This window comes from Miscanthus floridulus, chromosome 9 (genome assembly GCF_019320115.1).
Source record: "Miscanthus floridulus cultivar M001 chromosome 9, ASM1932011v1, whole genome shotgun sequence".
NCBI lineage: Eukaryota > Viridiplantae > Streptophyta > Magnoliopsida > Poales > Poaceae > Miscanthus > Miscanthus floridulus.
In genome coordinates this window covers 115,157,026-115,229,114 of record NC_089588.1, presented here as the reverse complement: position 1 = coordinate 115,229,114, position 72,089 = coordinate 115,157,026, and the positions used below count along the sequence as shown (strand labels likewise).

The 72,089-nt window shown below is 44.3% G+C and overlaps 3 protein-coding genes across 5 annotated transcripts; 2 read left to right on the top strand and 1 right to left on the bottom strand.

The window, feature by feature from the left end:
• Positions 1 to 7,486: 7,486 nt before the first annotated feature.
• LOC136480651 (putative F-box protein At3g10240) lies at positions 7,487 to 8,569 on the bottom strand. The gene has a single exon (XM_066478133.1). It carries the CDS (start codon positions 8,567 to 8,569, stop codon positions 7,487 to 7,489), a length of 1,083 nt encoding a protein of 360 aa, XP_066334230.1.
• Positions 8,570 to 43,589: 35,020 nt separating this feature from the next.
• LOC136480650 (uncharacterized) lies at positions 43,590 to 48,140 on the top strand. Its single transcript, XM_066478132.1, has 3 exons — positions 43,590 to 44,439; positions 47,287 to 47,374; positions 48,002 to 48,140. Exons 1-3 carry the CDS (start codon positions 43,590 to 43,592, stop codon positions 48,138 to 48,140), a joined length of 1,077 nt encoding a protein of 358 aa, XP_066334229.1.
• A 16,087-nt stretch (positions 48,141 to 64,227) lies between these two features.
• On the top strand, positions 64,228 to 68,161 carry LOC136482717 (kinesin-like protein KIN-14O). 3 transcript variants are annotated; one of them, XM_066479917.1, is made up of 13 exons: positions 64,228 to 64,365; positions 64,449 to 64,739; positions 64,837 to 64,896; positions 65,069 to 65,302; positions 65,405 to 65,488; positions 65,570 to 65,731; positions 65,807 to 65,913; positions 66,022 to 66,209; positions 66,328 to 66,492; positions 66,594 to 66,800; positions 66,949 to 66,986; positions 67,091 to 67,218; positions 67,301 to 68,161. In XM_066479917.1, the coding sequence occupies exons 4-13, from the start codon at positions 65,188 to 65,190 to the stop codon at positions 67,922 to 67,924; spliced, it is 1,818 nt and encodes a 605-aa protein (XP_066336014.1). In that variant the 5' UTR covers positions 64,228 to 64,365; positions 64,449 to 64,739; positions 64,837 to 64,896; positions 65,069 to 65,187; the 3' UTR covers positions 67,925 to 68,161. The 3 variants fall into 3 exon arrangements, with proteins under 3 accessions (XP_066336014.1, XP_066336013.1, XP_066336015.1); XM_066479916.1 differs by having other exon boundaries at positions 64,241 to 64,739; XM_066479918.1 differs by having other exon boundaries at positions 64,241 to 64,739; positions 65,020 to 65,302.
• Positions 68,162 to 72,089: the final 3,928 nt, after the last annotated feature.

Genomic DNA, 72,089 nt, shown 5'->3' with positions numbered 1-72,089 from the left:
AAGTTTGCATTAATTGTACATTTCATCATCACATGTTCTTTGGATCAATATGAAATTTGGCTTTCATCATCACATATTTGGGTCATAGTAAAACTCGCCGCTGGGAGTTAAGACCTGATCATTCAGAAATCCACCTATTGTCTCTTGGATTGCTTTGAGATGGTGTGTGTCCAGGGTTTTTTCCTTCAACCAACGAGTCTTCAATTTGAGATATGAGATAAAGAAAAAGTATATTAGTATATATATATATATATATATGTATCAAGAATAATGATAAATAAATTGTATCTATCATGAATATATATATATATATGTATGAAGAATATATATATATGTGTACACTTACCCTTTTTTCCTCTAGACTAGTTCTTTTTTAGCACACTCTCATGAACTCGCAAACATAGTATCCACAGAGATTGGTCCCCTGGGGCTGCAGCAGAACCCACTTTACGAGAAAAAGATTCGTCATCATCCGAGCATAGGGAAATTGAACTAAGGTAGGTATATAGTACTTACTTTATATAGCACTACTTTCAGTGGCACTTTGCGTTTCATATGGTGTTCCTGACAGACCTTTTCCCAACAACTACCAAATAACATAAAAATATTTGGACCATTAATTTGCAAGCAGAGAGACTGGAATAGTTTTGCTAGTGAGACTGCAATTACCTCTGAATAATATCTATCATCTCTTGGAACTCTTTTTGCTCTTTTCTCATCAAGTCCCAGATGCCTAGAAGACCTTTCTCCAGATCGAGTTCCATCAATATCCAGTGTTCACTGCCATGTCCATTAACACTCATTAATTAGCTCACAGGTACAGTGAACATATATATATGGATACACGATCGTCGACATTATGAACACTTACCTGAAGTTGTAGGGGAAGAGTATACATTTCTTGTCACGTTGCTTCTCTAAGAACATCTTGATATTGGCCTCCGTTTCTGCTTTCCATGTTGGTTGGGGTTTAGGGTTTTTGAATACGATATGTGGATCAATGAAACCAATATCAGTACACCCTCTCTTTTTGCACTCTCCCATCTCAAACCTACATCATATATATAGAGTGAGGATAATAAACACAGACGTGTACGTACGTAGCGACTTATTATTAATTAGTAGAAAGAATCACTTACAGACAATAGCAGCTAATGAGAGTCTTGTCGAGAGAGTTCCGATGGACTAGTTGGTGTAATTCAGCTAACTAAATGTACATAACGTCATCGCCACGGAACCAATGGTTGTCTTTGATTCTGACAGAAATATAGAACTCTTTCCAGTGACATGCATCGAGGTACAAGGTGTTTAGCTTGAACAATTGTGTACCCAGTTCATTGATGGTCTTAGGATTCCATAGACTCCTGCCATGCTCATATTTCTGCCATTCATCCACTACCGGCGCACTTTCGAAGAGGAAATCGCCAAGGTCGATACCTCTCATAGCATAAAAGTTAGCAAGTTCCGCCATATCCACTTCTTTATCAGTAGGTATTTCCATCATATCCAGCATATCTATGTTTGAACCATATTCATTAGCAATAACTAAAGGAGGGACTGATTGCAATTCTTGTTCTCCGAGTTGTGCAACAGTTTCCCCTGCTTTAGCAGCTTTCTTGATTATCTTGCTAAGAGTGCGGTCAAAGTCTGATGGTGGCGAGGGCTTACGAGCTTGCCGCCTCTTTTTCTACTCAGCTTCCACCATCCGCCTTAGTTTAGCTGGAGGTAGGTGGAAGTGCTTCTGCTCCTGCTGCTTCCTCTTCCCTATGCTTGAGAAGAATGCTTCGACGGTTTTTTTAACCGCATCATGTAACTCCTCTTTACTCATTTCACTAGGCAATTTCTGTGGAATTGGCCTTGGTTTCACGGGGGCCTTCTTGGTCATCTTTGCTGGTGGGGCAGATGGCTTATTTGTTTGCAACTGTCTTCCCTGGTTCATGGGAGGAGGTGGGGGAACAGGCGTTGGAGACCTTCGAGGCGGTGTTGGGGAATGCCTTGGAGGCGGTGGCGACGGCGGTGGAGACCGTCTTGGAGATGGTAGTGGAACAGGCGTTGGAGACCTTCGCGGCATTGGGGAACACCTTGGAGGCGGTGGCGGCGGCGGTGGAGACCGTCTTGGAGATGGTGGGGATGCAGCCATGTCTTCTACCCCATCGTAACCGCCGCCCGGAGCACTATTCTGGTCTGGTGATTGTACTATTGGACTTAGGTTGGGGGAGGCCCTGCTGTGTGCGTACTGAAGACAATGAGTCAATTTTTATTTAAGAGGCAATATAAAATTAATAAAAAATTATTTCGTTCACTTTCATCCGTACCTATTGTGCGGCAACGGCTTCCTGGGAATATTGATGTAGCGCTTGCGCCATGCAATGAATGACTTCTCTGCTTCTCCCATGGTCTTCTCCCCATCACCTCCATGAATGTCATGAGGCACATCGCTAAAACCTTCAATAGCTTTATCCACCGAGACGGTAGCATATCCAGCTGGTACTACTGCCCCATGGATTATTGGTGTCTTGGTACGGTCGATAGGGTTTACAACACCAATAGCCACCTTCACTGTGCCATTATCTTTTGGAATGTGCAGCTCACATGATGTAAAAGGTTCAGTGACGTCATCCACGAGGAAGCGCAGCTCTGCATCTTTTATGGCATCAGGCAGCTCTGTAGAAGCACAACTGCTTCTCAACTGATCAGAGCTAATGTTGATTCTCGGAGCTGTTGTAATCCCGTGGGCACTCAATTGTGTTTGCACTTGCCTTGTGACTTCCTCTTGCATTTTCGCTTGTATTTCTTTTTCTCGCCTTTGTGATTCAAGCACCGCTTCCCGTGACTCAATAACATACTGCTGCAAGATGCGGATCCTCTCTACCTCCTCATCCTTCCGTCTCTGGCGGCTTCTGTACAAATCGATCCATTCAGGGAAACCTTGCACCCACGAAACGACCCCTTTGCCTCTAGTTCGTCCACAATGCTCAACAGTCTCGATGGAATATGTCAGTTCATCTTTCTCTCTGTTGGGCCGGAATAGTCCACTATCTCTAGCTTTTAGAATTTGAATCAACCTTTTTGTTGCTCTTTCGAGTTTTGTGCCATGGACGAGCTTCCCGGTGACTGGGTCCAATCCTCTCCCATGACCTAAAAACCAACGCTTTGTGCGTTCAGGTCACGGTGCTGATTCAGGTACGACCCCCTTGGCAATAAGGTCTGCTTCCATTTTTTGCCACTTGGGAACGGAAGTCGTGTAGCCACCTGATCCCATGTTATGGTGGTATTGCTTTTGTCTGGAATTCTCTTGGTTCCTTCTCGCCCGTTCCGCACCCTCTTCTGATGTCTTGTACTGTACAAATTCCTCCCAGTAGGGCCTTGCCTTCGCGATTGGGCCCTTATTGTTCCAATTTGGAATCTTGTTCTTCTTGACGTATGATTTGTACAGCTGCTTCTTCCAAGATTGGAATTGGGTGGCCATCTTCTTCATTGTCCAGTGCCTAACTCGTTCCGTCAACCTTTTGTGGATGATGTCTTCATGATAATCATTTGTTTGGAGCATGAAATGTGCAAGAACATCTTGCCAAATCAGCTCCTTGTCCTTATCAGAGACATAACTAATATGAGGAGCATTGTTATTTTTTTTTCATTCACGAGCATTGATCGGGAGCTTGTCCCTTACAAGGTACCCACAGTGGTACATAAATTTCTGTGCATATTGTCCTAGTGGTTCGCCTGTAGCCACGTTCAATTCTGAGATGATGTAGCGGCCTTCCAACGACTTTTTGGCCCATCGAACATTCTTTGTGTTCCCCATCGTCGTCGTCGATCCAGACGGCTATGTACGCATAGAAACACACAAAGTATTATAAAACGAAGGTCGATCCAGTGGGCTACATGTATGCATAATAAATAAATGAGAGCTAGATATTGAGAAATATATACCTCGCCGGAATTATCTTCATGAACAACTTCCTCAACAATATGATCGAGATTCAAGTATTGACTCCCGTCGTCTTCCTACTGGTCATTATCAACATCGGCACAATGTTCAATGCCGGCGTTGATAATATCCATCATTTCCGCCTCCAGGTCATCGTCTCTCGGGTTGGCCATAGAGAGCCTAAACAATTATAAAACAATAATTATGCAATTAGGGTTTCATAGACATTTCATACACATTTCATAGATATATAATTTTTTCCATACTCCACAATAGATTTTTTCCTAAGTAAAAATTATACATGTCATATATATAATTTTAATGGATTACATATATATAGGGTGGTTTAGGGTTTAGCCATTTAATTTCATACACATTTCATAGATATAAATATAAATTTATACATTTCATATATATATAACCCATTATTATAATTTCATACATATAAAATGAAATTTAATTAGTATTATACTTGTAAATTTATACATTTCATACATATAATTTCATACATATAAAATTAAATTTAGTATTATATATAACATAAATTTATACATTTCATACATATAATTTCATATACTTCCATATACATTTCATATATATAAAAAATAAAATTTATAAATAATTATATACTTATTGATGGCCAGGGGCGGTGGTGCCTGCGCGGGGTGGCCGGCCAGCGTCGGTGGCCAGGGAGGCGAGCGCGGGCGTCACGTGGAGTGTGCCCACGGGGGGCCACCATCGGTGGGGAGGCCGGTGGCGCGTGGAGGTCGGCGTGGGCCGTGGCGAGAGGTGGCGCGCACGGGGTGTCGTGCAGATGTTGGCGAGAGGCGGCGCGCGGGCGTCATGGAGTGCCCACGGGGGGGGCGTCATCGGTGGGGAGGCACGCACCGGCATCGTGGAGTGCCTGCGGGGGGGCGCCGTCGGTGGGGAGGCCAGTGGCGCGTGCAGGCCGGCGTGGGGGCCGCGGCGAGAGGCGGCGCGTGTGGGGCGTCATCTCGGGGGCTCCTCCGGTGACGGGCGCGGTGTCGGGGGCTCCTCCAGCGAGGAGGGCGGCGTCGGGGTGGCCGGGATCCACAATCTGGTGACGGGGAGCTGAATCGGCGGCGGTTGGCGGCGGCACGGCTCGCTGATGACGATGAAGTCCAAGACGAGAAGTGAGAGGAGGAAGAGAAGGGAGTTGGCATATATAGGAGAGGGACCTTTAGTCTCGGCTCCTAACACTACCCGGGACTAAAGGTTACCTTTAGTCCTGGCTCCAACCACCAGCCGGGACTAAAGGTCAACCTTTAGTCCCGGCTCCAATAATCAGCCGGGACTAAAGGTCCTTTAGTCCTGGCTCCAACCACCAGTCGGGACTAAAGGTAATTTTTGGCGGGCCGCCAAATGCAGCCCACCTTTCGTCCCGGGCCATGATCGAAGCCGGGACTAAAGGGGCTAGAAAATTCACTTTGCACTAGTTTTTCGGTTGGTTAGTGTATTATATATATTTCTTTTTATTTAAATATTAAATTCTTATTATTTGCTTAGTAAATTAAATACTGGGCATAATATTTTTTTTAAAAAGTAATAAAATTTATTTTGATTTACTGCACACAAGAAAAATATGTGACCTAAACTATTGTCTTTTTAATTATAAATATTGAACATAATGCAACTAATAATCACTATTTTCGTTAATGCAAAAATATAGACTTTAATTAAAATCATTAAATCTATTGGTTTTCGATAGGAAATTTGTTTTCACATCATTTTAACGTAAATCTTTAAGTTCTTCATCAATAATTGTATAATTAATCGGTGAATTCACGCGGAAATTCAATTAAAGTGCAAAAAGCACCAAACCAGCTCAGAAAAATCTCAAACTTGGCGGTGGCCTCACAGAGGGCATTTGTAGTCTTGAGAAAAAGTTTGAGACCAATCTGGCACTGGAAAGCACAGGGACCTCAGAATCCCAGAGAACCTAGGTGTATAGATAGAGTTTGACGAACGGTTCTATATACCTCTGTGAAGCACGTCGACTCCGCCTATGTCGAATGGCTTGAAATTTTTTTGGCAGTCATTTACCCCCAAAATATGGGCTCACACAAGATCTTAGGTTTTTCTGATAATTATTTTTATTATTACATTTTTCTTTGTGCCGCGTGAGATGAAATACGGTGAATTATAGATTGAAAACACTAGAATTTTGCATCGACCTCCACAGAGATTTGTCACCTAGGGCACAAGAGACCATTTGGCAAAGTTTGGCACCATTCTGGATCTTTTCGGGGGTGGACTCAGTTCAACGTATAATTAATCGGTGAATTCGCATGGAAATTCAATTAAAGTGCAAAAAGCACCAAACCAACTCAGAAAAATCTCAAACTTGGCGGTGGCCCCACACAGGGCATTTGCATTCTTGAGAAAAAGTTTGAGACCAATCCGGCACTGGAAAGCACATGGACCTCAGAATCCCAGAAAACCTAGGTGTATAGATAGGGTTCGACGAAAGGTTCTATATACCTCTGTGAAGCACGTCGACTCCGCCTATGTCGAAATGGCTTCAAATTTTTTTGGCAGTGATTTACCCCCAAAATATGGGCCCACACAAGATCTTAGGTTTTTCTAATAATTATTTTTATTATTACATTTTTCTTTATGCCGCGTGAGACGAAATACAGTGAATTATAGATTGAAAACACTAGAATTTTGCGTCGAAATACGGTAAAATAAAACTTAAAAACTTATGTGTGAAAATTATAATTTTCCCCTAAAATCTAAAACTATTTTTTCAACAAAAGACTCTAAAAATCAAAGTATACTTAAGAAAAGAATATAAATGAAACTAATAAACTAAAACTATTTGTTTTTTTTAATAACTACTGGCGGAAGCTTTATTCCTGGTTAGAGGTTAGAACCAGGAACAAAGAGCAATATTTATTCCCGTCTATAGCCTTCAGCCGGGACTAAACATTTAGTCTCGGTTAGTGGCTCTAGCCGGGACTAAATGTCGATCTTTAGTACCGGTTATAGCCTCTAACCGGCACTAAAGGTTTGTCTGCCAAGCCAGCAGCGGTGGGCAGCGACCTTTACTCCTGGCTCGAGGGTATAGCCGGGATTAAATCTCTTTCACTCCCGGGTTCAAAAAATGCCAGAAGTAACTCCGAAAATGGTGCCGAGACAAAAGGTCTGTTTTCTACTAGTGAATGCTTGCTACAATGTAGCTAGCATTGTAACTGAACTTCGTGGTAACTGCTCCTTTTATCACTCGTTAGCACTATGCCTCATCATTGGATTTGGTACACATAATCAATAATGATTCCATTGCAAACTTCCAAGAGTGACACAGCAAACCATAGTTAAATTGTTCTACGGTGGGAAACAAGTATAGAAACAATGTAACCAGTGCCTCAATATTACTACAAGACAGTAGGCTTATTATATGACATATAAACATATAAAGCAGAATAAAGCAATATAAATTTACATATGAAGATGTGTGATCTATCAGAGGTGGGCTAGTAAGAGTCTGCACAGCAGAGCGATTGGCTTTAGATATATTTCCGCAGTTATTTGTCAAGAAGATAGCAGGCTCCCTGTATAAAAGTTCATTCTACCAGTGAATCCCTCTGCCATCTCCATGATATCCGTAAAGGCCTTCGTGCTAGGGTTGAAGAACTGAAGGATAAATCGAGAGCAACCCGTGTTCAACAATAATATTCTTCCATCATCCAAGACATCCAATGGCTTAATATATAAACACTCTTCAGGCAACCGTATCATATACGCCTTGACCCATACACTCTTGTTATAATCGATGAAGCGCCATATGTTGGCATAGGGGCCGAGATAATTGGGACCTTGTATGTTATGAACCATACACAAGGTCCCCTTGAGCTCCGTTAGAGCAATGCGCCATTCCTTTTGCTCCACCTCAAACCACCCCATCGGTGGGCCATTGATTGTCTCCATCCACACTTCTCTCTCGAGGTCAAAAGCGGCTATGCGGTTCCAACCGGGAGTTCTTGGATAAGTGTCGTAAGGCATGAAGTAGAGGACGCCATTGATTGTGGCCTTGTGTTCGGAGGAAAAGCTGGTAACCAAAGGGGGTGGCGCCCTTTGCCTCCATGTTGTCGCTGCTGCACCACCATCCGTGATAGTAGCCACCTCACAGCCTCCTGCGATAGGTTGGTGGAGACGCAAGACCTTGTAGGCTCCGGACGGAGTGGCGCGGCCAAAGCTGGAGTGGCTCCAGGTCGAGCCATCGTTCCTGCCGACGGTGAACACACGCCCGGCCGCCGGATCAACGATGATGGCAGCGCGCTGCATCCTGTCGACGCAGATGAGACGGCCGAGCTGCGTGGGCGCCAGCAATGCGCTGTGCATGGCTTTGAACACCCTCAGGACGTTGCCGTGCATGTCCAGCACCCGCAGCTTGAGGTGCGGCCGGGATCCAAACACGCCGACGATGAGACGGCCGGCGTGGGATCTCTGCGCGGCGACGAAGCCCGGGTCGCAGATGAGGGCGCGCCAGGCCCTGGACACGCACCGGAACCGGCACAGAGCGTTCGCCGGCAGCCTCACTAGCACCTCCAAGATGATGTCCTCCGGCAGCGACACGTCGTCATCCTCGTGCTTGCTGCTTTGTTTCGCTTCCATTGTTTGTTCCGGCCTCGCTCGCCCTCACCAACCATCTGCACGAATAAATAATGTTGGAGAGTATATGAACAGTCCGGTTCAGTTGTGGATCCAATTCAATCACGAATCCACCATCAAACACGGCAACCGACTCGCTGTCGTTCTCCAATCAGACTACTAAACGGCTAACAAAAATCTCCTGTGTGAAGCGCGTGTAAGTACAACACGCTGAATCAATAAATCGTGCATCGGTCAAATTCTGGACAGGATGTGATTCAAAAATAGTGCTAAGTTGGACAATCTTGTACCTAACTAATTTCATATATTATATAATATAATAATGTATTAATATTTATTTATCATACTAAATAAGTATTATTAGAATTGTCATTGAATCTATTTTAATAGTATATATAACGGCCTATTTAGATTACTACATATTGATACTATTTTCTATAAATAACCAAATCAAATTTGAGATAGTTTGACTTCGACCAGACCTATAATTGTTTTTCTATATAGGTAATACTCACAAAGCACTTAGGACTAGGTCATTGGGCACTAGTAGAGAACAGACCTTTGATCCAATGGCCAAAACAAGCTCTAGTCCCGGGAAATATTGCGCCCGGGACTAGAGAGACCTTTAGTCCCGGTTGGTGGCTCCAACCGGGACTAAAGGTCCCAGCCCAACGGCTCCTGCGCCAGGCCGTTGTGGCAGGGGACCTTTAGTTCCGGTTGGAGCCACCAACCGGGACTAAAGGTCGACCTTTACTCCCGGTTGGTGGCTCCAACCGGGAGTAAAGCTCCTGTCCCGGCTAGTGGCGTGGTCCGGGACTGGAAAGTGACCTTTAGTCCCGGTTGGATCCACCAACCGGGACTAAATGTCCCCCCTATAAATCTTGCTGGCCGTCTTCTTCCTCCCCGAGCCCGCCCGAGAGCTTCCGTTCAAATTTAAGCAGTGTTTTTGCTCTTTCTCCATCCATTCTTCGATTCCTCCGTCGATTTTTTGATTCCTCCATCGATTCTTCGGTTCTAAAGGTTACCAACTTTATACTCTCACGTTTCACCATTGTCTTATCTCATTTTGTTCACTATATATATATATGGTTCTTTACTGTGGTTTTTTCATTTGTAAGCAATTTGAGCTCAAAATCACTTCAAGCTTGCATATTTATATGAAGGAAGGTTAAAGTAGTTATTAAAAACTAGTATTCACCGTTCATTTGTAGCATGCATGGCACACTTCATTGTTTAGAGATATAGAGAATTTTAGAGTTTTTTTAATTTTATTTGTTTATAAAATGAGAAATTTATAGTGTATTAAAAAATGAGTATAGAGAGTAGCTGGCAACTGCTTCCGGATCCTCGGCCTCTCATGGGTTTCCAAAGCGACTTAGGCCGGGCCTCCCACTCATTGCATGCGGCAAGTGTTGTGATGAGACGAAGATTGTGATGGAGTACCGAGTGAAGAAGGAGGGTCCCAACAAGGGTCGCATTTTCTACAAGTGTCCGGATCGCAATGTGAGTTATTTTATCGTATTTAATGACTATGGTTAGTTTACACCTATTTTCATGATGGTTGTGATTAAAGTTATAATTTTCTGTTTTAATTTCAATGGGATGGCACTGGATGTTTAGGCTTCTACTGGGAGGAAGAGTATGTTGAACTCGTGCAAAAATATCTTGCACAACAGGCAGATATGGTGGCTATTGAGGCAGTGATTCAGCCGAAGAAGTCCAAAGATGTTGAACAAACAGGGAATCTGTCTGTTTTAGTTGGGATTGGTCGTGAAATCCTTGTACTGCTGAAGTAAATTTTAGCTTTAGTGTTTTTAGTGATAGTTGGGATTGTCTACATTGTAGCGAGGTTTTCTTAAATTTATAGCTTTTGTGGTGGTATGCATGTTGTATAATTAACTAATTATGTTCTAGGTTTTAATACGGTATTTATGTCATGTAATGCAAATGAGTCGGCATTAGATGTACAATGCTGATCGTCGCTCCCAAGAGTTCATGGACGGCGTGCATTCTTTGTTACCTGCGGCCGAGGCAAACAAACGCGATGGTTTTATGTGCTGCCCATGTGCCGTATGTAAGAATACGATGGAATATGCTAACTCAAAGACTCTTCATTCACACTTGTTCAAGTCGGGTTTCATGCCAAACTATATTTATTGGACGAAGCACGGAGAAACCGGAGTTGTAATGGAAGAAGGTGAAGAAGAACAATGGGGCGATGTTGACATTTTTGCTGAATATGGTGCCTTCAATGATACTGCAATGGGGGAAGCTGAAGAAGAGGTGGGGGCAAAGGAGAAGCCCGCTGAAGAAGAGGTGGGGGCAGAGGAGAATCCCGTTGAAGAAGAGGTAGGGGCAGAGGAGGAGCCCACTGACGATCTTGGTCAGGCCATTCGTGACGCACAAAGAGAATGCGAAAGTGAAAAGGAGAAGATCAAGTTCGACTGCATGCTAGAGGACCACAAGAAATTGCTATACCCAACTTGTGATGCGGGGAAGAAAAAGTTAGGTACCACATTGGAATTGCTGCACTAGAAGGCAAAGAATGGTGTATCTAACAAGGGATTCGCGGAGTTACTAAAAAACCAAAAGAAGATGATTCCGAAGGATAACGAATTGCCCAGCACTACGTACGAAGCAAAACAGGTAGTCTGCCCTTTAGGATTAGAAATCTAGAAGATACATGCATGTCCTAATGACTGCATCCTCTACCGTGGCACGGAGTACGAGAAGTTGGATGCATGCCCTGTATGTCGCGCGTCGCGGTATAAGATCAGGCGAGATGACCCTGGTGATGTTGAGGGCGAACGTCCCAAGAAGAAAATCCCTGCCAAGGTTATGTGGTATGCTCCTATAATACCACGCTTGAAACGTCTTTTTAGAAACAGAGACCATGCAAAGTTGTTGCGATGGCACAAAGAAGACCGTAAGGTAGACAATATGTTGAGACACCCTGCTGATGGGTCCCAGTGGAGAGCAATCGATAGAGAATTCCCCGAGTTTGCAAGTGACGCAAGAAACTTAAGGTTTGCTTTAAGTACGGATGGTATGAATCCTTTTGGGGAGCAGAGCAGTAGTCACAACACTTGGCCTGTTACTCTATGTATCTGCAACCTTCCTCCCTGGTTATGCATGAAGCGTAAGTTTATTATGATGCCGGTGCTCATCCAAGGCCCAAAGCAACCTGGCAACGACATCGATGTGTACCTGAGGCCACTAGTTGAAGAACTTCTACTTTTGTGGAACAAGCCAGGTGTACCCGTGTGGGATGAGCACAAGCAGGGGCACTTTGACCTGCGAGCATTGTTGTTCATAACAATCAATGATTGGCCAGCTCTAAGTAATCTTTTAGGACAATCAAACAAGGGATATAATGCATGCATGCACGGTTTCGGTGACAGGAAAGGTATATTCTTGAAAAAGTGTCGCAAGGTCATGTACCTTGGGCATCGATGATTTCTTCCTGCAAATCACCCCGTAAGAAAGAAAGGCAAGCATTTTAAAGGTAAGGCAGACCACCAGACCAAGCCTTGCAACCGAACTAGTGAGGACGTCCTTGATATGGTCAATGATGTGAAAGTAATATTTGGAAAGGGACCTGGCAGCCAACCTGTTTCGAAGGACACCAACGGTCACACACCCATGTGGAAGAAGTCCATATTTTGGGAGCTACCCTATTGGCAAGTCCTAGAGGTCCACAGCGTGATCGACGTGATGCACTTGACGAAGAATCTTTGTGTGAACCTGCTAGGCTTCATGGGCGTGTATGGGAAGCCTAAGGACACAATTGAAGCATGACAGGACCTGCGGTGTCTGAAAGAATGAGACAACCTGCATCCAGAGAAGATAGATGATGGACGCTAGTACTTAAGTCCTGCCAGCTACACTCTTAGCAAAGAAGAGAAGAACAGCTTGTTTGAATGCCTAGATAGCATTAAGGTATCGTCTGGATTCTCCTCGAATATAAAGGGTATAATAAATGTGCCAGAGAAGAAATTTGGACACTTAAAGTCCCATGACTGCCACGTGCTCTTGACTCAATTGCTTCTAGTTGCATTAAGAGGAATTCTACCGCCAAATATACGTCTAGCCACCATGAAGCTATGTGCATTCCTCAATGCAATTTCTCAGAAGGCAATCGATCCAATGGATCTAGCGAAACTATAGAATGATGTGGTTCAATGTCTTGTCAGCTTTGAGTTGGTGTTCCCTCCTTCCTTCTTTGATATCATGACACACCTCGTAGTTCATCTGGTCAAGGAGATTACTATTCTCGGTCCTGTGTTCCTACACAACATGTTCCCCTTTGAGAGGTTTATGGGAATCCTAAAGAAATATGTTCACAACCGTGCTCGGCCAGAAGGAAGCATCGCCAAGGGCTACGGAATAGAGGAGGTCATTGAGTTCTATATGTTGACTTCATTCCCAATATTAACCCGATTGGTGTTCCTGAATCGCGACACGAGGGGAGACTAAGTGGAAAGGGGACACTAGGGAAGAAAACATATATTGGTAAGGGTGATGATTATTTCAATAAAGCACACTACATAGTTCTACAGAACTCCTCCTTGGTAGATCCGTATATCGAGACACACAAGAACCTCCTCCAATCTAAGTTCTCAGGGAAGTCTGAAGCATGGATTACGCATCAGCATATGGAAACTTTCAGTGACTGGTTGCGAAAAGAATGTCAGGGTGATGAGAGTATTGATGAGGAGCTGTATTTGTTGGCTAGGTAGCCATCGTGGAATATCCTCACATACAAAGGGTACGAGATGAATGGGAATACATTTTACACAGTAGCACAAGATAAAAGGAGCACTAACCAGAACAGTGGTGTCCGCATAGATGCCACCGACCCTAGTGGGAATAAGCAAACATACTATGGCCACATATAGAAGATATGGGAACTAGACTATGCATCTCATTTTAAGGTACCTTTGTTCAAGTGCCAGTGGGTAAAGACGACTGGAGGCGGCGTAGCAGTCGACAACCGGTATGGAATGACAACAGTGGACCTCAACAATATTGGGTACAAAGGTGAACCATTTGTCCTTGCGAAGGATGTGACTCAAGTGTTCTATGTCAAGGACATATCTACAAAAACGAAGAGAGGAAAAAATGACAACCACCCAATCAATGATGAGCCAAAGCACCACATAGTTCTTTTAGGAAAAAGAAACATCGTCGGAATCGAAGACAAGTCAGACATGTCAGAAGATTATGAAAAGGATGACCGAATTTCACCCTTCATAGTGAACAAAGACCCTAGCATCCAGCTAAACGATGAGGACACTCCATGGTTACGGCGCGATCATAACCAAGGGACATACGTCAAGAAGAAGTTCACTACTGTGCCCGCTTGATATATATATTGATGTTCAATAGTGTGTATTAGAGATATTATGTAATAATTGTGAATTTATGTTTGATGTTGAATTATGTCATGTTGAAATGATGTGAAAACAAATTTATGTTTGATGTTGGGATTATGTCACGTTGAAATGATGTGAAAACAAATTTATGTTTGATGGTGGGATTATGTCACGTTCAAATGATGTGAAAACAAATTTCCAGTCAAAACACAAGAGTTTTTCTGAATTTAATTAAACACTATATTTTTGCATTATCAAAATAGTAATTTAAAAACTATATTGTATTTTAAAACTTGTTAAAAAAATTAAAACTTTAGGTCACATAATTTTCTTGTGTGCAATAAAGCAAAATAGAATCTATATTTTTTAAAAATATTTTTATGTCTTTTATTTAATTTTCTGTGCAATTAACTATCCTTTTATCATTTGTGTAAAAAGAAATATATTAAAATCCTAACGAATTGGCGGGCAGCGAAACTGCAGTTTGGCTGCCCGCCAAAAACCTTTAGTCCCGGGCGCTACCACCAACCGGGACTAAAGGTTACCATTAGTCCCGGGCGCCACCACCAGCCGAGACTAAAGGTGCGACCTTTAGTCCTAGGCGTTAACAGGGCCCGAGACTAAAGGGCCTTTAGTCCCGGCTGGTGGTGGCTCCCGGGACTAAAGGTCCTCTCCCTTATATAGCCTCTGCGCCTGCCCCGGCCCCTCTTCTTCCTCCTCCCAACTGCCGAGCCAAGCCCTAACAGACCCGTCGCTGCTCGTCTGATCCACCACCGATGCCGCACCTCGCGAGCGCCCGCACGCACACCGGCGCCCCACTGCCTCGACGTCGCATGCCCCGACTAAGCGCGCTCGCCGATGCGCCTCCCCCCGACCACCCTGGCCTGGCGCCCCGACGCCCCACCGCCCCGACGCCACACTACGGCCCAGCCCGACGCCACACCGCCCCTGACGCCGCGCCATGCCCCTGATGCCGCCCCTGACGCCCGATGCCACGTCGCCACTAACATCGCGCGCGTGGCCCTAACGACTCCACCCCGTCCTGGCCGGCCACGACGCTCGCGCCGCCACCGACGCCACCCGGCCCAGCCACCGACACCGCCCTCGTCATCACCGCCTCCGGACGCCCATCACCGCCGACCCGTACGTACGTCGATATGTGTTTGTATGTGATATATGCAGAGGAACGCCTCATTGTGTTGTATGCGGAGCAACGCCGTCGTTGTGTTGTATGCAGAGCAACGCCGCTTCGTTGTGTTGTATGCGGAGCAACGCCGCCTCGTTGTGTTGTATGCGGAGCAACGCCGCCTCGTTGTGTTGTATGCGGAGCAACATCGCCCCGTTGTTGTATATGTGGAGCAACACCGCCCCGTTGTTGTATATGTGGAGCAACGCCGCCCCGTTGTTGTATACCCTAGCAAGAACGACGATTCGCCCTAGCGAGAACGACGATTCGCCCTAGCGAGAACGACGAATTCGCCCTAGCGAGAACGACGAATTCGCCCTATCGAGAATGACGAATTCGCCCTGTCGTTCTCGCTAGAGCGAATTGTCATTCTCACTAGGGCGAATTCGTCGTTGTCGCTAGGCCGAATTTGTCGTTTATATGACTTGTTTACATATATGACTTGTTTATATATATGACTTGTTTACATATATGACTTGTTTACATATATGACTTGTTGACATATATGATTGTTTACATATATGACTTGTTTATATATATGACTTGTTTATATGACTTGTTTATATATGTGACTTAGATTTATTTTGTATATGACTTATTGTACATATATGACTTGTTTACATATATGAATTGTTTATATATATGACTTGTTTATATATGTGACTTAGATTTATTTTGTTTATGACTTATTGTACATATATAACTTGTTTACATATATGACTTGTTTATATATATGTGACTTAGATAAATTTGTATATGACTTATTGTATATATATGACTTGTTTGTATATGTGACTTACATTTTGTTAAATTTGTTAGATATGGCTGCCCCGAGAGACAACATGGAGGAAGAAATGATGAATATTATTGCCAATGCTGGTGAGCAGGATGTTGATGACGGAAGTCAATACCTAGCTCTTGAAAATGAGCAAGAAAATGTTTTGCAAGAAAATACAGGTGAGGTATATATACTAAATATATATTATATGTGAATATTGTATATATTTCTGTGTACAAAAGACATTTATTTATTATTTTTTTATATGTAGCCCTCTAGATCGGCGACCACAACGGCGAAGAGCAAAAATGTTCGAGGATCGAAGAAACCACTGGAGGGCTGGTACATAATATCAGAATTCAACATCGAGACAGGCGAACCACTTGGTCCACAGAAAAGGAAATTCATGGAACACTATGGGTACCTTGTAAGGGACAGAATTCCAATCAGTATCTATGAATGGAAGAAAAAGATCAACGAGCCTGGTGTTAGTTTTGTCTCTAATGTTGACAAGAATTTGCTCTGGAATAATATCCTTGCCCATTTCACGTTGCAAGCGGATGATTATGATGATATCAACGATGATGAATTGAAGGAGCTAGTTCGATCGTGGGCTATGAAGAAGATGGCCACACAATTCCAGACTTGGAAGAAACACCTATACAACACATACATCAAGAAGAACGAAACACCGAATTTCAATACTGCTGTGGGCCCGATCTCGAAACAGAGGCCCTATTGGAATGATTTCGTAGAGTACAAGACATCAGCAGAGGATGAGGCACGAGTGAGAAGGAACCAAGAGAATGCCCGAAAAAAGGTATACCACCATGACATGGGATCATGTGGCTACGATACTGTCATTCCAAAGTGGCAAAAAATGGAAGCGGACATTATTGCCAAGGGGATCGAACCAGAATCAGCCAAGTGGCCCCCACGCTCGAAGAATTGGTTTTTCGGTCATGGGGGAAGACTCGACCCACAGACCGGTCCGGCAGTGTATGGGCAAAAACTCGAAACAGCAGCACGCTTATTGGCTTTTGCTATAGAAGCTAAAGAGATTGATGTGTTCAAGCCCAATAGAGAGAAGGATGAGCTGACGTATGCCATCGGGACTGCTGAACACACTGGCCGAACCAGAGGCTTAGGACGCAACACTCCATGGGTTCATGATTTCCCTAATGACAGGGAAACCTACCGAAGCTGCCAGAGAAGCAAGGAGGAGCAAGCAGCACGGGTGACAATGTTGGAGGAAAAGCAAGTGCAGATAGCAATGAGTGCCTGATTTCTTTGAAGGTGCAAAACAGGCACGACAAGCGAGGGAGAACCCGGAGCCATCATACTTCTTCCTACCTCTAGATCAACTAAGAAAGAAGTTGGAACAAAAAAAAACGGGATTCTCTTAAGAGCACCGCGAAACAACCGATATCGGACTATGACCGCTCTCTCACCAAGTCATATGAGGCTGCGCAAAAAAATAAGAGAGTAGGGAAAGGTGTTGCACAACTCAGACAACAATCGCAACAATCAATCCCCCCGTGTCATTCCTAATGAATATGGTTCAAACTTAAACTTAGTGGAGGAGGTAGACGGCTATGAGTCGTTTCTTCAGTTTTATGAGGACACTGGTTTGAACCTTGCCGAAGTGCTCACTGAAGGACCATCTGCTCCGGAAGTGGATCCTTACAAGAAATTTGTACCAGGCCAGAGTCTATACAACCCAGAGAAATTAGGTGAACTGGGTGCGTAATTGTACCTGCTAAACGGGTGGTACATGTCGGCGTCTGATGCGGGACAAATCTATCTTTCTGTCAGAATTAGAAACCGCCATTACTTCCGTGTCAATGACATTATCTATGTTGAGCTTCCAGAATTACACCAACTATGACACCTGGACTCTCTCGACAAAAGTCTCATTAGCTACTATTGTCTGTAAGTGTGATTATTTTCTACTATATTCACAATTTCTTTATTATATATTCACAATATATATATTCACAATTTTCATGTATGCAGATATGAGATGACAGAACTTAGAAAGAGAAAGGATAATGATGTTGGGTTCGTTGATCCGTATGTCGTATACAAACACCTTAACCCCCCGAAGGATTATAAGCCTCAACCTGAGAGAAATCTCATGAATTTCTTAGTGAACCAACGCGACAAGAAGGAGATACTCTTCCCCTATAACTTCAAGTGAGTGTTATTATAAATAATTAATGTCGATCATATATATGGGACATCAATATTTCCTTACTAGCTAGTTACCTCACACACACACACACACACACACACACACACACACACACACACACACACATATATATATATATATATATATATATATATATATATATATATATATATATATATATATATATATATATATATATATATATGTTTATGCAGCAATCACTGGATATTGATGATCATCGATATGGCCAATAGTAGATTGAAAATCTTAGACTCATTGAGAAAATCGCAAATGGAGTATCAAGACATGATAGATATTATACAAGGGTAATTAATTTAGTTTCTCTATAACAACATATATATATAATGGCGCCGATCTCTCAACAATTATTAAAGGTTAAATTATTTTTTATTTTAATGGAAGCAGGGTTTGGAAAAGGTTCATTGAGGAACAAAAAAATGAAACATTGCAAAGCGCCATTGGGTGTAATCGCACACAAAGTAAGTACTATAACTACACATTTATATCCAATTAACACCATATGATGATTTCAATTCACCCTAATTGATTTTTTTGTCGTAAAAGTGGGTTCTAAGGCAGCAGCAGGGTAACAACTACTACGAATACTATGTTTGCGAGTTCATCATGGCGTACTCAAAGAGAACTCCTGAAGAGCAACTCAAAGTACGTATATAAATACTTTTTCCTTTATATTATTTCGATCGTGTATTTATAATTTCTTTATTGCTCTCATTTGTATAAGTAATTACATGAGCAATACAAATACATATATATATATTAATACTTTTTCCTTTAATTTTTATTGAAGACTGAATGGTTGAGGGAAAGATTCATACGACTTGACCAACTTAAAGCAATTCGAGAGACTATAGCAGGATTTCTAAATGACCAGGTCATCAACCCCAATGACGAGTTCTACAATGACCCGAACGAAACGTGGATGCCAAATCTAGAGGAGTGAATTGCTAAGGACATAAACAATTTATATATCAAACCTTTGTAATATATATATATATATATATATATATATATATATGCACATATTATATGTACATAAAATAACGTGTGTATATATATGATCATCATATATATATATGCATGTATGCGTATATTCATTTGTTATTTATGTACAAAGTTCGAACAAAAACTTACGCGTGCGAAGTACACATATATATTACTATTAGCAGCGTATTCGAAAATGTATTTTAATATCAAAACTAATCATTAAATGAAAAAAGAAACCAAAAATAGAAACCAGAAAAAGGGAAAAAAAAAAAGAGGGACATTTAGTCCCAGTTGGTAACACCAACCGGGACTCAATGTCCTGCCCCGTGGCGGTCCCTGGCTAGGCCTGGAGGCCCCCTTTACTCCCGGTTGGTGTTTCCAACCGGGACTAAAGGTCCCCTTTACTCCCGGGCGTCAAGCCGGGACTAAAGGAGGGTACCTTTAGTCCCGGATTGGTGCTCCCGGTTGGGAAACCGGAACTAAAGGGGTTTCCCAACCGGGAGCAAAAAGCCTTGCTGCACTAGTGGGGCATATACAAATGTCATACTTTTTATAAGGTGTCTATAATCTTGTCCTAAACAATACATAAAGGGATGAAAAAGGTCAGAATATGTGTTGTATGCATTGGGATTCAAATCCCTACTTCTAATCGGATTAGGACTTCTAGTTCTACTAGAACTAGTGTAGAATCCTACTAAGAAGTAGGACTCCTACTTGCATGCATGAAGGCCTTGAAGGGCAATATATCAAGAAGGGGGTGGAGGCCATATGCATCAACCAAGAAAACATAAGGGTCTCATCCAAGATTTGTAAGGAGCAATTAGGATGGCTCAAAAGGATTAGATCCCGCACCAATGGTTGTTGGGAATCATGGGCCCAGTGTAGCTTCCTAGGAAGTCTTGCTCTTTCGTACCATGTCTGGGTCGACCCTAAGAGCAAAGAGCTGCCGCATGCCCCTATCCACCATGGGCACTATGCCGAGCTCTTCCACCTAAGAAGCCATGGCCCTGCAAAAGCCTGCCTTGGCCTAGCTTCACCCCACCACACACAAGCATGGCACCTTTCTTGCATCTCCACATGGCACCAGGCGTGTAGTTGCTCGCGCACGCACTAGACATGCCCAGATAGCCCGCCATCCACAATTAATGCCAGGAGGAAGCTCCGAGCCCTGCCTATTGAACCCAAGAGCCTGGCCGCCACCTCTTCATGTCAGGATCCTAAAGCCTGGGCCCTATTTAGTTGCTCCTAACTCTCAACTTTCGCACTATGCAAAAAGAAGATTCCTCGTCACATCAAATTTGTGGTACATGTATGGAGTATTAAAGGTAGACGAAATCAAAAACTAATTGCACAGTTAGGTTGTACTTTGCGAGACGAACGTTTTGAACCTAATTAGTTAACAATTGGACAATTATCACCAAATACAAACGAAATGCTACAGTGCGCTATAGTGTTTTGCAGTACATCCGGCGGCGCCGAATCCGTCGAACTAAACGTGGCCCTGATCAACTTGGCCTCTGGATGCACCTTCCTAGGATCATGCATGCCAAAGGGCTTCAACTATCATCAGCACTTGTTAGGCAATTCGAAGTTACCTTTCCAAAGAATCTGCACTGAAACTTTTGCTACAGTCTAGAGTATTTTAACTGAACTTTGTAGTAGTTACCAGTGTGTATATATATCACTCGTTAGCTCTATGGTTCCGTTTGGTCCAAATCCAATTATTCCACTGAAAACACAAATACTCTGCATCTCATCTGTATTAACTTAACCGAGACGAGCAAAAATGATTAACCGAGGCGGGCATCCCATCCGCCTCCATCCAAAAGTCACTGTTAATCCGGCCTTAACGGGGGGCGGTTGGTTGCCCGACTCGGTTAATCAAATAAAAAAATAAGAAAATGAAAACCCGTGGACAAGCCTAGCATGCCCACCCATGGGCCTGCCGAGCACATCCACGTGCCGCCGCTCTGCTCACCGGATCTGCACCATCGCCGCGTCCGCTTGCTAGAGTAGGCCACGCACTCGCCGGATCCGACCGCTGCTCGCTGGATCCGGCCGCTACTCGCCGAAGCATCCCGCGCCGCCCACGCCGCTGCCGGAGCACCTGCCAAAGGGGCCGCTCACCAGATCCGCTGCACTAGTGCTGGATTCGCCGTTCCCGAGCCGGATCCGCCCCACGCCACCGGGATCTGGCTCGCCCCCGCCTAGAGAACCTCGTGCAAGATGGATCCGCTGCTCGGAGGTGTGCCGTCGCCGTTGCTCCGGTGCGGGAGGAGTGTCGCGTCCGTCATTGGTTGGAGGGGTGGCTCCGGTGGGGGAGGAGTGCCACGGCCCGGTCGGGTGGAGGAGTGGTGCCGCCGCCACGGCCTGCTCGGGTGGGGGAGGGGCGCTGCCGCCACTGCCTGCTCGATGGAGGGGCGTCGGGAGGGGAGAGGAGGGGCGCCGCCGGAGGGGAAGGGTGGGGCGTTGCCAGAATCGGGAGGTCAAGTGAGGGCACGGGTGAGAGGAGAGGCGCTGCAGTTGAGACTGAGAGAGTGCGGCTGAGGGAGATAGAGAGGTGAGGGAGACAGTGGATTTAGGGTTTCATTTCATTATATAGTGTGACCTGATTTCTGGGCTCAATGGGCTTTCTAGTGGGTTCGGCCATATTAACTGAGATGTACCTTATAAGAGGTCCGCCTCCGAAAATGAGGGTATTTTAGGCCCGCCTCTATTAATATATTTTAGGAGGCGCCTTTGTAAATAGATTTTGTGAGGCATTTGATTGTGACGCCTCGGTTAATGAAAATTAAATGACCGCCTCGGTTATCCTAGGGTCTGTGAGAGCCCCAGCGCTTGAGTTGTAGAACTAAAGGATATATCGATGGTAACATCTTGATGTTCCCTGCTTTCCGGAACGTGTTAAGCATCCAATGGCTTAGTAGATAATAGAAACCTTTCGGGCATCTGTATTGTATACTCCTTAACACAAATAACCCTGCTAGGATCCGTCAAGAGCCATATGTTGGCATAGTGGCCGGCCACCCAAAGAAATGAGATGTACACTGTGGACCATACACAAGGTTCCCTTAAGTTCGCCTAGGGCAATGCTCCATTTGTCCGTCTCTTTCTTGAGCCCCAATTGCGGGCCATTGATCGTCTCCGGCTTCCACTCTTCGCTCTCGAGGTCAAAAGTGGCTATGGGATTCCTACCATGAGATGCTGAGTAAGTGTCATGAGGCATGAAGTAGAGGACGCCATTGACGGTAGCCTTGTGTTTGCCCCATGGCCTTTGCCTCCATGTCGGTTCCTCACCACCAGCATCTATGATCATGGCGACCTCGCACCACTCGCCATAGCCATAATACCTTCTAGGAAGAGACGGAGCTAGGACGATGCGGAGGACCTTGTAATCGCCGGATGGTGAGGCACGGCCAAAGATGTGGTCGCTCAGTAGGGTCGACGTCACGTCGACCTTGTCCAATAGGGATTGTCTGAAAATCATGAGATTTGTCATGATGTGATGATATCATACATGGAAGCTGTGGTAAAAAATTGAGAAGGTTTCACACAATTTGTCACGTACAGACGTCGACCCTGTCCAATAGGGATAGTCTAAAAATCATGAGATTTGTCATGATGTGATGATATCATACATGGAAGTTGTGGTAAAAAATTGAGAAGGTTTCACACAATTTGTCACGTACCATGTTTATAAACCGAAGCATCTCAGAAGAAGTAGCGTTCAGAAGGATTCAGTAAGATTTGGAGTCAAAGTGACGGTTGAATTGGGGTTTGACTTCAAAATTTTTCTATAGGCAATAGAGAACATAGATTGTTTCATGTGAAATTTTGGTAACTTTTTGGATCTGTTTGATAATTTTAATTTATTAAGTGCAATTATAGAATTTTAATTGATATAAATTGAATTTGAGCTATAACTGCATGAAATAACGGAATAATATTCGTAGAAAAATCATATATATATATATATATTGTTGAGTCAATTTGACAAGGTATTTTCACAGTACATTGAACAAATTTAGAAAAACACGTTATGGAAAAGAAGGAAGAGGAGGGGAAAAAAAGGTTTGCCGAGTGCCCCCAATTTGACACTGGGCAAACACTGCTTTGCCGAGTGTCGGATCTAGGACACTCGGCAAAGCTCCTATACTATGACTCATGCACCCGGCTGTTGCCCCCACGCACAAACGCACCCCACCGCCGCCCCTCCCCTCCCTTCATCTCCCGGCCCCTGCCCCGGCGGAGGGGACGGCACCCCCAAGCCCCATTGGCAGCGTGCAGACCAGGGGCGAGCTATAGCCCCTGGCCGAGAGCGGAGGCGCGTGGTCCAGGGGTGAGGTCCCCCCACGGGAGTGGCAGCGCGGGGCCAAGAGGAGCTTCCCCATCGAGGGCGGCGGTGCGTGGGCCCCTACGGTGTGCTCCCCCGCCCTCTCTCCCTCTTCTTACCCCTTTTCCGCAGGTGCCGCCGGCACCCGGCCCCTGCCGCTGGCTCCCCACGCTGGCCCCCCTCGCTCCCCACCCTCCCTCTCCCGGCCCCCTGCCCCGGCGGAGGGGACGGCACCCCCAAGCCCCGTCGGCAGCGCGCGGGCCAGGGGCGAGCTGCAGCCCCCTGGCTGAGAGCGGCGGCGCATGGTCCAGAGGTGAGCTCCCCCCGTGGGAGTGGTGGCGCGGGGTCGCGAGGAGCTTCGCCATCGAGGGCGGCGGTGCGCGGGCCCCTACGGTGAGCTCTCCCGCCCTCTCTCCCTCTTCTTACCCCTTTTGCGCAGGGACGTGGTGGCGTGGTGGCGGGGGACGTGGTGGCGGCGGCGGCGGCGGCGTGGTGATGGCGACGGGCGTGGTGGCGGCGGCGGGCATGGTGGCGGCCGCGTCGGCGTGGTGGTGGCGGGCTGGTAGGGTGGTTTTTTTTTATTTATATTTTTTAAAACTTCTTTGCCGAGAGTCGGTTTAGCAAAGACAGCTTTGCCGAGTCTTTATTCGCCAAGTCTTTATTCGCCAAGTGTCGTTTGCCGAGTGTTTTTGGGCTTCGCCGTGTGCCCTAGAAACACGGCAAAGCTACTGATTCCTGTAGTGCACCCAAAGAAGTGAGAAGGTTCCCTTAAGTTCGGCTAGGGCAATGCTCCATTTGTCTGCCTCCTCTTTGCGCCCAAGCACCGGGCCTTTGATCGTCTCCGCCTCCCACTCTTCGCTCTCGAGGTCGAAAGCGGCTGCGATTCCCATCATTAAATGTATAGCAAGTGACGTAAGGCATGAAGTAGAGGACACCATTGACCGTTGCCTTGCGTTCGCAGGGAATGGTCGGGCAGAAGCGGAATGGGCCCCATGGCCTTTGCCTCCATGTCGGCTCTGCAAAGACCACCGTCCATGACCATGGCGACCTCGCAGCATGATGCGTTGAGGCGAAGGAACCTTGTAGTCGCCCGACGGCGCGGCACGGCCAAAGCTGTAGTCGCTCACTGTGGTCGACGTCCATCGTCTGGCCCACGAGGGCGGCAAGGGGTCGTTGGTGCCGACGACGGTGGACGCGCGCCCAGACGCTGGATCGATGATCATGGCACCGAGGTGCCTCCTGTCGACGAAGATGAGGTCGAGGCGTGTGGCTGCCAGCAATGCTGTGCCGCTGACGTCGAACACCCTGAGGACGTCGCCGTGCTTGTCCAGCAGCCCCAGCTCGTGCCGCTCTGTCGTCGTGGATCGGAACACGCCGACGATGAGCGGCCCGGCGCGGGATCTCTGCGCGGCGACGAAGGTCAGTTCGGAGATGTGGGCGCGCCACACCTTGCACACGCACCGCAACTGGCACAGGGCCTACGCCGGCAGCCTGACTAGCACCTCCAAGATGATGTCCTCCGGCAGTGAGCAGCCGCCGTTGTTGCCGTAGCTGTCGCCGCCGCCGTCACCGTCGCGCGTTTGCATAGCTTCGCCTGCATTCACTAGTAGAGAACAGACCTTTGATCCTCGGTCAAAATGGGCTCTAGTCCCGGAATTTTTTGCCCCCGGGACTAGAAATACCTTTAGTCCCGGTTGGTGGCTCCAACCGGGACTAAAGGTCCCTGCCCAACGGCTACTGTGCCAGACAGAGGTGGCAGGGACCTTTAGTCCCGGTTGGAGCCACCAACCGGGACTAAAGGTATACTTTTACTCCCGGTTGGTGGCTCCAACCGGGAGTAAAGGTCTACTCCCGGGCCGTGGCTGCGCCCGGGGTTGGAAAGTTACCTTTAGTCCCGGTTGGATCTATCAACCGGGACTAAATGTTCTCCCTTTATAAATCGGCCGTCTCCTCCTTCCTCCCCAAGCCCGAGCTCAGCACATTTTGAAGCTCACTGCAGTAGTGTTCTTGCTTCCTCCCTCCCTCCATTGTTCCTCCATCCATTCTTCGATTCCTCCGTCGATTTCTTCGATTCCTCCGTCGATTCTTCAGTTGTAAAGGTTACCAATCTCATACTCTCATTTTTTACCATTTTCTTATGCCATTTTATTCACTATATATATTTATGGTTCTTTATTGTGGTTTTTTTCATTTGTAAGTAATTTGAGCTCAAAATCACTTTAAGCTTGCATATTTACATGAAAGAAGGTTAAAATATATATAAATATAAAGTTAGAAAATAGTTAGAAAATTATAGCAAATCCTTACTAGTTGAACTTGCGGACCGTGTTCAGGTCGGCGAGGATGTTCTCTGCCGAGCGGTAACGGACGTCAAGGAGGAGTTCTGATTCTACGAGGGAGAGCGATAACGGTCGTGGAAAACCGTGTTCCCTTCCTCGTAGAATCGGAGCTCTTCCTTGACCAAGTACGGTGCCGTCCGGTGGAGAAATGCTCGCCGAGCTGATCACGTAAGCAAGGTCAACTAGTACGGATGGTTATTTATTCACATGTCCCGATATCGTCGTAGTAGTCTGTCAATCACCGTACCTAAACGTAGTATATATAAATAAAAACTTAGAAAATAGTTAGAAAATTATAGAAAATCCGTACTAGTTGAATTTGCGGACCGTGTTCAGCTCGGCAAGCATGTTCTCTGTCGAGCGGTAACGGACATCAAGGAGGAGCTTTGATTCTACGAGGGAGAGCGACAATGGTCGTGGGAGACCGTGTTCCCTTCCTCATAGAATCGGAGCTCTTCCTTGACCAAGTACGGTGTTGTCCGGTGGAGAAATGCTCGCCGAGATGATCACGTAAGCAAGGTCAACTAGTACGGATGGTTATTTATTCACACGTCCCGATATCGTCGTAGTAGTCTGTTATGTGTGTACATTCCCATTCTTCTGTTAATTTGCGGAAATATCATATGAATTACTTACCTGCCGCAGTAAAAGACGAGAACACAATGACCATTAAAAATATCATTGTTTAGAGATCTAGATAATTTTATAGTTTGTTAATTTTATTTGTTTATAAAAGAAGAAATTTATAGTGTATTAAAAATGAGTATAGAGAGTAGATGACAACTGCTTCCGGGTCCTCGGCCTCTCATGGGTTTCCAAAGCGACTTAGGCCGGGCCTTCCTCTCATTCCATGCGGCAAGTGTCGTGATGAGACAAGATTGTGATGGAGTACCGAGTGAAGAAGGAGGGTCCCAACAAGGATCGTATCTTCTACAAGTGTCCGGATCGCAATGTGAGTTATTTTATCGTATTTAATGATTATGGTTAGTTTATACCTATTTTCATGATGGTTGTGATTAAAGTTCTAATTTTTTGTTTTAATTTCAGAGGGATGGCAGTGGACGATGTTCAGGCTTCTACTGGGAGGAAGAGTATGTTGAACTCGTGCAAAAATATCTTGCACAACAGGCAGATACGGCGGCTAATGAGGCAGTGATCCAGCCGAAGAAGCCCAAAGATGTTGCACAATCGGGGGATCTGTCTGTTTTAGTTGAGATTGGTCGCGAAATCCTTGTGCTCCTGAAATGTATTTTAGCTTTAGTTCTTTTAGTGGTAGTTGGGATTGTCTACATTGTAGCGATGCTTTCATAAATTTGTATCTTTTGTGGTGGCACGCATGTTGTATAAATAATTAATTATGATCTAGGTTTTAATATGATATTTATGTCATGTAATGCAGATGAGCCGTCATTGGATGTATAATGCTGATCGCCGCTCACAAGAGTTCATTGACGGCGTGCATTCTTTGTTACGTGCGGCCGAGGCAAACAAACGCGACGGTTTCATGTGCTGCCCATGTGCCATATGTAAGAATACGGTGGAATATCCTTGCTCAAGGACTCTTCATTCACACTTGTTCAAGTCAGGTTTCATGCCAAACTATATTTGTTGGACAAAGCACGGAGAAACCAGTGTTGTAATGGAAGAAGATGAAGAAGAACAATGGGACGACAATGATATTATTCCTGATGGTGCGTGCTTCAATGATACTGCAATGGGAGAAGCTGAAGAAGAGGTAGCCGCAGAAGATGAGCCGGCTGATGATCTTTGTCAGGTCATTCGTGATGCACAAAGAGAATGTGAAAGTGAAAGGAGAAGATCAAGTTCGAGCGGATGCTAGAAGATCACAAGAAATTGTTGTACCCAACTTGTGATGCAGGGCAGAAAAAGTTGGGAACCACACTAGAATTGCTGCAATGGAAGGCAAAGAATGGTGTATCTGACAAGGGATTTGGAGAGTTACTAAAAATCCAAAAGAAGATGCTTCCGAAGTACAATGAATTGCCCACCACTACCTACGAAGCAAAACAAGTTGTCTGTCCTATGGGGTTATAAATAGAGAAGATACATGCATGTCCTAATGACTGCATCCTATACCGTGGCAAAGAGTACGAGAAATTGGATGCATGCCCGGTATGCCATGCGTCGCGGTATAAGATCAGGCGAGATGACCCTGGTGATGTTGAGGGCGAACGTCTGCGTAAGAAAATCCCTGCCAAGGTTATGTGGTATGCTCCTATAATACCACGCTTGAAACGTCTGTTCAGAAACAAAGAACATGCAAAATTGTTACGATGGCACAAAGAAGACCGTAAGGTAGACAATATGTTGAGACACCCTGCTGATGGGTCCCAGTGGAGAGCAATCGACAGAGAATTCCCGGAGTTTGCAAATGACGCAAGAAACTTAAGGTTTGCTTTAAGTACAGATGGTATCAATCCTTTTGGAGAGCAGAACAGTAGTCATAGCACTTGGCCTGTTACTCTAAGTATCTACAACATTCCTCCTTGGTTATGCATGAAGCGGAAGTTCATTATGATGCATGTGCTCATCCAAGGCCCGAAGCAACCTGGCAATGACATCGATGTGTACCTGAGACCACTTATTGACGAACTTCTCATTTTGTGGAATAAAGAAGGTGTACGTGTGTGGGATGAGTACAAACAGGAACACTTTGATCTGCGAGCATTGTTGTTCGTAACAATCAATGATTGGCCTGCTCTAAGTAATCTTTCAGGACAGTCAAACAAGGGATATAATGCATGCACACACTGCTTCGGTGATATTAGAGGTGTATTCTTGAAAAAATGTCGAAAGGTCGTGTACCTTGGCCATCGTCGATTTCTTCCTGCAAATCACCCCGTAAGAAAGAAAGGTAAGCATTTTAAAGGGAAGGCAGACCACCTGACCAAGCCTCGCAACCGAACCGGTGAGGATGTACTCGATATGGTCAATGATGTGAAAGTCGTCTTTGGAAAAGGACATGGAAGCCAACCTATTCCGAAAGACGCTAACGGTCACGCACCCATGTGGAAGAAAAAGTCCATATTTTGGGACCTACCCTATTGGCAAGTCCTGGAGGTCTGTAGCTCGATCGACGTGATGCACCTGACGAAGAATCTTTGTGTGAACCTGCTAGGCTTTATGGGTGTGTATGGAAAGCCTAAGGACACATTTGAAGCACGACAGGACCTGCGTTGTTTGTGAGAAAGAGACAACCTGCATCCAGAGAAGACAGATGATGGACGCCATTACTTACGTCCTGCTAGCTACACTCTAAGCAAAGAGGAGAAGGAAATCATATTTGAATGCTTAAACAACATCAAGGTACCATCTGGATTCTCCTCGAATATAAAGGGTATTATAAATGTGCCAGAGAAGAAATTCTGTAACTTAAAGTCCCATGACTGTCACGTTCTCATGACGCAATTACTTCCAGTTGCATTAAGAGGAATTCTACCTCCAAATGTACGTCTAGCCACCGTAAAGCTATGTGCATTCCTCAATGCAATTTCTCAGAAGGCAATTGATCCAACTGATCTAGCTAAACTACAGAATGATGTGGTTCAATGTCTCGTCAGCTTTGAGTTAGTGTTCCCTCCTTCCTTCTTTGATATTATGACACACCTCCTAGTTCACCTAGTCAAGGAGATTTTCACTCTCGGTCCTGTGTTCCTACACAACATGTTCCCCTTAGAGAGATTCATGGGAGTCCTGAAGAAATATGTTCACAACCGTGCTCGCCCAGAAGGAAGCATCGCCAAGGGCTATGGAACAGAAGAGGTCATTGAGTTCTGTGTTGACTTTATTCCCGACCTTGACTCGATTGGTGTTCCTGAATCGAGACATGAGGGGAGACTAAGCGGAAAGGGGACACTAGGGAGGAAAACATATATTGGTACGGATGATGATTATTTCAATAAAGCGCACTATACAGTTCTACAGAACTCCTCTTTGGTAGATCCGTATATTGAGACACACAAGGATCTCTTACGATCCGAGTTTCTAGAGAAGACTGAAGCTTGGATTACGCATAAGCACATGGAAACTTTCGGCGGTTGGTTGCGAAAAAAATGTCAAGGTGATGAGAGCATCCATGAGCAACTGTATTTATTGGCTATGCAACCATCATGGCATATCGTCACATACAAAGGGTACGAGATAAATGGGAACATATTCTACACAGTAGCCCAAGATAAAAGGAGTACCAACCAAAAAAGTGGTGTCCGCATAGATGCCACAGACCCGAATGGGAATAAGCAGACATATTATGGACGCATAGATGAAATATGGGAACTAGAATATGCACCTACTTTGAAGATCCCATTGTTCAAGTGCCAATGGGTCAAGGTGACCGGAGGCGGGGTAACAGTAGACAACGAGTATGGAATGACAACAGTAGACCTTAGTAATATTGGGTACAAAGACGAACCATTCGTCCTTGCCAAGGATGTGAATCAGGTGTTCTATGTCAATGATATGTCTACCAAACCAAAAAGAGGGAAAAACGATAATGACTCAACCAAAGAGCCAAAGCGCCACATAGTTCTTTCAGGGAAAAGAGTCATCGTGGGAATTGAGGACAAGTCAGACATGTCAGAAGAATATGAAAAGGATGACCGAATTCCGCCCTTCAAAGTGAACAAAGACCCTAGCATCTTGGTAAATGATGAGGACACTCCATGGTTACGAAGCGATCATAACCAAGGGACATACGTAAAGAAGAAGTTCACTGCTGTGCCCACTTGATGATATAGTGATTTAATATAGTGTGTGTTTGAGATATTATGTAATAATTGTGAATTCAGATGTTTATTATGTCATGTTTCAAATTAAATCAATGTTTGATTTGGTGGGATTTCTCTCTCAAAAAGGTAAATTAGGATACTGAGTGATGAAAAATTAAAATATTAACGTTAAAATGATGTGAAAACAAATTTCCTGTCCAAAACCAATAATTTTAATAATTTTAGTTAAACACTACATTTTTGCATTAACGAAATAATAAATATTAGTTACATTATGTTTTATAATTCTAACAAAAAATAAAAAAAGTTAGGTTATCGATTTTTCCTATGTGCAATAAACAAAAATAAAATTCATATTTTTAACAAAATAATTTTATGCCTTTTATTTAATTTACTATGTATTTAATAAAAACTATTGTATTTCTATTGTATTTAACAAGACTATTGCTTAAAACAGGCGGGAAACGAAACTGCAGGCCACCTTTACTCCCGGGTGCGTGTTACCAACCGGGAGTAAAGGTATACCTTTACTCCCGGTTGGTAACACGCACCGGGAGTAAAGGCACCTTTACTCCCGGTTGGTAATACGCACCGGGAGTAAAGGGTTTTTACTCCCGGTTGGTGGCTGGCACCGGGAGTAATTCTCCTCTGCTATATAACCTCCAGCGCCTGGCAGATCGATCCGCTCGTCTTCTTCCTCGTCGAACACCGCCGCCCTCTTCTTCCTCGCGCCGCGTCCGTTCGCCTTCCGTGACACCGGCACCGCCGTCTTCTTCCTCGTGCGGCCTCCACCGCGCGCGCCCGTGCCCCTCCTCCGCGCTTGCCCGTGGCCCTCCACCGCGCCCTCCTCTGCGCCCGAGGCCCTCCACCGCGCGTTGCCCCACCGCGCCAGCCCGAGGCCCTCCAGTACGTACACTGCCGAGCTTGATCGAGGTGATATATTCATCGATCTCTTTGTACATTCGTCCGAGCCCTCCACTGCCGAGTTATAGATCACGTCGAAAACTACAACTTTGGTGTAAGCCATGTCAACGGTCGAGGTCGATTGAAAATTCCAAATTTTGAATCACAAAATCTAGAAACTAAAAATGAATATTTGGAACTCTAAATGATTTTAAATAAAAACATATCTTAAGGCAAGTTTTGAATATTTGGAACTCTAAATGACAAGTATAATTAAGGATCACCAATGAAATTACTTTAGAAATTAATTAGATCGATGTAAATCCATGGCTTGTATAATAAACACGCTATATATTATTTGGAAACAACGCTACGAACCATCCGCTAATGATCCAGCCCATCAACCGCCATATATTCATCACTATATGATATGCCATTATTTCAAGATGCAGTTTCAATAGAAGAATTTTTTCTATCTTCATAGATCAATGTTTGTTAACGAAATTTTATCCAAATGTATTCATGTAGGGTCTTTTTTTTAAGGATTTGTTGTAGGATATATAATGGTCAAATAGGAACTCAATTTTGATACCCAGTTTGTAAACTAAGCGTTTTTTAGTTTATCAAAAATATCACATGTGATGATGTTAGCAGTTTTTGTTGGACTTGCATGCATGGCTACAGACAAATGAAGGAAAACTTCAATGTTTCTTCATTTGTGAACTTTGAATATACAGATATAATATATTAATGTTGCTAAAGTAATATGAGCATTACATATTTTTTTCCGGGAAGACTATCTTCAAACTTTATATCATAGCATCAGAGATCGCCTGTAGAAGAAGAAAATAAATTCTTATAATGACTTATACTTACATTATTAACATAGAATTTTCTCATATGATGAATGACTACATGGTTCACATGGTACATAGGATCACAACATCACGCACCGACACCGCCCCGGCCCGCCTCACGTCGTCGTCGTCGTCAGCACGCCGGCCCGCCTCGCGTCATCGTCGTCAGCACACCGGCCACCGCGCCTACACGTATATATACGTCATTTGTATTCATATGCATTTCGTCCATGCGTTTCTATGTATATGGCGGAGCACCGCCGCCCTCGTTCACCCATGTGTACAGACATATATACGGCGGAGTGGAGCACCGCCACTCTTGTCACGCCGCCCTTTCTCGTGCCCTAATTCGCCCTAGTACCGACGTAGTTCGTCCTAGTGTGGCGAATTGCGTCCGTGATCGAGGGGCAAGATTTAATAATGCATATTGTTTGTAGATTTTCCGCATGTAATAAGCAAAGATTTGACGTACTATATATTGGTTTTGTTTTTTGAAGCTAGATGGCCAACCCGAGAAATATGGATGAGGAGGAGTTGATGATGAATTTGATCAACACTGGCACTCAAGTTGCCGGCGATGATGGTGCTAAAAATAACGTGCAAGAGGATGTAGATGACGGGAGTCAGTACTTAGCTCTTGAACAAAATGAGCAACAACATATTGGCCAAGTATATATTTTTTATTATTAGCTATATATATATTATCATATGTCTTATGTGTGCTCATGACATTAAAAATAATGTTTATGTTTTGTAGCCCTCTGGATCGACATCAACAACTACAACGAAGAGTAAAAATGTTCGAGGTCCCAAAAAGCCATTGGAGGGTCGCTTCATCATCTTGGAGTTCAATGTGGATACAGGAGAACCGGGGGGGCCGAATAAAATGAAATTTGTGCACCACTGTGGTTACCTTGTACGGGACCGGCTCCCGATTAGTACCCGTGAATGGAAGAAGAAGACCAATGCTCCTCATATCAGTTTTGTCTCCGATCGTGACAAGGTGTTAATTTGGAATGATGTCTTGGTACATTTCACGCTCCAAACAGATGATTATGATGATATAATAGATGGTGATGAATTGAAGGAGCGAGTTAGGGATTGGGCAATGAAGAAGATGGCCACCCAGTTTCAGACTTGGAAGAAACACCTATACACGACGTATGTCAAGAAGAACATAGCACCAGATTTTACTGTCCCAGACCCGATCTCAAAGCAGAGGCCCTATTGGGATGAGTTTGTATAGTACAAGACTTCGGAAGAAGGTGTGAGTCGGGTGATAAAGAACCAACGTAATGCCCAACAGAAGACATACCACCATACCTTGGGATCAGGTGGCTACCCGACTGCCATTAAGAAGTGGAACAAAATGGAAGCAGACCTTCTTGCCAAGGGTATCAGACCAGAATCACTCGAGTGGGGAGAACGTGCAAAGAATTGGTTTTTCGCTCATGGGGGAACACTAGACCAGGAGATAGGGAAGTGCGTTTATGGCGCAAGACTGCAAGAAGCAGCAGAAAGATTGTTTTATGCTCAGAGAGCTACTGCTAGTGGTGCGTTCAGGCCCAACAGAGAGAAGGATGAGCTGACATACGCCATCGGGACTATTGAACATGGTGGCCGAACTAGAGGCAAAGGAAGTGTCTCGTGGGAGCATGGATTCCCTCAGGACAGACCTTCCTACAGAAGTCGCCAGAGAAAGAAGGAAGAAGAGGCACACCGGCTCCAGAGGTTGGAGGAAGCGGTGCGTGAAGCATAGGAGCGGGAAAAAAACCTTGAAGCGAGAATGCAGGAGGAAATCAAAAGGCAAGTGCAAATAGCAGTGAGTGCAAGCAAGCAGGCATCAGAGCCAGGAATCAACATTAGCCAATCTGTTCAGTTGAAAAGCAGCTGCGCTTCCACGGAGATACCAAATCAAGGGGACACAGGACTGCGCTTCCCTGTGGATGACGTCACTGAACCTTGTACAACGTGTGAGCTACACATTCCGAAGGAGAATTCCACAATCAAGGTGGCTATCGGTCTTGTTAATCCTATCGACCGAACCAAGACACCAAGGATTCATGGGAATATAATCCAAGAAGGATATGCTACCATCTCGGTAGATAAAGCTGAAAAAGGTTTTAGTGATTTGCCTCTTGACATTCCTGGAGGTGATGGCGAGAAGACTCTAGGAGAAGCGGAGAAGACATTCATTCTATGGCGCAAGCGCTACATCATCATTCCAGGGATGTCGGCTCCACCTCCTCCTGAACTACCTCACCATAGGTACGTGCGGATGAAAACACTACATCATTAATTTGTATTGGCTTAAATAATTAACAATCTGCTCATAATAATATGTCATTCCTTTTTTTGTAGCAGATCCTCCCCCAACCTAAATCCAATTGTTCAATCGCCAGATCATCATAGTGCTCTGTATGATGACATTGTGTTGGAAGACGAGGCTGCATCCACACCCTCTCCAAGGAGGTCTCCAACGCCGCAGCCGCCACCTCCAAGGAGGTCTCCAACGCCGCTGCCAACACCTCCAAGGAGGTCTCCAACGCCTCCCCCGCCCCCGCCTACCAAGAAGCCTAGCAAGAGGCCAGCCCCTCAAACGAAGAACCAGTCCCCGCCTGCAAAGAAAGCCACCGTGAAACCAAGGGCTATTCCCAAAATAATATCTAAAGAGAAGGAAGAAGGAACTGATGCATATAAAAAAGACATGTCTAGATTCTATGACAAACTTAAAATGAATCAAGAAGCAAGGAGAAACCCAGAGAAACCATACTTCTTCGTAGCTACGGATATTTTAAGAAAAAAGGTGACTTCTTACCAGCAACAACAGCGGGAATCTCGTAAGCCGTCCAAATCAACGTTATCAGACTATGACCGCACTCTCACCAAGTCAATTGAGGCGGCACAGAAAAAGAAGCGGGCAGGGAAAGGAGTTGCCCAACTCGGACAACAAGCGCACCAATCAATCCCCCCGCTAGTTGTTGGTAATGAATATGGTTCAAATTTAGGATTAATACATCAGGCAAACATACCTCCGGATGTCGATTTGGATCACCTTGGTGAATTTCTTGATGAGACTGGTCTCGACCTTTACCAGATGTTTGGTGATGGAAACATTGAGAGTGCGGCGGAGGTTGATATTTGGAAGAAAAAATTTGTACTAGGCCAGAGTCTATACAACCCTCAAGCCTTATCTGATCTGGGGACGCAAATGTACCTGCTAAACAAGTGGTACATGCAGGCGTCTACCAGTGGAGACTTCTGCGTTGGTGTCAGAATTAGAGACGAACATTGGTTCCGTGGCGATGATGTTATGTATGTTGACTTTGCAGAATTTCATCAACTATGCCACCTGACCTCTCTGGACAAAGTTATCATTAGCTGCTATTGCCTGCAAGTAATAATTCTTTCGATCTATTATTAAACTCATCATATGTGTGTATATGCATATAAATTATCCTAACAAGTACTATATATATGCAGATTTACAATGACAGAGCTCAGAAAGGAAGGCTGCAATGAAATTGGTTTTGTTGATCCCCATATAGTATTCAAAGACCCAATTACTCCAATGACTAATTGGAAGTCTGAGTCAGAGAGTAACATCATGAACTTCTTAGTGAACCAACGCCACAAGAAGGATATACTCTTTCCCTATAACTTCAAGTGAGTGTTAATCATGTCGATCATAGCCTTAATGGCTCATATGTTGATTCTAGTTAATTAATGAGTGTTATGCGTTATATCCTATAAACACATGCAGCAATCACTGGATATTGATGGACATCGATCTGGTGAAAAGTCACTTGATAATCTATGACTCGATGAGAAAACCACAACAAGACTACCAAGATATGATAGATATTATCCAGAGGTAATTTCGGGATCTCTAGCAACTATATATACACACAAACATGATGATTAACTATATCTGATGACGTGGCAAATTTTTTATTGGGCAGTGTTTGGAAAACCTTTATTGAGAAGCAACACATGGAAAAATGCAAAGCGCCACTGAATGTAATCCCTTTGAAAGTAAGTCCCCTGAATCGCATCATCTTTATTAATTAAACATATAGCTTTCACCGGATCACCAGATTGGATGACAAATTTTTTTCTCGTAAAGTGGTGTCTGAGGCAGGAACAGGGGAACAACTACTGTGGTTACTATGTTTGCAAGTTTATCAAGGTGCTCTCCCAAAGAACTCCTACAGAGAGACTCAAAGTACGTTAAAAATACACTATATATTCATTTAATTATTATTATTGATTGTGTTACTATGTCTTTATATATATATATATATATATATATGTACATATATTAATTTATTTTCCTTTAATTCAAACCTGTAGACTCGATGGTTGGAGGAAAAGGTCATACGGCAAGACCAAATCAAAGCAATTCAAGAGTCTATAGCCGGATTTTTTAATAAGCAGGTCATCGATTCCAAGGGCGAGTTCTACTTCGACCCAACACTGCCATTGAAGCCAAGCTAGAGGATGAGAGGAAACTTGTTATGTCACAACAACTATAATGCAATCTTTTGTAATATATGCACATGAAATAATATAATGTAAAATACACATATGCATGCATGCATGTAAATATATATATGATGCATGCATGCATATATATATATATATATATATATATATATATATATATATATATATATATATATATATATATATATATATATATTTCTATGCTTGAATTGTGTGATTTAATATGTTCATTGTGCTTGAACCGAAACATACTATATGCGCGTATAAATGTATAATTAGCATCGTACAATACGACTTCGAAAACCTATTTTGAAAAGAAAACAAAAAAATGAAAAGAAAAGAAAAAAGAAAAAATCCTTTAGTCCCGGTTCGTATTACCAACCGGGACTAAAGGTGGCGGCCATCGTGGCATGTCAGGAGGCACCTTTAGTCCCGGTTGGTGTTACCCACCGGGACTAAAGGTCCTCCTTTAGTCCCGGTTCCTGACCTGGGACTAAAGGACCCCCCTTTAGTCCCGGATGCTTGCTCCTGGGTGGGAAACCGGGACTAGAGGGGGTTTCCCACCGGGAGTAAAGCTCGGTTCTCTACCAGGGATTGTCGCTGCGCTCGTATCATAGGGTTTGCATAGCAGCGGTTCCAAGAGTTTGTCTAGGACTCGATGTTTCGCCGCTACTGACCAGGCATATGGGCCGGCCAGAAAATGAACATTCGCCTGGACCCAGCGGGCTCGTAGAATCGGGCTTTTCTTTTTCATCACGTTGCCTTCATTCAGGCTTGACAACGCATGCAGCAGCATCGATCGGTTGTGCACTTGATGTCGGTTGTGGGCCAGCATGAATTAGTGGTTGTGCATGCAACACAAATCTTCTATTTATATTATTAATTGTACATTATACATACAACCTAGTGAAAAAGTTGCAACACCATCGTCTAGCCGGTCATACCAGTCTCAATTCTTGTTCTCACTTTCGCGTCTAATACAAATCATCCCTCGTTTAGAGCTCCGACGTCCATGTCCTATCCGGTTCCATTGCAAAGACCGGATCCACGTGTCCACGTCTGATATGAAATCTTCGCAGCTCATGCGTTCGCGTCAAATAGTGAGTTTCAGTCCAAGATGATGATCAGTAGACTGCCTCCTCACGCGCAGCAGCCCCTCATGCCGTCTCCTTCCACAATCAATCTAGTAAGGTCTCGTCCTTGTAAAACTATAAAAAAAACTAAAATCAATAATTAAAGTCAGAAATAACTAAAGCAAAAAAAAGCCGTAATAGATTCAGAAAGAGTTTACAAAATCATTTATTAGTTTTTTAATATTTTCTATACTTCAATTGCTGTAGACATTGACAAAAATTCATTGCTCCAGTACAAGGCGCAGAAATATATATATCTAGTTTTCAATATTTAAGAAAATCAAGTTTTCAAAAGATGACCGTTCTCAGACTCAAGTACGTCTGTTTTATTATAAAAATAAATTAACAAATTATGTCCGTGCGTTGCAAAATTGCAAAAAAAGAAAGAAAAGCCTAACACATGCATGGTTCAAATAAATATAGTCTAAAAACTTAATTTTTTGAAGAACTACACATTCCGTAATAGTGTTTATTTACATATATTGGCATTTTCTTTTGGCAACACACCAGCCATATGCATTACCATACACGTACTTTAAAGTATTCGTGTATATCAACTTGATTACCAATATAGTAATATGCAGCCAGTAGAAAAGCTTCGCATAATCGCATAAATACTAGACAGCGCTACCAGTACTCGGATATCTAGTTTACATCAGCAATGTTTTAGCATTATTAAGTACAAAAGTTCAAAGCAATGGAAAATTGGGGGGCGCATGACCCTTTTACCCTCGATAACGAAGCTCCGCCAGTGGATGAAATGAAACCTTCTTAAGTCCTTCCATAGTGGAAGACAAGTGTAGAACGAATGTCACCAATGGCTCAAATCCTTTGCAAATAAACTACCAAAACACATTTGGCTTATATGACATAAACATATATATAAATCAGTAAAGGAACATAAATTTACTTTTGAAGATGCGTGATCAGAAGGCTTGCCGGTGAGAATCCATGTGACATAGCCAAATTGGCTTTATATATATCCGCGGATATATCTTAAGATTGGAGGCTCCCAGTGTAAAAGGCCATTCCACCATTGAACCCCTGTGCCATCTCCATGTAGTCTGTAAAAGCCTTGGTGCTAGAGTTGTAGAGCTGAAGCATATACCGATGGCAATTCTTGTTGTTCCCTGCTTTTCGAAACATGTTCAACAGCAATAGTGTGCCATCAGTCAAGACATTCAATGGCTTACTAAATAACAAAAACCTTTCGGGCGGCATCTGTATCTTGTACTCCTTGACCCAAACACTCCGATTAGGATCCTTCAAGAGCCATAAGTTGGCATAGTGGCCACCAAAATCAGTAAGATGTTGTACGTTGTGAACCATACACAAGGTTCCTTTGAGCTCAGTTAGGGCAATGCGCCATTTGTCCTCCTCTTTCTTGCGCCCCAATGGTACGGTGGGCCTTTTATCGTCTTTCTCTTCCACTCTTCGCTCTCGAGGTTGAATGTGGCTATGCGATTCCTACCATGAGATGCCCAGTAATTGTCAGCATGAGGTAGAGGTCGCCATTGCCTCCATGTGTTCGCAGGAAAAGCTGGTTTGGTAGAATGGGCCCCACGGCCTTTGCCTCCATGTCGGCTCGGCACCACCATTCATGATCGTGGCGACCTCGCACCACTGTCTAGGGAGAAACCAGCACGGCGAAGTTATGAGGCGGAGGACCTTATAGTCGTCGGACGCTGCGGCACGGCCAAAGCTGTAGTCACTACTCACGGCGGTGGTCGACGTAGATGTCGGGGCCCACAAGAACGGCGGGGGATCGTCCGACGGTGAAGTCGCGCCCGGACGCCGGATCGATGATCATAGCACCGAGCTGCATCCTGTCGACGAAGACGAGGTCGAGCTGCGTCGACGCCAGCAATGCTGGGGCCCTGACGTCGAACACCGTGAAGACGCTGCCGACGTCGTCCAGCAGGCGCAGTTCGAGCTCTGGTGCAGATCCGAACACGGCGACGATGGGTGGGCCAGCGCGGCCGCGGGATCTCCGTGCGGCGAGGAAGGCCGGGTCGGAGATGAGGGCGCGCCAGCCCTTACACACGCACCGGCACCGGCGCAGGTCCTTCGCCGGCAGCCTGAGTAGCACCTCCGAGATGATGTCCTCCGGCAGTGAGAGGATGCCGCCGTCGCCGTCACGTTTGCATAGCTTCGACTGCATCTGCATTGTTGCTGCGCTCGTAGGGTTGGCCGCCACCAGATCGAGGGCCTCCGATCCTCTCCTTCTTCTGTAGTTCGACGAGGAGTCTGTCCAGGACTCGAGCTAGGTTTTGCGCAGTTCCGATTCCGATGGCCGCCGCTACTGGCCTGGCGTATGGGCCGGCCTGAAATGAATCGACTTTCTGATTAGGCCCAGTTACGGCTTGGCCCGCTCGGTCTGCATTCGCCGGCACTCCTCAGGTCGGGCTCTTGTTTTTTATCATCACACATTGCCTTCAGAGCATCGTCGATGGAGGATCTCCGTTGTGGGCCGGCATAAATTAGCGGTTCCGCATGCAACACACATTTTTAATTTATAGTAAGAAAGCCAAGTTTTCAGGAAACAAAAAACAACGCTTCAAATTAAATTGCAATTCAACTAGTTTTATATCAAATATGTGGTAATGTACTGAATTAAATTCCAATAAACATAACCTCAAACTGATTGTTTTTTTTTAGAAATGTGCATCATTTGTTGGGTATAGTATTTATTTGTACAATATGTTGATATTTTCTTTTGCCAGCACACAAGCCACCCTTCCCACGGCACTATCCCAACACAGTTGTTATCAAGAGGTTGAATGCCATGAACCCATTAGGTGTGGCGATACCTTAGCGAGTTGGGAGTCTAGGACGCTCTCCGCTCGTCCTAGTTGTTGCCTTCACCATCCCCTAGCGTCGTTGTTGGGTATAAAATTTATTTGTATATATTAACATTTTCTTTTTCTTTTGCCACGCACAAGCCTCTACCCTTCCTTGCGGCGATAGCCCCATGGTGGATTTGGCGTGGCCACGTGGTTATGGATATGGCAGCACTCATGTCCCCCACCTTAGCATGGATCCCAAATAACGTTGTTGGGATCAAGCCGGGGGGGTCTAGGACTCTCTTCACTCTCCCTAGTTGCCTCCACCACCCTGCTGGCATTGCCCACATTTGCTGGAATGCCGGACCCCGCGGGCGATTCCTATCGTGTGTTACTCTAGGCCCCGTTCGCTTCGCTGGAAATAGAAGCCAAAACACTGTTCCAGCTGATTTGTTGTGAGACAAAAATACTGTTCCGGCTAGAAAAAGAAGCCAAAAAAGCCAGATTATAAGAGAAGCGAACATGGCCTATATCATGCATGCACTCCTTGCCTTGCGCACAAGTCCGCCACCACCGCCCCGACCAGTGGCGTAGCTAGGATTCGTAGCTATGGTGGTCCATTACTAAAATTTTGTTTGACCCGTAAAGACGGCGTACAAGTATATAAATTATGAAACACAACTAAGATAAAAAGGACATATAAACCTCGTAAAATAGAGGACTATAGCTTTTGTAACGTAGAATTTAGCTATATTACGTACCCCTAATAGTTGAAGTATAGTATGCCACTACTTCTTTGATGCATAATTTTGAAAAAGGGAAACAATATCACCACTCCTCTTCATGTTTCAACAAATATGCAAGAGAATTATATAACATTTCAATGGCAGCACCGCAGCAGGCTAATTGGCTTTGGCTTAGCAGCTGTCAGTTTTGTCTTCATCTCAGGATTTAGATGCACGTATCAGCTGGGCAGCTGCTCAGCGTTTGCCGTCGTGGAGTCCCAGATGAGCGATGGCTGCGCTCGCCATCTCACAGCGTCGCCCACCCCCAACGGCTTCACAGCATGGCCGCATGGAGAAGAATTGAAAGGGGCGGCGGGGCGAAGTCTACGCGAATGCACGAACTCTCACGATGGGCGATGTCTGAAGGCAGTACGCAGAAGGCCGAGGGGGACACAGGCTGATCTCTCCAGTCCCAACTCTACCGATGAGCTTTGGTTGGGTTGAGCGCAGGGTGGTCCACGGACCACAGGGACCACCCTGTAGCTCCGCCCCTGGCCCCGACCAACTCGTCACCTGCTCTACTCTCCGATGACGACTTGTCCAAGAAGGCGATTGTGCTCACCAAAACTTCTTCCTCCCGGTGCTATCTGCCTCACTTCTACCCATGTCTGCCAGCATATGCTTCTTTCTAAATCCTCATTCGATCCAGTAGGCAGGAGCATGCAGATAAAGCGCTCATTCGTGGAACAATTGACTATAGGGTGCGAACGACGGGATGGGTCCACATGCCAGACGACCTACATGTTATAGAAACATGGCATACAACATACGAAAGAATCCTTCCTGCTTTTATATTATAGGTATGTTATGGCGGGCTGCAAACTGTCAAAGAAGAACATAACAAGTAGGGCTATGCGACTGATGTAGTAATTGCGCCTCATATCCACATAAACTACACTAAAAACGAACACTTAAACTCATTAGCTCAACTCAACTCCAATTTATAGATTCAGGTTGGAAAAAAAAACCAACAGCTAACTGACAAATTGGAATCACGGTGCTCTGACCTGGCCACTAGTCAGCTCCATTTGAGCTCATCTATTATTTGTATTATTAATTGCAGAAGAGAAAACAAAGAAAAAATAAGAACAAAATATCTATATATAATAATAATAATAATAATAATAATAATAATAATAATAATAATAATAATAATAATAATAATAATAATAATAATAATAATAATAATAAATACCTAATAATAAAGAGACAAAATTTCCGGCATTGTTTTTGTCCATCTATTTTTTTCGTCCATCTCTCCCTAACTACCGGTAGTCAAGAGGTTCTTCCATCTAGACTTATATGACCCTAGATAGTTAGGACAAATAGATCTCTCCGAGCCTGAATAAACTGAGTATGAATAGGAATCCTAATTCAAATAGAAAATAAATTAGACTAAAATATTATTTTACTTTCTATATAGCAAATCTTCTTCAACCCAGCTTTTTACTTCCCGTAACATAATACGTCCACCATATTGCATTAAATGCCCGCAATCCAAAGTTTGTGCCCAACAAAGAGACCAGTCCTACCACGATGCGTTGGCATTAGTGCCCGACAAGAGACCGAGTCCTGCTCCGGCCAGGTGCATTAGCTTAAAATCAATCTATCTCCTACAACTAAAAAGAACAAAGTGTGGATATTTTTTGGTGCCACATTTGTTTTGGTTCGTCCTTCTGTCCATGCCTGCGATCCCACGACATCTTAATTTCTGATTGATCGTGCCATTCTCCTTGATTGAATATTGCATGTCATGTGATAGAGAAATCACGGCAAAATAGAAAGTAGAAAATTATTGTGCTATTCATATACACATTGCATGTTTGCATGCACCAGCATACATGGCAACAAGCAAAAGGAAAGAAAATTAACACAGAAGGAAAGAGAATTAAGACAAAAGGAACCTCTTTGCATTTCTGAGAACCTTGTCAAATCTACCTATGTTTAATTACTTCCCCTCTTTGCATTTGCAAAATGGACAGCTTTTTCCTCTTTTTATTTGGTTTCACGCTCACGTGTTCCATCGCCCTCGCTTGCTGTTTCTTACGTGCACCATAGTTGATGTCATCTGTCTTCCATGGCTCAGCCTCCCAATCCCAAGAGAAGGTTCCTACCTCTTCCTGACTCGAGATCCGGCCTGCCAGAGGATCTCCTCGAGTCCATCGGGCAGCGTCTTGCGTCAGACCACGACGCGACATCCTTCCGATCCGCTTGCTCCCCATGGCGCGCCGCCATCCCGTTCGCGACCTTCGGGCCGCTCCTACTGCTCTCGTTCGACCCCGACTCAGACCGTGTCAGCTTCTACTGCATCCCGGAGAAGAAAGTCTTGTCCAAGACGCTACCCAACGTGCGCGGCAAGGTGGCGTGCGGCTCCTTGTGTGGGTGGCTGGCGCTCATGGATGAGGCGGCGTCCATGACGCTGCTGAATCCATTCGCCGGTGCCCGTACCCCCCGCGTTGGGCTCTCGCCAGGCGAACACGTCGTGGCGGCGTCCTCATCGGAACGCTTGTCTAGGGTCCACGACCGATGGGTCCTCCATCCCACCAACGGCTATGGGGATGCGGATGCCGTAGGTAGAGCCATCAAGCTAGAAGACATGAGGGACGTGTTCTTCCATGAGATCGTGCTCTCGGCGCCGCCTGAAGCCGCCAGCGGTGAGTGCGTGGCCATGGCCATGCTTGGGTGCTCCACGGAGGTCGCGTTCTGCCGGGTTGGAGTCGACAGCGCATGGACGCTGCTCGACACCAAACTGAAGTTCTCCGTGGGGTCCATCGTCCACTGCCAAGACAAATTCTTGGCGATCGACTGTACTAGAGAAATCTTCGTCTGCAGCAACAACGCCAGCGGCGCTACTCCAACCGTGACGCTGTTGCCATCGCTGTCGCCACCTGCGGGGCTCTGCCACCGCAGCTACCTAGAATCAAATGGTCAGCTGCACATTGTGGGTGCCATGGTGAGCACGTTCCACGAGACACAGAGCTTCACCTACAGCAGCGCGATCTACAAGTGCAACCTCCACGACCATACGCCGGAGTGGTCCACGATGAGGGACATCGGTGATCAGACAATGTTCGTGTCTAAACATTTCAATGAAAGCTTCAGTGGAACAAGTGTATCTATGTACAAGAAGAACAAAATCTACATGTCTAAGCCATTGTATGGGGATGCAGCACCTCCGAGGTATCCACACGTCCAGGGAGGAAGCGTCACACCTCCGGACTGCTAGGTCCACGAGTAGCAGCAGGCACGGGTGTAGGATGGGCGGCGGCGGCTGCCAAAAAGGCATGGGATACCTAGCCCCGTTGCCCACTCGACTTATTTATAGGCGTCCCTAATGAGCTCCCGAGTTGGAGGCCCATTAGTAACCCTAAGCCTTATCTAACTCGGATCCAATCCAAATTAGGCTTCTAGCCCCTTAAGCGTGCGACCCTATGGGTTCACACACACATAGACATGGCCCGAGTACTCCTACTCGGCCATTAGTTGATAGCGGCCTCTAGCAAGGCATGTCAACTCATATGCGTATGCAAAGATCATATCAGACAAACCACCACAAAACCACATACTTGTTATTCCCTTGCCTCACGATATTTGGTCCAACTCATAGGTTCACACTTAACCCAAGCACGGCCATGCATTTCTTGATCTAATCTTTAGAGTGATCCAGTGATATCTCTGTCATATAGAGAGGGTCAAATTCCTTCTTGATTGTCTATGTCTCATAGCATGTTTTCCGACAAACCCAAAAAAACCACCTTTATAACTACCCTATTACGGAGTACCGTTTGATAGTCCCTGAGTAGGTCATTTCACATCTTGAATACATACAACAATCTCAGGTCTAAGGACATAACGTACATGATGTGAATAGAGATAATAACAACATCTCACGTCGGGTTAGTCTAGCCCCACGTCATAGATGTGCCCACATTATTAGTTTGACATCTCCATGTCTATGACTTGTGAAACATAGTCATCAACTAATAATGTGCTGATCTATTATTCATGTGTGTCCTCACACAAACTCTGACCAAGGACAACATTAGAATAACCATACAAGTAAAAGAGTTTCACAAACAATCCACATAATTGCTAATCGATACAGGTTGTCTTTAATGGAAATTCAATGAACTCATAATATATCATGGATACAAGGCAATTTAATCATCTCTATGATTATCTCTAGGGCATACTCCCAACAACCTGTATATATGACAAGTCAAAGTGTTTTAGAGGAAACACAGCCAAAGCTTTAGCAAAATTTACAAGCTAAGGCTTTTTCCCTACCTCCTCGTTCGGGTCAAAATCCTTGTCCAAATCTTCCTCCGTTGGCCTCCTTCTGGCTTCACGTGGGAAAGGATCCTCGGGAATTTCATATCCCTCTTCTAAGTCATCATCATCATCATCATCATCATCCTCTTCTTCTTCTTCTTCACCTTCAGCAGCCTCTCCTTCGGGGCCTTCCTCCTCGTCACACTACTCCTGAGTAAGCATCACTTCTAGATCCTTTTCTACCTCGTTATCAAAATGTTCTTGAGTAAGCTGGTCCTCTAGTGCTTGCTCCTCAAGGGTTGGCTGCTCATCATGCTTGGGGCATCAGGTTGCACTGTCTGGTGTCCGTGATATTATTTCACACTTTGTTCTAATAGATGCAAGAAAGTGTGCTTTAGGTACGCGAGAAGGTATAAGAAATAAAAAAGGTCTATAAAACAAATTAGTCCTATAAAACAACAATATGTCAAAAAACGAGAAGTAGCAGTAGTAGAGGCCTCAGAAACATGTCAATCATCATCTGATCTTGAACTTAGAGCATCAAGGCATCATAACAAAGAAGAGAGGAGAAGGTTATGTAGGGGCGGCTGCTAATGATGCCAAGTTCCTCACAAGTTCTTGATCATTAGCTCATATTCCATATAATGTATGTACTTGGACAATTTCATCATCGGCAAAAACAAAGGAGAGGAGAGGAGAGGGGAGATTTGGCAAAAAAAAAGCAACAGCTGCTTAACAAACATAGTGCAGCAGCTGATGGCAAAAGACAGGACAACAAGTCCTAGGCGAGTCCTGGGAGATTTGGCAAAAAAAGCAACAACAGCCAACAGTTAGTAGCTAGAAGTAGCAAGTAGTAGTAGTAAGTAGAAAGTAGTAGAGTAGAGTAAGTGTAGCAGTAGAGTGATAGTAGTAGAGTAAGAGCAGCAGCCACTTAGGAGTAGCAAGTAGTAAGAGGAGTAGTAGGAGTAGTAAGAGGAGTAGGAGTAGGAGTAGTAAGAGGAGGAGGAGTAGGAGTAGTAAGAGAGGTGAGGAGAATAGAGAAGAGAGGTGAGTAGAAGGGAGAAGAGAGAAGAGAGGTCTGCATATCACTTAACTCAGCAAAGGAGCAGCTGCTACTGTCAAACAAGAGAGAAGAGAGGAGAAGATAGAAGAGGAGAAGAGAGGTGAGAGAAGAGAGAATAGAGGTCTGCACATTATTTAAATCAGAATAGGAGCAACTGCTGCTGCCAAACAAGAGAGAAGAGAGGAGAAAATAGAAGAAAGGAGAAGAGAGGTGAGTATAAGAGAGAAGAGAGGTCTGCATATCATTTAACTCAGCAAAGGAGCAGCAGCTGCTGCCAAAAAAAAGTAGCAGCGCAGCTATTGCCATATAGGAGATTAGTAGAAGCAGCAGCTATTGCAAATGACAGGAAATGAGTTCAAGCACTTAAGCAGTAGAAAAACATCAAGATATGATAACTTAACTGAAAAATGACTGATAACTCAACCTTTCTAATGCTTAGGAAAAGCACTAGAACTACAGTGTGCAACAGGAACTAGTTTTGATGTTAACATAGCAAAGCAGATATTATACCAAACACACATAACATGGTGAGACTTCTGTAAAAAGTGAAGGAAAAAAGGAAAAAAATTGAGAGATCTATACTTCTGACGGGTACATATGTTCAGTGTTTGGAATTTTATTGCTGCCATTGCATGAACGATGAATCTTCCATTTTTTTGTAGAGTTTTGGGGCCATGTCTCATCTTTCATAAAGATGAAAGGACAACAATTCAGATTACAGTGCAGGGTTTAAGTCAATCATTTCGAATCCAGAACAAAACCCAATAAAGGGCTGCCTTACAACCATGACAAACTACCAACATTTGTTACAAGAAACCACATCTCTCCTCAACCTTCTATGCCCTCCAGCTTCTGATCCATAGAAATTAACAAAACCGACACTTGATGGAGGCACTCTGCTATTTTTGCATTTATGTTTGGTTTGGATCCACACTAAATTGAGACTAAACTAACATGACTTAATGGAACTCAAAGCAAAAATCTAAATTGGCAAACATGTAAAACTATGTCCTCAATGTTGTATATACAAGAAATTTCTCTGAATGTATGTATTGCATCTGATTCTGTTTGGTGTTTGGGTGATATAGGAACTGTCACATCATTCTTTTTTGTTTGGCATTTTTTGACTAGTTTCTAAAATATTTGTCTTGCAGCTTTGTGGTGGCAAGTGCAGACTTGTCTCTGAGGCGAGCAGAGGTGGAGGAGAAGAGGGACAAAGTGCATAAGGAGTCAAAAGCACTACTTGATTACACACGAAAGGCCATAAACAAGCTTACTGAGCTGAAGAAGTGAGTGGAAACCTGTTCATTTCATAGTTTGAGTTCTCACTCGTTAGTTATCATTGTCACCTAGATTTCTATGTCAAACATGATAAGTACTTGTGTTGTTTCTAGGATGCTAGAGAAATTTAAAAATGATGTGGAGAAGCAACAAGTAGAGCAAATGACGGATTGGCAAACAAAGCTTGTTATGATGGACTCCAAGGAACGACAATATATCCTCCAAGTCTCAAATTATAAGGTGAATAGCATTTTGTATTATTTATATTAGGAGTTGGCTTTTGCTTGTGCTTCTAGTTCTTGATTTTGACATGCTAGGTGTGGACGACAATCACCTAAATCGAAACTGTCAACTAGTGCAATAGCTTGTAAGCTATCAATTTCATGTATTGGTTAATTATTAGGTATAGTAATTCTAATACATGATTGTTGAACAGAATGTGCAACACCCAAATCATCTCAGATAGGGTATTTCTAGATTTTAAGAAGCTTTGATAGACTTAGCATAACTGTTATGCAATTATGCAGCCAGCCTTTATAGACATAGCTTTAAGCAAGCCTCATAACATGGTTTTGAACCCAAGGTGGATTATTTAACAAGTTGAGATATCAAGAATTAAGTAAGCAAAGGCTGACCGAGCTATTCTCATCTTTGTACAAAGTTTCAGAAGGTCATATGTAGGAGACCAAGCCATGCATTCTTCAAAGGTTAATAAACAATTATTCTTTTTTTTTCTCTTTTGATGGGCATAGTGCTGACTATAAATCATTTATCTGAACCTCAACTGATTCAAGTCAACTCAATTTTCAATTTACATCTTAAATCATATATGCAGTGTCTACTTTTTTTTGCTCAACTGATTCAAGTCAACTCAGTATTGCTCACTAACCATTCATCCTACTGGAGACGTTCTTGTATGCACGCAATAGAGAAGAGGGAGAGAAAGGGTGAGGAAAATGAGCACCTGGCGGGAGTCGCACGTCAGATTGGGCAGATATGATCTGGGCGGGGAGTTCGTCACCGGTGGGCTCAGCTCCTCCAGCAGATCGAGATGTGGCGGGGACTAGTGGAGGCTGGAGATGAGGTGCCGGTGACGCGCACGGGTTGAAAACGGTCGTCAATCACCGCGCAAAACAGAGCTGGAGCAGGTCCTAGGGCGGGCGGTGTCCGGGGCCGGGTAGCCAACGGGGGCGGTGGTGTGGAGGCGAGTGGGCGGGCATCAGCGGCGGGGCCTGTGGAGGTGGCGCGCGTGTGAATGGAGCAAAAGCAGAGGGTAAGAGAGCGACTGTGTATTGGGTCTTCCTACACTTAGTGCGCGAAGGCCGCCCAAGTCAACTCAATTTTGCTCACTAACCATTCATCCTACTGGAGACGTTCTTGTATGCATGCAATAGAGAAGAGGGAGAGAAAGGGTGAGGAAAATGAGCACCTAGCGGGAGTCGCACGTCAGATTGGGCAAATATGATCTGGGCAAGGAGTTCATCACCGGTGGGTTCAGCTCCTCCAGCAGATCAAGATGTGGCGGGGACTAGTGGAGGCTGGAGACGAGGTGCCAGCGACACGCACAGGTTGAAGACGGTCGTCAACCATCGCGCGAAACAGAGCTAGAGCAGGTCCTAGGGCGAGCGGTGTCCGGGGCCGGGCAGTCGGTGGGGGCGGTGGTGTGGAGGCGAGCGAGCGGGCGTCGGCGGCGGGGCCTATGGAGGTGGCGCGCGTGTGAATGGAGCGGAAGCAGAGGGAAAGAGAGCGACTGTGTATTGGGTCTTCCTACACTTAGTGCACGAAGGCCGCCCGCCGGTGGAAACCCTAGGGAGGCACGCCGCCGGCCGATCGAAAACCCTAGGACGGGGAGGAGCAGGCGCGCGGGTGCTAGGAGGGGGCGCGGGTGCAGGGAGGGGGCGCGCGGGTGTAGAGATGGGGCACGCGGGTGCGAGGAAGGGGCGCGGGCCGGCGGGGCAGCCTGATGGCGTCGAATGAGAAGAGAGCGCCCAACAGCAGACAACACCCGTGCGCCCTTGGATTTATAGTCGGGATGATTTGTAGGCGCGGTTCCTGATCCAGCCGCCCCTACAAATGCATTGGTTGGGGCGGTTCCTGATCGAGCCACCCCTATAAATGCATTTGTAGGGGCGGTTCCTGATCCAACCGCCCCTACAAATATTTTTTATTTTTTTAAATTATTAATTCTGTATTATAAAAACAATTGTGTATATATAAAATAATTGTGACCAAAATAAAAGTAATATAAAAACAATTATGTATATGCACACATATAATATTTTGTATTATTCTGTATACGAAGAAATATATATATATAAACAATTGTAGTCAAAACAATATAGAAAACAAAAAAAACAAAAATTAAAAATTTGAATTTTACAAATTCAACAATAATTTTATGACATTAAATGAAATAAAATGAAAATATTGTAAACATAAAAGTTTTATAACTCATCAACATGTACAACTTTTATTTTGGTCATCTTGTCACGTGACTTTGTTTGAACGATTCAAATTTTGAAATTCAAATAATTTTAACTTGAAACAATATTTTGAAAGAGTAAATGATTTCAGATGAAAAACTCATGAATACCAAAGTTGTAGAACTCATCAATATGTACAACTTTTATTTTGATCATATTTTCATTTGACCAAATTTGAACAGTTAAAATTTTGAATTTCAATAATTGGCAACTTCAAACAAGATTTTGAAACCTTAAATGATTTCAACAATAAAAGTCGTGAACATAAAAGTTGTTGAACTCATCACTATCTACAACTTTTATTTTAGTCACTTCTTCATGTGATAAAGTATTAGTAAACATTGTTCATAAATTCACATATGACTCATAGTTTCCTGAACTATATGAGAAACATGTTGATTTGTGAACAATGTTTAATATCACTTTGTCAGATAAAGAAATGATTAAAATAAAAGTTGTAGATCTTGATGAGTTATACAACTTTGGCATTCATCACTTTTTCAGCTGAAATCATTTTATGGTTGAAAATCTGGTTTGAACTTATCATTTTTTAAAATTTGAAAATTTGAAGTGCTCAAACTTTGTTAAATGAAAAGAATGACCCAATCAATACACTAACTTGATAGGGTAAGATTTTAGAAAATTTTAGGAAAAAAATCATCACATTTGGAGTTAGTATGAGGGAGAAAGACTAGTTACAAATTTTACCCAGAGATTAAAAAGTAAAAGCACAACTGTTCATGATGATCAATATGTCTTACGCACGTACATAAATATATAGTCTCACACGCATCCATAAATGAAGTCTTAAAAACACACACTTACATAAACACACCATGTTCAACAACTAGCTAGCCTGCTATAACGACTTTCCCCTTGACACTTTTCGTTCCCATGGCAATATGTCTTTGGGGAGGTTCTTTTCTACAACACTGATCTTCTTAGGAAAGTTTGTGAATAGCGGCATCTCATCGTAGTTATTGTAAGCTTCAACATCGTCCACGCCATCAACTCCAATAATGTGTTGTTTCCCAGAGGCAACCACGTGCTTTGTCTTCTTCTTTGGGGGGAGGTTACTTTGTGGGTCAGACATATAGAAAACTTGTGCGACACGTGAAGCGAGCACCCAAGGGTCATCTTGGTAGCCTAGATTCTCGAGGTCCAGGACTCTCAATCCGATCTCGTCCGGTTGGTGTTGTTTGATCCAGTGGCATCGAAACAGGGCCACTGTTATATCCCTTCCATAGTCAAGTTCCCATATCTCTTCAATGATGCCAAAGTATTGGATCTTTCGCCCCAATCCATCGAAAGCCTCTATTCGAACACCGTTATTTTGGTTCACATATTTACTATGCTTTGAGTAGGTATAGTACGTATACCCATTGATGTCATAAGCATTCCAAGATGACACTTGTCTCGATGGCCCCTCCGCTAACCTACTGATAGTAATAGAGTCTATGGTTTCTCCAGGCGGTATGTTTTGGTCCTTCAACCTTGTAGTTAGTCGTTGCTTGTGTTGTTTCATGACCCAATCATCCGAACGGCTATTTCTCTCCGCCATAATGATAGCCAAGTGTTCATCAATGTACGGTTGCATCGGTTGTGTACTCTGCAAGATACTGTAATGCGCTCGACTCACCTCTTTGTAATCATGGTCGATAAACACTTTTCTACCACTGGTGCCCTTCCCAGCCAGCCTACCCTTGTGATGAGAATCGGGTTTACCAATCCCTTTCTATACTTTTAGGTACTCTTGACAGCACTCGACGACTTCTTCAGTACTCTAACTCTCTATCATGGAGCCCTCTGGGTATGCTCAATTATGCACGTATCGACTTAGAACCGACATGAACCGCTCGTAGGACCACATTTCATGCAAGTAGCAAGGGCCCAGCGCCTGTATCTGATGAACCATGTGAATCATGAGATGTGGCATTATATCAAAAAAGCAGGAGGTAAACACATCTCCAATTGGTTTTGTGTCTCCACCACAAATTCATGTAGGTCACTCAGCTCTTGCTTGCCAATCGTCTTCTGTGAGATCTTCGAAAAGAAGTAGCACATACGGGTGATGGCCATTTTCAAGAACTCTGGCTTTATAGCCCTGATTGCAATAGGTAGAAACACTATCAGCATCACATGGCAATCGTGAGCCTTGCAGTGTGTTATTGACAAGTCCTTCATCGACACTAGCTTCTTCACATTTGCTGAAAACCCAGTCGAGACTTTGATCCCCCTCATGAAAGTGCATATAGCTCTCTTCTCGTCTGGTGTTAGGTTGAAGCACGCCATGGGCAGAGTGTATTTTCCATTAGCCTTAGGTACCGGGTGAAGCTATGGCATCACGTTTAGCTGCACCATGTCTTTCCGTGCTTTCAGACCATCCTTTGACTTGCCTGTGTCCATCAAGGTAGCAATGAGACTCTCAAAGACATTCTTCTGCACGTGCATAGCATCAATGGCATGGGGGACCTCCAAGTCTGGCCAATAAGGTAGATACTGAAAGAAGATAGATTGTTTCTTGAAAGGTACTCCTTCGATAGGAGGTGTGCTTCTATCTCTGTTTATCCCATCTAGATTCTTCTTTCCATGGACGATGCGTATGTTTTTCACCATTCTATACACGTGTTCTCCGTTACGACGTCTCTCCGGAGGGGGTTCAATCTTTGGGGCGTTATCATAAAATCTAAAGAACAATTTGCTACAGTACTTGTGACTTATCTTTAAGAAGCTTTGGTTCCTTAGGTAAGCTATGTTCTTGGATGCATCTAGGTACACCCATGTAGTACCATCCAACCAAAGCAAGAATCTCATCTTTCCTTTGATCTGTCCAGACAAAGCAAACAACGTGGGGTAATCATTGGTAGTAACAAATATTATTGCTCTACATATGAAGTCCTCCTTTTGGAATGCATCGTACATCTGCTCCCCATGCCTCCATAGCCTCTCCATTTCTTGCATCAAAGGCTCGAGGAACACGTCTATATCAATGCCTGGTTGTTTAGGGCTAAAAATAAGAATAGTGAGGAGAAGATACTTTCTCTTCTGACACAACCATGTTGGGATGTTATACATGGTCAAGATCACTGGCCATGTGCTATGGTCGCTCATCCTCTCATTGAAGGGATCCATTCCATCGGTGCTCAAGCCAAACCATACATTCCTTAGATCATCGCTGAATTCTTTGTGCTTCTCATCAAACCTTTGCCACTGACTACAATCAGCTAGGTGTGCAATCTTATCATCATCCACCTTGCGCTCATCATCCCACCATGTCATGAGTGAGGCTTCTTTAGGGTTTAGGAAGATACGTCTCAAGCGATCGGTCACTGGCAGGTACCACATTACCAAGGCAGGAATTCTTCTCTGCTTTGCATCGTTGCCTAATGGAGTGTCCTCTAGGGGCTAAGATTCTTGTACCACCTTTTTTGTACCTTTCTTATTCCTCTTTTCCCTATGGAGGCTTCGTCCCCATCGTAAACGGCATCGTTCTTATATCGGCTGGCCCCACACCAGGGACATTTATCCAGTGACTTGAACGTTAGCCATGAAAAAGTATACAGTGGTTGGGGCATGCATAGATTTTTTTTCAAACCCCATTATCAATGGACTTATGACCTTCTTCGCTTGGTATGTGTTGGCGGGAACTGAGTTTGGTTGTGGCAACACCCATGACAGGAGATGCAATAGATCATTGAAACTATAGTCTGACTAGCCGTACTTAGCCTTCAGGATGAGCAGCTCAAGCACAAAATGTAGCAATGTCCAATGTGTCAGACAGCCCTTTTCAACACCATACATAGTCTCTTTCGATGCTTTTGTCATCCATTCCAAATTTTCTAGACCTTTTGGGCTATTTAGTAAAATCTCTGGTCCAAGGGCTCAAATTATGTCCTCCAAATCATCTTCATCCCCGACACGTGCTCCACCATCATTATTGGCACCACCTTCGTCGTTACCATCCCAACCACCAGCATCACCACCTTATTCATTGCCAAACTCAAAATCCATTTGTGCATCAAGCTCTGCTGAATATTGGGACAGGGATTCTATGGTTTCGTCATCGTATTTGTCCTCATCCTCGTCGTTAATAATAACCGTTTCACCATGATGAATCTACACTATGTAGTCCTCAACAAATCCTCGCATAATCAAATGTGATCTGATGATAGTCACATCTGTCCATGCCATACGGTTCTTGCAATCTTTATATGGGCAAATAATTGTATCCTTATTCTCTTTCAATGTCGTTGCATGCTTCTTTATGGCTTCAATAAATTTATCCACCTCTTCACGGAAACCTGCCTTGAACCTTAACGAACCATACATCCAAGAGTTCCTGTACTCCATCTTTTACAACAACAACAAAACAAACATTAAAGGACTACTTATTCAGATATATATAAAAATGGAACAAATTAATAATTACTTGAGAATAATTGTATGTACTTCAGATATATATGAATATAAATCTAATATAATTACATGAAGCATACAAACACACCATGGTAGATGAAATTAATTAATGGCCCATTTATCCATAAATAATTGAAATACATATTTATTGATTACAATAAACAATTTCAAAGACAACAATTAGCAACAATTATACTTTACCCAATATCTTTCATACAAACCCTAGTCCAATTTCATCAAACATAAATTTACAAAAAACGAAATTAACAAAAAAACCAAACCCTAGATCTAGATCCACATGCACATGAAACATCCATAAAACTAACTAATTGTTCACTAAAATCAAGAAACATGGACCAAATAAGGGTATGATCTTGTTCCCCTCCCAAATTTATCCTAGTACATTTAAAACTTGGGTCTAATTTGCTTCATAAGTAGCTCAAGCACCATAGAAGAGAGAGAAAAACAAAACTCTAATTACTCACTAACCAACCATTAAAACTTCAAAAAAAAGTGTGAAATAGCATTTTCTTACCTTTTACAATCTCTCCACCAAAGGATTTGAGACCAAAACTTTTCCCCCTTAGTAGAGCAATTTTTGGGAGGTGTCCAAGGCCTCCCTCCTTTCTTTCACGGGCTAGAGTGAGTGACCCGAGAAAAAAGAAGGTGTTGCAGCTGTTTTATATATGGGTCATTTGTAGGGGCGGCTGGTGATTGAGCCGCTCCTACAAATCAGAGCTATATATATGGGGGCATTTGTAGGGGCGGCTCAATCACCAGCCGTCCCTACAAATAGCAACTCCAGGGGCGGCTGGTGATTGAGCCGCCCATACAAATCAGACACATTTGTAGAGGCGGCTCGTTTCACCAGCCGTCCCTGCTGTTCCATTTGTAGGGGCGGGTGGTGTCTGGGCACCCGAGCACGCCACTGTAGGGACGGCTCCATCACCAGCCGCCCCTACAAAAAAAATAAACCGTTGCTAAAAATCATTTTTTACATAGTGTTTGCCGAGTGTCAAAAGATTACACTCGGCAAACCAAATTTTTTTTATATTTTGACCACCACACTTTTTCTGTAGTCCTCTTATAGTACTTGGTACTCCATGTCGAAATTTGGTACATTTCCCAAACTGTTTGCTATATTTAGTTAATTTATCTCATTTAATTGAATTTTTTTGGAAAATGCAAATTTGAACTGCACGTGCATTGAATATCAGAATTTTTTTCGAAAAATGCAAATTTTTTCGATGTTGAAAATGCAAATTCCTCTTACAGTACTCATGTTGAACTGCACGTGCATCGAATTTTTTCGGAAAATGCAAATTTTTTCGATGCACGTGCAATTCAAATTTGCATTTTTTGAAAAAATTCAATTAAATAAAATAAATTAATTAAATGTAGCAAAAAGCCATAAAAATGTACCAAATTTTAACATGGAGTCTGATGTACTGTAGGATCCGAGAAAAATTTTGGAGTTCAAAAGTGGGATAAAATATAGTTTGCTGTTATTCTTTGCCGAGTGTCAGGGTCTGGCACTCGGCAAACCTGGACGGCAGGCGGCGGCCGTTACTTGACGCCGCTTTTTGCCGAGCGCCAGGGTTTGCCGAGTGTCTGACACTCGGCAAAAAGAGCCTTTGCCGAGTGCCTAACACTCGGCAAAGCCTTCTTTGCCGAGTATATATCGTTGTCGAGTGCGGCACTCGGTAAAATAGCTCTTTGCCGATTGCCCGATTTTTAGTCCTCGGCAAAGAAAGGTGCACTCGGCAAAGGATCTGTTTCCCGTAGTGAATACTCTTGTTAGGATCCATCAAGAGCCATATGTTGACATAGTGGCCACTAGGAAAAGAGCGATGTCGTATGTTATGCACCACACACAAGGTTCCTCTGAGCTCGGTTAGGGCAATGTGCAATGCGTCCTCCTCCTTGCACTCCAAATTAAGGCGGGCATTTGATCGTCTCTGGTTTCCACTCCTCGCTCTCGAGATCGAATGCGGCTATGCGATTCCTAGGATGAAATAGTGAGCAAGTCTTGTAAGACATGATGAAGTAGAGGACGCCATTAACGCTTGCCTTGTCTTTGCAGGAAAAGCTGGTGTCGTAGAATGGGCACCACCATGGCTAGGACCAAACCGGTGCGACGAAGTTACGAGGTGGAGGACCTTATAGTCGCCCGACGGTGCAGCGCGGCCAAAGCTGTAGTCACTCAGGGCGGTCGACCTCGACGACGACTTGGCCCACCAGGCGTGCGGCAGGGGATCGTTCGTGCCGACGACGGAAGTCGCGCCCAGACACCGGATCGATGATCATGGCACCGAGCTGCGCCCTGTCGACGAACGAAGATGAAGTCGAGGCGCGTCGGCGCCAGCAAAGCTCTGCCCTTCATGTCGAACACCCAGGACGTTGCCGTCCTTGTCCAGCAGCCGCAGCTCGCCGCCGTCGCGTTTGCATAGGTTCGCCTGCATTGTTGCGGTGCTCGTAGGATAGGGTTCGCTCAGCAGCCGCCACCAGGTTTTGCGGAGTTCCGATCCTTTCGTTGTGCAGTTCGAAGAGCCTGCCTGTTTAGGAACTCGAGGTTTTCGGAGTTCTGATGGCCGCCGCTACTGCCCTGGCATATGGCTGGCCCGAAAATAAACCAACCATCTGAATAGGCCCATTTATGCGCTGGGCTTACTTTCGCCTGGGCCACCGGCCCAATTGTTCAGCGGTCGGGCTCTGCTTCTTTTAGATCACGTTGCCGTCGGCGCACCATCCATCGGTTGCGCAAATGCACCAGAGCCTGTCGGCGAGACGGCGACTCGGCGTGCTTTAAGGAGCATCGTCCGTTGTGGGCCAGCCTAAATTAGTGGTTCTGTATGCTACACAAACTTTAAATTTAAGAAAACTATGTTTCAAAAAATGAACATTTTCTAACTCCATAGGCATGTCTATCTGTTGCAACGAAAGAAAAAAAAACTACGTACCCAATTCCCATAAACATAGCACAAAATTTAACTTTTTGGAACTACACATTACTATTGGGTAATACTCATAAGACATCTAGTTCGTCCACATGGTACACCCCTAATTAGATACTCTAGTTAATTGTAATCAGTGTTTTGCTTGTTTGTCCCATCTGAAATGATCTCCAGTGGCACCTCTATTATTTAGGATTAGTCTCTTGTTATCTTCCTTGCTCCCTCCATACTCAAAGATAAAGTCGTTTTGGACAGCGACGCGGTCTTCAAAGTATAACTTTGACTTCTTATTTTTATAATTTTTTTATTGAAAAGTGATATATGTATATTTTTTATTAAACTATTTTTCAAGACAAATCTATTTATATGGTTTTCACATTTCCAAACTCAACAACTTAAAAGTTATTCATGATTTATATTCTCAATGTTTAACCTAAGCCTTGTCCAAAACGATTTGATTTTTCAGTACGGAGGGAGTATTTGTTATCTCATGTGTTCTACTCCGGTTATTATCATGATTCTCTATCTGCCTTGAGAATTAGATTAATCGGATGAAATTCAGAGACCTAGGGCTAACTAATTGTGTTATTCTTTTTTCTATAACATTTGGTGTTCTTTTTTTAGTTTTTTAGCTTTACTTTATATTATAACACAAAATATTTAAATTGGTCTAGGAGAAATTTATTATAGCTTCAAGAGATAATTATTCCACAAGAAATAAAATGTTCAAACTTCATTAGAAAAATGTTCTAAGGGTACAATGATGGTCCAACCCTTAGGATAAAAATATTCAAGGTTCACTACAAAATCATACCGATTGTGTACTGGCCTAGCATATGGGCTTGCCTTAAAATAAACCAACCATCTGAATAGGCCCATTTATGCTCCAAGCAAATAGCGGAAATGTTCTAGCATCACAAAAAAATGAAAAACTCATGAGCTCAACTCAAGTTCAATTTATACATTCAGGTTGGAAAACCCAGCAAGAGAAATTTGGTCAATTTATTTATACACTATTAGGGCCTGTTAGGCAGGGATTCACCATTGGAAAAAGTGAATCTGGATCTGGGATTCAACGTGGATCAGCTCCACCGTGGATCTTAGATCCAGCCTAGATCTACCAGGGAATTGTTTGGCTAAGGTAGCAGCTCTAGATCCACGCAAGGGCATTTTCATTAGAATGACCAGAATTGCCCTTGGACTCTGGTGTTGTCTTTGTCTCACTACCAACCTGGGCCCACGCATCAGCTCTTCTTTGTCCTCCTATCGAGCAGAGCACATTGCACGACAGGCAGGCGCAAGGTGGCGGGCGCGGCCACAGCGGACAGGCACGAGGTCGGTGACCCCGTGGCCTCATCGGAGTTGGGCGACGAACTGGGCAATGCGGATCGACGGTGCAGGGTGGACGGTGCTCCAGCGGTGTGGGGCGAAGGGGCGTGGCCACGGCCGAGGCACGGGGCCGGCGGAGGGTGAGGGCGAGGGCACGGTTGCCGGTTGGAGCTCCGGTGGGGCACGGTTGGGGCTCCAGTGGTGCGGGCACGGGGCCGGCGAGCGCGGTCGGCCGAGGACAATGGCGAGGGCGCGCGTGGTGCCAGCAAGCGCAGCCGACGAGGGCACCCGGTCGGTGAGGGCACGATTGGGGCTCCAGTTCGGCGTGAGCCCCTATGGGGATGGGGCACGGCTCCAGTGGTGCTGGCACCGGGTGCGGCCACGCGAAGAAGAAAGGAAAGAAAGGAAACACAACAAAGCGTTATTTGTGTAACCAGTGGCATTGGTGGGTAATTTTCTCCAACTCCACCAAACTTGAGTTGGTGGAGCACCCCCTAAGGAGCTCCACCAATTTGGTGAATCTGGCCTCTAGATCCACCATTTTGGTGGATGCAGATTTGGTGGATCTAGAGTGTTTGGAAATTTTTTGGTGGAGTGGAGCTGAAAATGATGAATCTGGAGCTGGTGAATCTCTGTCAAACAGGCCCTTAGTGCCCCCGACTGTTAGGTGAATCATCATGGTGACGGTTTGGGCTCGATCTGACTGACCGTGCATCGACAATCGGTGCTGACCTGGACATACTCGGTCTGGGCTGCTCCCAGAGCCCACCAGGCCCAGCTCATCCTTTATTTACGAGCACACCTAGGATACACCGTAAAAAATATTTTTTTTAAATGTAAAAAAAAAAACAATCCCTTTCTACCCCTGTGTCAATGGAAGTCTGCAATAATTTCCAAAAGTTGGACACACCTTTCTGGGTCACTATGCCATGCATGGTTGATGTTTGCCCTTGTCCTTGTCGGCAACGCAAGCAAACTGTTCCAAGAAAGAGGGATACCTTGCCCATATTTGCAAGCCATCCGGTCCCAATCCCAACAGTGAACACTGCAGGCACAAGCAACCGGCACCTGGAAAGAGCCAGCCAGAAAGAATTCTACAGGCAGGTAGCTAGGAGTGCTTGCCGTGCAGAAAAGTTGCTGGGCCAAAATTTTCAAAAGGTTGCAAGGCTATGTGCTGCTACTAAACTCATGCCACCGCCCACCAGGGCTCTGGAGAGTTCCATGGCAAGGATCATCAGGCAGCTTTTTTTTTTTGTTTCCTAAGAGAATGTGCAGATCAATGATGATCATGACTTAATCATATGCTCATGCATATGCACTGTTCTTACCTTATCCCGTTCCTAATCCCTATCCCAAGGGCATATGCTAGAGAGAGAGATGTAACCAGATGCAGATAGAGTTAACAAATCAAAGTAGTTAGTGTCCCCAAATCACACACCTTTTTTTTTTATCTCTCCATGCACGTACAACATCAAGATTCACATTCCATAGTTTTACTGTTGGCACTAACAGGCAGGCAGGCAAAGCCAACAGTAAATAAAAGTGGCAAGTACCATGTAAACTGGTTTTTTACTACTAAGCAGACAGATGGACCAGCAGATTCCAAGTGAAAACAAAACACAAACACTCCTTCTGTGCAAGTTTGTCTGGCTTTAACGCCAAGGCTTTGAACGTACTGTGACTGCTCAGTGACCTCACATGGGTTGGCTGAAAACTGTTGCAAGCTTGTCCCTCGTGTGTCTCCCTGGTGCATGTTTTACTGCACAGAAGAACAGGAGCGAAATGCAGCAGTAATGGAGGTTTCACTGGGGTGGCAACTGATGAGCAGAGTTGTGACTCTGCCTGAACCCTGAAAGAATACCTTATTCTTGTGGTGCAAAAATTTATTTCTCTCTTCATTTCCTCCTTCAGATGTTGTGTGTTGGTACAGGGCAGGTACCAGCACCACTACTGTTTCTCTTTCCAAGTACAAGAGACCAACAAGGGCACTATCTGTAGTACTACTACTCTACTTCTCTCTCATCAATGTGTGAAAGGATCCACATCATGTCTCAATTGTTGGGATTGTTCTGAAAGGTGACAAGTTCACTAGTCAGCATGTATTTTAAAACACTTCAATTGTGAACAGGAACCACTGTTATCCTAGATGAAATCGCAATAATGAAGATGAGCACATCTGCAAAAGCATTAAAAAATGCATGTACGTTTGTGGTATCCAATGCAACCGGGATGACAGGATAGGGGTGGTTAGCCGTAGACAGTTTGGTCCATATCTTAATCACTTCAAATCTTGGCCTTATTAGGCACACCGCCCTGTTTCATATGGTTGGCATCCACTAACTTGGAAAACACGACCGTTTTTTATTCAGGAGATGCAGACTGATCTTGTTACTTTAGGTGATCAGGACAATATAGCGTGAATAAGAGAGATACGCTTTTGGATCTTCCTCAAATTAAATTTGGCATAACCATTGCAAATAAAAAAAAAATATTGCTATCAAGCAACAAATCATGCTTTTGGTATGAATGGACTTGCTACCGGATGAAATGGTTTCTATCCAAGGTTCCACCTTACTTTTATCAGCATCCAAGTGTTCATGATAAAAGACCTGGGATTGCAGGGGAAGCTGGATTTGTGGTCACCTTACCCTTGGACTTCTAAGATTTGCTCTCTCTCTCTCTCTCTCTCTCTCTCTCTGGTCTTTTTCAGATGAAGGCATTTCACATTTAGGCCCCGTTTAGTTTCCTCTAAAAGCCAAAATTTTTTGCGCAGTACCCGTCACATCGAATCTTGCGGCACATGCATGGAGTACTAAATGTAGACGAAAAAAAAACTAATTGCACAGTTGGGTGAGAAATCGCGAGACGAAACTTTCGAACCTAATTAGTCCATAATTAGACACTAATTATCAAATACAAACGAAAGTGCTACAGTATCCAAAACCCAAAAATTTTCGGATCTAAACGGGGCCTTAGAGTATATTTTTCTTGAAAAAGGAGAAGTTTGAGGACGAAGGCTCTCTTCTCTTGACATCCGTGCCATCCCCTTTGTCATGCAAAATGCAGTTTCGTATGACGCACTGCATTCATTATTAGTAGTTATCAAGTGACATAGGATGCTGCTGTTGTCGTGTTGCTAAGTTGGGTGCTAGCTAGAGTAATTTGGTTGGATCTAATCTAACAGTAATATATTAAGCTTGTTCCTTGATTTATATTATTATATGCATGCACAGCCCAATTGGAATAATGGAAGATTTTAAGAGAACTTTAGATGGTTTGTAACCGTGCATGTGAGATTCTTTTAAAATGCGTACACATTGTTCCAAATGAAACATCTGTGGTCCAGTTCTGTCAGAGGGCCACGGTTGCATTTTTTTCGGGAGAGATTCGGAAGAGTTCTGCAACATGCAACGAGATTTTACAAGGATCATTTATACAAATTAAAAATAAAGCTTCTTCTACTCCTAGCATTCAATTGGCTAGTTCTTGTAAAGTTTACTGAAGTTCGGATCTCTTTGTAGCTGCAGTTCCGGAGTCAAATTCATGGACCATCTACTCCTATCACTCATTCATCACTGGAGTACACAAAGGTAGATATTTTATTATTTATCAATGAAAGCTTGTCCAGATTTTCTGTGTCAGCTTCACTACGCTACCTGTATGTGGAGCAATGTGTTCAGTTCATGACCGTAAGTTTCAAAAGATTAAATGCTTTGGACCTTGCTAAAACTATCAGAACAACAAAGTCAAGGATGATTATTTACTGAAACTGAGCTTAAGCAGAGATTTTCACACTTTAATCAGCCAAAGATGTCTTATTATGAACCAAAAATAAGGTATACCTTTTTTTAAAGAAAAAAAAACTATAAGTTATACCTTCAACCTTGTCAAGAAAAAAACAGTAACTGACACGCAACAGTTTCAGAACTAATACTACTAAAATTAACTATGTTATGTGGAGCAACAATATTTAAGTCCAGTTCATTGTAATTACTAGTTTGGAACAGAAAAAATTGGGTCGGCCTCGCTAAACTATGCAACCAAAAATTCAAGCATGTTTACTAACTGAAACTGAAAGGAAGCAGAACAGTCATATCATACTCTAAAGAACCAAACATTTATGGACTGCTAGTACCACATAAGATTCGTACCTTGAAAGACCAGCCTGTTCGGGAGGCCCTATCGTATCGTAGATTATTTACTGCTGGCTGATTTAGTGTGAGAGAAAAACACTGTTCCCGGCTGGAAATTTACGATCGTTTACGAGCAAGCGAACAGGCTGCAAGATACCGGCTAAAAGCCATAAAGTGGCAATGTGCAGCAGCATCATCATGAATAAAAGAACTGAGCTAGCCGCCTCAATTTCGAAGTTAACTAGTGCCAGTAAAATGTAAAGGGAGCTAATTTTGTTCAGAATTCCAAGTGGCTTTGACAGGGCACAAAATCTGAATACCCAATGATGACTGGTCTCAATCTCAATACCGTATTATACTCTTTGACCGATATTCCAATATCCAACCATCTATTTTCCAGAAAAATAAAACAATCCAGACGCCAAATCAAGTGATCAACAGGCTCCAAGCACTGCAACAGTTGCAGAAATCCGTTTTCAGCTAAACCTTCTGCAAATCCGTTACACCGACGCTGCTGTCAACAACCAAAGCACAAACCAAGCAGACAACACAGCAAATGCAGCTCAAGAGAATTTGGCAAAAGCTGCTGTGCTACTCACTGTCCACCACAGATGATCCGGCCCCCCACCCCTCCCCACCATCTGCGCTGCGCTCCCCCTTGGTTTTCTACGAGTGGTGGGGACTGCCGGCCCCCGCCCCCGCCCTGGATCTTCTAAATCCATCCAGGCAACCTCCACCTCCACGCCACCTAACTGTTTTGCTAATACAGTTCTTGCCTGCAGTGGGGCAGCCATTGCCATGCACCGCTCACCTATTCTGACGCCACAGGGACGGTCGGTCACATGCTGTGATCCCAACTCCTTCCCATTGCTGGTTTCCTTGTGCGATACTGCGAAGATCCCTTTCGAGGCTTTCCAGTGTGGTGCGCGTCACTTTTTCGCTATATACCTCTGCTTCTGCCATTGCTGGTGCTGTATGATTCTTCTTCATCTTCTCCGTTCACAGCTGTGAGCTGTTCGCTCCAAGCTTTGGACTTTAGTGATTGCTGCCACTCCCACGGTCCCAGCTTTCGGCATCGAGATCCAAGAAGATCAGGAGCAAAAGAAGTCTTGGGACGCAATCATTAGGAGCTGTCTGTATTGCACAGATTCTCCGCTTGGCTGTTGGCTCACTCCTTCAATTCTCCTCTTGCGTGTTGTCTCACTCCTTCAGCACTCCTCCTCGGCTCCTCCATAGCTGTTCCAGCTCTGGCATCTGTTCAAGTCCAAGAACAAAGCAGGGGATCGTTTCCACGAGGTACCAATGCAATTTCTCTTGTTCGTGCTTCTTCTGATTCTGATGGAATCCTGTTCTAAACATTTTCTGAAATCCTTGGTTTTTTGCGGTCTATCAGAGGTTGTATTGAAAAGGGAGATTAAGGGATCCGAAGGCTTTTAGATGCAATAATCACAAGGTATTACAGAAGTTCGTTACTGTTCTTTCCACCCGTGCAGAAGCGCAGGCTAATCATGGAAAGTGCAGGAATATATTCCTTCTGCTCTGTCAATTCTTTTCTTGTCCTGATGAGTTGTTTCAGATTCCGTCCGTCACACGGCCACGCTGATAGCAGTTGCCTCTTCTTCCAGTTCCGTTGGGAGGGAAAAACAACCCCAACAGATGAAACTGTGCAGCAGGTAGGCTGAGAGGCTTCTTCTCTGACCAGCGATCAGCTTGTCCGGAGAAGAAGAGCTCTTGGTTCAACCCCATGGAGAAGGAGGCCATGGCGGGGCATGTGATGGTGCCATTGCAGAGCTTGAGCCTGGAGCTCCCGGATGCGGAAATTGTAGTGGGCTACAACAAGGACATCTCAGCTCTGCAAGGTTGAAAGAGCAGATTTCACCTATTGTTAATTGCCTGTTTAAGTGATGGTGACTTTGCATCGGCTCCTGATGGAACTATCTCAATCCCCATGTTTGTTGCAGAGGAGATTTTGACTCTGCGATCAAGGCAGCGACATCTTGACAGGAGAAGACGGGAGGCGCTCGACAAGCTCATTGACCTGAAAGGTACAGTCTTCAATTCTAGATAGCAGTTGTTAGAGCTTGAATTTCCAACAATCTGAGCTTCAGAGATTGGGCAACATTCAGGAAGTATTAGGGTCTTCTGCCGGGTACGTCCGCTGGTCCATACGAACAACTTGAATGCCAAATCACCAGTTACTGTTGAACAAGAAAAGATTGCAGTCAAGTCAGTTGGAATCAAGAAAGAGTTCAGTGTTGATAGGGTTTTTGGTCAGGAGTCCACACAAGGTAATTTTTTTTGCTTACTCACTTGTTAGGTTTGTCTTTTTGGCAGTATGATTCATTTCAGTGTTGTCCATGCAGAGGATGTTTTTCAAGAAGTAAAACCGATCCTCAGATCTGCACTTGACGGGCACAATGTCTGCATTCTCGCTTATGGCCAGACTGGGACAGGAAAAACCTACACAATGGTTGGTTGGTGCTTGTTCTGAACAGATTTGAGCTCAATTTATAGTAAGTCTGTATTCCACTCAGCTTTCCGCAGTCGTTCTGATAAATGAAGGTATAACTGATTGCAGGAAGGAACTGACGGTAAGCTCGGTATTGTGCCTCGAGCTATCCAAGAACTGTTTTCTCATGCTTCAGAAGACAGTTCATCCACATACTCTTTCTCCATAAGCATGCTTGAGGTCTACTTGGGGAGTCTCAAGGACTTGTTGGCACCAAGGCAGCCTCTCTTCAGGTCAACAGAATGTAACACAGCATGGTAAGACTATTAGTTCACCTGCATATTTTTTAACGGAAAGTTCACAAGTAAATCATGAAGAAAGATCACCAATTCTCAATATGGAAATTTGTATGTCCATTTTCTTTGTATACTTCAGTAATCTCAGCATACTAGCAACAAAAAGTGGTGCTGTGGAAGTTGAGAGGCTGACAGATGTCTCAATACCGGACCTGAAGAAAGCCAACCAGTGGTACTGTAGAGGACGGCGAGCCCGATCAACATCTTGGACAAATGTCAATGATGTCTCGAGCCGGTCGCATTGGTGGGTTGACAATCTGTTCCCATTACCAACTTTCACTTGCGGCTGTTTTGCTAATTTGAGCAGTGCCCAATTTTATGTGCCTTAGCTCTGTCTATGTGTAGCTTGACAAGGATTACCATAAGGAGGCATGGAGCCACTGAAGAAGTCAGCAAGCTCTGGCTCATCGATCTTGGTGGCAGCGAGCGGTTGCTGAAGACTGGTGCATCTGGGTTGACAATGGATGAGGGCAAGGCCATAAACCTCTCCCTATCAGCACTTGGAGATGTCATTGCTGCACTTAGGAGAAAGAGGAGTCATGTTCCTTACAGGTAACAGCTGATTATTCAGTTATCTTAATTACCAAATAAATAAATTTCTAATGGTTTGCTAGGGGCAAAAACCTCCAACATTTCAATCACATTGGAGCTATTCATCAGTGCTGTCGTCTATATTCATATCTTTTTTAAACATGTGCAGAAACAGCAAGCTTACCCAGATTCTCAGTGACTCGCTTGGTATGCAACATCTTTTACATTGATTTGAAGTTTGTTCAAAAAGAAAACATAACCACTGGAAACAAGATAATCTAACATTTAACTGTTGAATATCTAAATAACAGGTGACGGTTCGAAAGTTCTAATGGTGGTGCACATCAGCCTTTCTGAGGACGATGTTGGTGAGACGGTCTGTTCCCTGAACTTTGCGAAACGAGCCAGATCAATTGAATCAAATAGAGAAATTCCAGAAGTAAGTATACAAATGGAACTATCAATTGTTACCACCACGGCAAAAGTTTCATTATATTTAAAGGTTCTCCTTTCTGATGTAGGATCTGAAAATGTTGAAGCAGAAGCGGCTCACAGAGCTTGACAAGGAAATCTGCAATGCTGAGGAAGAGTTGAAGTATCTCAATGAACAAATAAGGAGAGCAGAGATCTCACTTGAAGAGAAGAAGAAGCTCAGTTCATCTATTTGTCAGGCTCTTAGTGATGAGAAGGGGTCACCAAGAAGCACTCTAGTGGTAGGCCACATTGATGTCACAGAGAGCCCACACGCAACAGAGCAGGCAAAGAGCAGGCTATCTCATGGTTCAGCTCCTCACTTCATGTCTTCGACGGTGTGCAGCCGGCAAAGACATTGTGCGGGAAGCCATTTTGTTAGTAAGCCAAGGCTGACAAAGTCAGTAAACAGATATCCAGCTGAGCTGAGCGGGAGCCAGTCATTCAGCTACTCAAGCTGCAAGAATGCATCCAAGGCTAGGTCAGTGGCATTCTCATCCAGTGTGCCCAAGATGAAGTGCTTGCCAGTCAAGTCTGATCAGATCAACATAAGTAACAATAGCATCGACTCGACAGCTGCATCAGCACCACGGCGGAGGGAAAGCTTTGGCTCCAGACCGGTTCAAAGAGCACCCCTACATCAGCACAGGAGAAGGATGTCTAGCCTAACATAGCCTTACATAAATACCGATTGGGCGGTTCTGATTTTAACTTGTTTTAGTGGTGAAAGGATTCTGAAAGCTGTTTGTGGTTTTTGTGGGTGCTTGTTGGTATGTTTGTTAACTTCATAGTTCTTGACTGCTGTAACTATTGGAGGCCCTTCGTCTTTTGTTTTTGGTTTGACATGGAAGGGCAAAATGATGTGAAGAATATGGTAAATGGAAATGGAAATGGAATTGTAATTGGACTTACTAATGCTTCTGGTTGCAATGAATTTGGAATTTTTGAAGAAGAATATCCTAATGTATCATAAATATAGCATTCTGGAATGACTTCTGTGATTCTTCATCTACAGAAAGCACATAACATTTTGGACACCACAGTTCAGACTACAGAGGTTCTAGTGGATAAAATTAGAAGTAACAAAGGACAGTTAGTAATCCATTGTACTGTGGGATGAAAAAACACCTGTCTCATTATTGTAAAATAGGCAATGCAACTACATTCTAGCAATCTAGCTTCATATGCTGTTTTGACATGTTTGTTGCTACAAAGATCCGGAACTAATCTTCCCCAGAAATATTCTGCCAAATGTTTTCGTTCAGAAGAAAAACTCTGCCAAATGGAAAAGGCAAACCAACAAATTATTAAGAAGATAGCCATTCAGAACAAATGAATAACCTTGATGCATGATCCAAACCTAGGTGCCTATTTCACAAGTAATTGTCATCCACATAGACGATCAACGACTGTGCTTGTTCAGAAAAAAGGCATTCAATGCAGCTACACCTTGTCCGTGTGAATTGGAGCATAAGGACAGCGAATTGTCCCTACTTGCTTAGAGATACATTAAATTACCCACATGTCGGCAGGACAAGTATTGTTCAGCGCCATAGAGACAAAAGAAGGTGTATGTCCTAGGATCCAGAATGTTACCTGGAAACTCAGTTTGCGCCTGCTTTAATCTGCTCGGGCTTGTGAAATTACCAACTCTTCAGTAAAAGACCCATTTAATCATGATCCACCATCCCACCCTCTTGCATTCGCAGTCCTGAATTAGAAGACGAAACAAAGCTGCCAACATACCTTGGTAATGGTCTGACTTCCCTGCTTCTGTAAATTGCAACTCCATCCATGGAACTGCAGCTAGGAAACCAAGCAATCAGTAAAAGAGTACTCTTTTTCTTCAAAAAAAAGAGGAGTGCTATACTGAAATGTACATTGTTTTCTATGAAACGGGCTGCAGTGGCAAGGCAAAAGAAAAGAAATGAGGGTGAAGTCAAGTTCCAATGTGGTATCTCACTGAAAAATATTCTAATGCTCAGGGATGGATTATAGTGGAAGTCACACAGGAATCTTTTTATTTGTCGCATGAACAAACCATCCGTGACCCACACCAATTCTAGTCTTTATCTCTCGACAATTGTCAATTCTGATGACTTTGAGTAACAACTTGAAGATATGGGAGTGAAAGTTGAGGCATAAATCCCAAATTTCATTTTCTGCTATAACATTCTGAATATTCAGAAACTAAGCAGAACAGAATGGTGCGAACATAATTATTTGCACTTGATTACAAGTATCAGTGTAAACTATCCTGAAATGACGGAGGGGCGACTCGGCGATCTCCTGGCGATGGCAGCGGCTCAAACTAATTGGGTTTGAGTTGGAGCGGCGATCGGGCGCATGGAAGGACAGAGATTGATGATGCGAGGGCTTGTCCACCTCGGCGTCGTTTTGGCTGGCTTTGCTGGTCGCTTTGGGTCACGGCAGAACCACCATGAGGTTCTGACGGGGACTTCCCTTCCTGGCAACGTGTTTGCTAGGGACTCTCCGATTTCTGAAGGGAGGCCGGGGTCTTGCCGGACTCTCCCACTGGCTGAGAATCTGTTGGCGTACGGCGGTATATGAGGCCCAATCGGGTCCGACTCAGGGTTTTTGCGGTGCCTTCAAGACTGTGGTAAACCCTAACCCTCAAAATATAAATCCGTGGTGCGGCTCCCTGGTCTGCTACCTTGTGCCGCTGTCTCACAATCTTCGAGGTGGGGGTGAAAAGGGATCTCCGGTGAGGAGGTTGCCCACCCGAAGCCTTGGTTTTGTGATCGGCTTACTTGTGTGGTGGACTGTGGCGGTGCTTGCTGGCACGGTAAGAGCTTATGGCGGCGGACGGGCAAAAGGAGTCTCTGGAGAAGGTTCACAAGATTGATGGCGGAGGAGAAGCATCGGCGACAGCGGCTCTGATCAGAGCCCACATGCAAGGAGCAGCGGCTGGGGATCACCATGTGGGCACCGGTCTGCTACCCCTGATGCCGAGCGTGGAGAAGGAGACTGTCACCGACACACCAAATGCCGTTCCTCAAGACGCCGGCGAGACTGAAGAGGAGGTGGCGGGCTCTGAACCTGAAAAAGAGGCAGGAGCGCCAACCGAAGAAACTGAAGAGGAGGTGGCGGGCTCTGAACCGGAAAAAGAGGCGGGAGCGCCAGGAAGACAAAGGAAGGAAAACGCATCAGGAAGACCAATCCGCGTGTATATGGGCCGGACTGGATGTAAGCCCATGTAACGGGTTTAGGAGGCCCAAGCTTACCAGTTGGCTCCTATGTAATTCCGGAGGAAGCAAAACGAGATTGAACTCGAACTGGAGAAGGAAACCGAACCGAAAGGTGTCGGTGGCGAGCGCGGCGAGCGCCAGCGACTCGAGAGACGAGTTTCCCTGTATCTGAGTGAGTTATCCTAGTAGATTACAGTGACAACCTAGTATCAGAACCCCCGATTCTGGCGCCACCCAACCACCACCACTACCACCTCACCCGGCAGCAGACCGCCATGTCGCCGGAGGAGCAATTTGGGCATATGCTCACCCTGCTGAGCGAGAACTCCAAGGGGATCACCGAATTGAAGCTGTCGATGTCGGAGATGAAGGCCGCCAAGGAGGATCTCGACGCCTGGAAGCCGGAGGTCGACCACCGCGTTGCTGATCTGGAGCAAGCTATGAACCACCTCAACGAACGCGTGGAGAAGCTCTACCACCACTCCGTCAACTCCGCCAAGTCGCTGACCCTGGGAGAAGGCAAGGTGGAGCATCCCGAGCCAGATCCATCGAAGGCTAGAAAATCGGAGGTGTCGGGTTCCGCCCACCTAGGACCAACCCCATCTAGGGCGACATCAGGGCTGTTAGGCCACCGCAACGAACATCATCACTGGAGCGCTGGATTTGGGGTGGTTTACACCACCCTGACTCTGCCTTCGGTCATAGGCGCGATGAATCAAACTAAACCTCCCCCAATTCCAATTGGTTCTGATGATTCTGCGTACCGTGATCGGCGTGTTGGCTCTCACATTAATTCCGCCATGCCTAACATAATTTTCCCCAATTTGATGGCTCTAACCCTAGCCTCTGGATCAAACGCTGTGAAACCTTCTTCAAAGTTTATGAAGTAGATTCCTACCTATCACTAAAAGAGATATGACCTTCTACGACGTTGCACTTACGTCGTAGAAACCAAAAATCATGTCGTGTTTCACAATTTACGACGCCTCACACGACGAAAACACATTCATCGCCATGCTTCGTTGCTAAAGGTGTTCTACGACAAAATTGATAGTTTCGTCATAATTTTTGCGACATTCGTACTTGCGTCGTTGATTTACGATGCTCCATTATCGTCGTTGTCAAGCAAAGAAAACGTCACAAACTATTGACCATGGATGTCTACGCAGGTGCCATGTAGGATAACAAAACATCGCTCATAACTAATGACTATCATCATATTTTATCATACATGAATAGTATCATTTAGCCATGCATTAACATATGTTACATTCAGCAATCTCGATACATATAATCAGCATGAAAGTTGTCACATATCATTGTTGTTCATAACAATGGACTCAATGTTTCAATGTCATTATACAGTTACAAAACACGATGTTATTGAAACCATATAAACAAAGCACGGCTACTGATCAACATATCTACAATATGTTCTCAAACTAAGAAATTCCCAAAGTCTCCTGCAAAAGACCATTTTTCATTAATTAGAGTAATCTTGTGAATAGGAAAAAATATTCAGAGGTAAAGAGAAAAGTAATTTCTAATAGACATTGAACTGAATTAACCATAACTCAAGATAGTGTCTGATAGCAACTACCAACTCAAGATAGAGCTATTCACTTAAATC

Excerpts from the sequence above, each read along its gene's own strand:
- LOC136480650 (XM_066478132.1), top strand. The coding sequence starts at position 43,590 with ATGGCTCAGCCTCCCAATCCCAAGAGAAGGTTCCTACCTCTTCCTGAC. Across the intron at positions 44,440-47,286 it reads CAGCTACCTAGAATCAAATG|GAAAAGCACTAGAACTACAG; the intron begins GTCAGCTGCACA and ends TCTAATGCTTAG. Across the intron at positions 47,375-48,001 it reads TACCAAACACACATAACATG|CTTTGTGGTGGCAAGTGCAG; the intron begins GTGAGACTTCTG and ends TTTGTCTTGCAG.
- LOC136482717 (XM_066479917.1), top strand. The coding sequence starts at position 65,188 with ATGGAGAAGGAGGCCATGGCGGGGCATGTGATGGTGCCATTGCAGAGC. Across the intron at positions 65,303-65,404 it reads GGACATCTCAGCTCTGCAAG|AGGAGATTTTGACTCTGCGA; the intron begins GTTGAAAGAGCA and ends TGTTTGTTGCAG. Across the intron at positions 65,914-66,021 it reads CAGGAAAAACCTACACAATG|GAAGGAACTGACGGTAAGCT; the intron begins GTTGGTTGGTGC and ends AACTGATTGCAG.
- LOC136480651 (XM_066478133.1), bottom strand. The coding sequence starts at position 8,569 with ATGGAAGCGAAACAAAGCAGCAAGCACGAGGATGACGACGTGTCGCTG.